This window comes from Nerophis lumbriciformis, linkage group LG27, assembly GCF_033978685.3.
Source record: "Nerophis lumbriciformis linkage group LG27, RoL_Nlum_v2.1, whole genome shotgun sequence".
NCBI lineage: Eukaryota > Metazoa > Chordata > Actinopteri > Syngnathiformes > Syngnathidae > Nerophis > Nerophis lumbriciformis.
Genome location: NC_084574.2, coordinates 9,343,200 through 9,415,288, shown reverse-complemented (window position 1 = coordinate 9,415,288; position 72,089 = coordinate 9,343,200). Strand labels below are relative to the sequence as shown.

General features: G+C 37.1%; 2 protein-coding genes across 2 annotated transcripts in view; both read left to right on the top strand.

Moving 5' to 3' along the window:
- Positions 1-12,246: 12,246 nt before the first annotated feature.
- LOC133570205 (uncharacterized) lies at positions 12,247-49,194 on the top strand. Its single transcript, XM_061922975.1, has 10 exons — positions 12,247-12,380; positions 14,935-15,150; positions 17,181-17,246; positions 19,069-19,113; positions 19,184-19,263; positions 21,350-21,446; positions 21,527-21,604; positions 33,017-33,244; positions 36,351-36,427; positions 49,000-49,194. The coding sequence occupies exons 1-9, from the start codon at positions 12,347-12,349 to the stop codon at positions 36,404-36,406; spliced, it is 900 nt and encodes a 299-aa protein (XP_061778959.1). The 5' UTR covers positions 12,247-12,346; the 3' UTR covers positions 36,407-36,427; positions 49,000-49,194.
- An 11,158-nt stretch (positions 49,195-60,352) lies between these two features.
- The window catches only part of frem3 (Fras1 related extracellular matrix 3), a 69,294-nt gene continuing 57,557 nt past the window's right edge, over positions 60,353-72,089 (top strand). The window contains exons 1-2 of the mRNA XM_061922937.1: positions 60,353-65,354; positions 68,124-68,213. Of these exons, the coding sequence (XP_061778921.1) occupies positions 60,353-65,354; positions 68,124-68,213 (5,092 nt within the window). The remainder of the gene's footprint in view (positions 65,355-68,123; positions 68,214-72,089) is intronic.

The following is a 72,089-nucleotide window of genomic DNA, read 5'->3' as shown; positions in this document are numbered from 1 at the left end:
TTTTTTAAACTATTTTTTGTCTTCATTCAACTGTATTGTCACTTATATAATATATAAAGGTTTATTTGAAATAGGGACAGATACAGAAACATATATACTGTATTTTTCGGACTATAAGTCGCAGTTTCTTTCCTATTTTGGCCGGGGGTGCGACTTATGTGTGAAATTATTAACACATTACCGTGAACTATCAAATAATATTATTTAGCTCATTCACGTAAGAGACTAGACGTATAAGATTTCATGGGATTTAGCGATTAGGAGTGACAGATTGTTTGGTAAACATATAGCATGTTCTATATGTTATAGTTATTTGAATGACTCTTACCATAATATGTTACGTTAACATACCAGTTGGTTATTTATGCCTCATATAACGTACACTTATTCAGCCTGTTCACTATTCTTTATTTATTTTAAATTGCCTTTCAAATGTCTATTCTTGGTGTTGGCTTTTATCAAATACATTTCCCCCCAAAAAATGCGACTTATACTCCAGTGCGACTTATATACTTATATACTGTTCCCAATTAGCCTGTTCACCTTTGGGATGTTCCAAATAAGTGTTTGATGGGCATTCCTCAACTTTCTCAGTCTTTTTTGCCACTTGTGCCAGCTTTTTTGAAACATGTTGCAGGCATCAAAAAATACAAATGAGCTAATATTTGCAAAAAATTACGTTTACCAGTTTGAACGTTAAACATCTTGTCTTTACACGCTATTCAATTGAATTAAAGTTGAAAAGGATTTGCAAATCATTGTATTCTGTTTTTATTTACCATTTACACAACGTGACAACTTCACTGGTTTTGGGTTTTGTAGTCCCCCCAAGTGAAAAAAATTGGACACCCCTAGATTAAGAGATGCAGGGGCCACATTGATACATTTTGAACAATAAAGATGCTAAGACAATGTAGGTCAATACATGCGAAACTATCTCAACAAAATTTTAGCAGCTTAACGTGTGTGATATCTGTGACAAAGCAAATGAGTGTATTATGTAACAATGATATATTTCATTTATATGCATAAATAAAACCCTCAGAATATACCGTATTTTTCGGACTATAAGTCACAGTTTTTTTCATAGTTTGGGTGCGACTTATACTCAGGAGCGAATAATGTGTGAAATGATTAACACATTAGCGTAAAATATCAAATAATATTATTTATCTCATTCACGTAAGAGACTAGACGTATAAGATTTCATGGGATTTAGCGATTAGGAGTGACAGATTGTTTGGTAAACGTATAGCATGTTCTATATGTTATAGTTATTTGAATGACTCTTACCATAATATGTTACATTAACATACCAGTTGGTTATTTATGCCTCATATAACGTACACTTATTCAGCCTGTTGTTCACTATTCTTTATTTATTTTAAATTGCCTTTCAAATGTCTATTCTTGGTGTTGGCTTTTATCAAATAAATTTCCCCAAAAAATGCGACTTATACTCCAGTGCGACTTATATATGTTTTTTTCCTTCTTAATTGTGCATTTTCGGCAGGTGCGACTTATACTCCGGGGCGACTTATACTTTGAAAAATACGGTATTGTATTTATTACACACCAGCTATTTGATTGTAATGTACATTTTAGTTGTAGTTTTTATGAACAACTTAGGAGGTGTTGGAATCACCATGTAAAATTGCTAGTGCTAATTAGTAGCATGTCTATGGCGGAGACAATCTAAATCAGGGGTGCTCATTACGTCGATCGCGATCTACCGGTCGATCTCGGAGGGTGTGTCAGTCGATCACCAGCCAGCCATTAAAAAAATAGTCCTAAAAATGAGCGATCATAAATCTTCACTATGACGTCACTTTCGTCACTTGATTGACATTCACGGCACTCGAGGGTCTTCTGAGATGACGCTGGCTGCTGCCAGCTCTTTAAAATTACCGACTGGAAGGCGAGAAACACTTTATTTCAACAGACTCTGGCGCCGTACCAGTCGTCAAAACTCCAAAGACCGACTGCACAGTTGCACAATAAAAGCTCTGCTTCATCCTGCCTGCGTTACCAAAATAAGAGTCTCAGAAAGCTGGCGTGCACAAGCTAGCAAGCTACGGAGTTTGCCGACAATGTATTTCTTGTAAAGTGTATACAAAGGAGTACGGAAGCTGGACAAATAAGATGCCAAAAACCAACCACTTTCATGTGGTATTGGACAGAAAGGAGGACTTTTTTTCTCCTCCATTCGAAAATGCAGACCTTATCATCACCACTGTCTGATTCCAATCAATGCAAGTCATCACAATCAGGTAATACACCAACTTATATTCTTGTCTTCATGAAAGAAAGGAATCTATATGTGTTAAACATGCTTGTATTATCTTTAACCACCTTTAACTTATTAACTATATGTGTTAAACATGCTTGTATTATCTTTAACCACCTTTAAGTTGTTAACAATATTAACTATATGTGTTAAACATGCTTGTTTTATCTTTAACCACCTTTAAGTTGTTAACAATATTAACTATTTGTGTTAAACATGCTTGTATTATCTTTAACCACCTTTAACTTGTTAACAATATTAACTATATGTATTAAACATACTTGTATTATCATTAAACACCTTTAATGTATTAACAATATTAACTATATGTGTTAAACATGCTTGCATTATCATTAAACACCTTTAACTTGTTAACAAAAACATATATTTCATAAATAAGTAAATATAAATTATATATATGAATGAGGTAGATCCCCACGACTTGATCAATTGAAAAGTAGCTTGCCTGCAGAAAAAGTGTGAGCACCCCTGATCTAAATTAACATCAAGCTAGCAAATTTCGAAAACGTGGAGCCTTACTGTACTTTTAGGGGGTTTCTATCAGGCGTGCAGTCGTTCTTGGTTTATTGCTGTTAGTTGGTTCTGGATTGCGATAAAATAATTTCCACAAAGGAGGAATCATTAACTATAATTCAAATATTTTCATAGCGAGAGCAAAATAAAATCTCTTTATGACCTTCTAAAAATGTTTTTCAAAGCTATGAGCGCACTCTCGACTTGAAATAAAACCCTTGAATCACCTTTACACTCTTTTAATCCAATATAATAATGCTGCCTGAGCCAATAAGTGGTCACAATACTGAACGGCACGCCCTGATTGGTTTGCTGCCATCCAGTTGCCAATACTTCTGTAGTATTGATATTTTTGTTTATTTTCCCATTTTTCTGCTTGACAATGTTTAATTTAGGGGAAAAATGCTGAAGAATATGCTTTAAAAAAAAAGATTATCCCCTAAAAAATGTGCAGGTGAAACTGGAACATTTAAAGGGCAATGTGGCGAGGAATGACTGTACTTTCTTTATTGGTTTGAAAATTGCAACATTAGCTCGAGGCAGTTTGACTCAGGCCACTGTATGCTTGTTACCCGCTAAGTGTTTGAGCCGGTGACCAGTCTGCAACTGTACGTGACATCACAGGCAACCAAGGTATCATACACTATATTGCCAAAAGTATTTGGCCACCCATCCAAATGATGAGAATCAGGTGTCCTAATCACTTGGCCCGGCCACAGGTGTATAAAATCAAGCACTTAGGCATGTAGACTGTTTCTACAAACATTTGTGAAAGAATGGGCCGCTCTCAGTGATTTCCAGCGTAGGATGCCACCTGTGCAACAAATCCCCGCTCCTAAATATTCCAAAGTCAACTGTCGGCTTTATTATAAGAAAATGGAAGAGTTTGGGAACAACAGCAACTCAGCCACCAAGTGGTAGGCCACGTAAAGTGACAGAGAGGGGTCAGCATAGTGCAAAGACTTTTTGCACAGTCAGTTGCTACAGAGCTCCAAACTTCATGTGACCTTCCAATTAGCCCACGTACAGTACGCAGAGAGCTTCATGGAATGGGTTTCCATGGCCGAGCAGCTGCATCTAAGCCATACATCACCAAGTCCAATGTAGTGTAAAGCACGTTGCCACTGGACTCTAGAGCAGTGGAGACGCCTTCTCTGGACTGATGAATCACGCTTTTCCATCTGGCAATCTGATGGAAGAGTCTGGGTTTGGAGTTTGCCAGGAGAACGGTACATTTCGGACTGCGTTGTGCTGAGTGTGCAATTTGGTGGAGGAGGAATTATGGTGTGGGGTTGTTTTTCAGGAGTTGGGCATGACCCCTTGGGTCCAGTGAAAGGAACTTTGAATGCTCCAGGATACCAAAACATTTTGGATAATTCCATGCTCCCAACCTTGTGGGAACAGTTTGGAGCGGGCCCCTTCCTCTTCCAACATGACTGTGCACCAGTGCACAAATCAAGGTCCATAAAGACATAGATGACAGAGTCTGGTGTGGATGAACTTGACTGACTTGCACAGAGTCCTGACCTGAACCCGGTAGAACACCTTTGGGATGAATTAGAACGGAGACTGAGAGCCAGGCCTTCTCCACCAACATCAGTGTGTGACCTCACCAATGCGCTTTTGGAAGAATGGTGGAAAATTCCTATAAACACACTCCGCAACCTTGTGGACAGCCTTCCCAGAAGTGTTGAAGCTGTAATAGCTGCAAAAGGTGGACCGACTTCATATTGAACCCTATGGGTTAGGAATGGGATGACACTTCAAGTTCATATGTGAGTCAAGATGTATCATGTTGTATGCATGCCTGTGTGATGTACCATGTAGTATGCATGCATGTGTGATGCATCATGTTGTATGCATGTATGTGTGATGTATCATGTTGTATGCATGCCTGTGTGATGCATGATGTTGTATGCATGCATGTGTGATGTATCATGTTGTATGCATGCATGTGTTATGCATCATGTTGTATGCATGCCTGTGGGATGTATCATGTTGTATGCATGCCTGTGTGATGCATCATGTTGTATGCATGCATGTGTGATGTATCATGTTGTATGCATGCATGTGTGATGCATCATGTTGTATGCATGCCTGTGGGATGTATCATGTTGTATGCATGCCTGTGTGATGCATCATGTTGTATGCATGCATGTGTGATGTATCATGTTGTATGCATGCATGTGTGATGCATCATGTTGTATGCATGCCTGTGTGATGCATCATGTTGTGTGCATGCCTGTGTGATGTATCATGTTGTATGCATGCCTGTGTGATGTATCATGTTGTATGCTTGCCTGTGTGATGCATAATGTTGTATGCATGCCTGTGTGATGCATCATGTTGTATGCATGCATGTGTGATGCATCATGTTGTATGCATGCCTGTGTGATGTATGCCTGTGTGATGTATCATGTTGTATGCATGCATGTGTGATGCATCATGTTGTATGCATGCCTGTGGGATGTATCATGTTGTATGCATGCCTGTGTGATGCATCATGTTGTATGCATGCCTGTGTGATGTATCATGTTGTATGCATGCATGTGTGATGCATCATGTTGTATGCATGCATGTGTGATGCATCATGTTGTATGCATGCATGTGTGATGCGTCATGTTGTATGCATGCATGTGTGATGTATCATGTTGTATGCATGCATGTGTGATGCATCATGTTGTATGCATGCCTGTGTGATGCATCATGTTGTATGCATGCATGATGCATAATGTTGTATGCATGCATATGTGATGCATCATGTTGTATGCATGCATGTGTGATGCATCATGTTGTATGCATGCCTGTGTGATGCGTCATGTTGTATGCATGCCTGTGTGATGCATCATGTTGTATGCATCATGTTGTATGCATGCATGTATGATGTATCATGTTGTATGCATGCCTGTGTGATGCATCATGTTGTATGCATGCCTGTGTGATGCATTATGTTGTATGCATGCATGTGTGATGCATCATGTTGTATGCATGCCTGTGTGATGTATCATGTTGTATGCATGCATGTGTGATGCATCATGTTGTATGCATGCATGTGTGATGCATCATGTTGTTAGCATGCATGTGTGATGTATCATGTTGTATGCATGCATGTGTGATGCATCATGTTGTATGCATGCATATGTGATGCATGTTGTATGCATGCATGTGTGATGCGTCATGTTGTATGCATGCATGTGTGATGCATAATGTTGTATGCATGCATGTGTGATGCATCATGTTGTATACATGCATGTGTGATGTATCATGTTGTATGCATGCATGTGTGATGCATCATGTTGTATGCATGCATGTGTGATGCATCATGTTGTATACATGCATGTGTGATGTATCATGTTGTATGCATGCATGTGTGATGCATCATGTTGTATGCATGCATGTGTGATGCATCATGTTGTATGCATGCATGTGTGATGCATCATGTTGTATGCATGCATGTTCCAAATAAATTCAAACTCAACCCAACAATGTATTTTGATCTTTGATCTCACCTGACCTGACAAGCTCCTGCCAACAGTTGAGGTGACAAAGTGACAGAGCAACCTCCATGATCTTCTCAGCATTTCCAAGTTCAGGCAACTTGATAGCTGGCAAATTCAGGTCCGGACTTCTTGTCTGTGCTTTTCACCCTGACCAGCGACATGGCCAAAAGGCACAAAATCCCAGTTTCAATCGGCAACGTCCGTGTGAAAACTACATATGTTGCTTTAAATGTCGAATTTTTTTGAACTGTTCTTGGATGGCTGATGTGAGTTACAGTGAAAGAGGGGCGTGGCGCGGTGATGAAGAAGGAGAAAACAGGTTGTCAGTGTGGTTGAACAGCAAAATAGCATTTTCTCCGTGGGGCTCGGCCTCCACAGATGTTTCATTCAGGGCCACTCCAAACGTGCTCCAGGCCCCGACACAATTCAGACGCCTTTTGTGCGCTGAAGGAGAGAAACTCAGCCCGCTGTTTACTGCTCGACCACCTCCGCCTCCTCCTCCTTCTCATGTTAGCGGGCGGAACAATTGGGGAGGGCCTTGCCCAGAGCCGGGGCGGTGTGGCAGGTCAACAGAATGGGCTGTGAATCCTGTACCTCTGAATCCTCCGGGTGGGTGGTCCGGCTCTTTGCTCGCTCACACACATAGACTCTCATACTCCTCCTCCCTTCGCTTCTTCTTCTCTTCTCCATTAGCTCATCCACCGATGCTCCGACTTGGCCCGCTGCTGTTGCCTGACGCCGGGCATGATAGGCGATAAGTGCCCCCAGGGAAGAAGCATGGATGAGGGTCTTTATTCAGCACTAGGGGGTTAACAACCACTTGGGTGTCCTCGTTTTTTGTTGTTGTTTTATTTTTATTTTTTAATTTGTGGCGCCCTCTTTGGTATGTGCTTGGAAAGACATGCTAGTAGGGCTGGGCGATATGGCCGTTTATTAATATCTCGATATTTTTAGGCTATGTCACGATACACGATATATATCTCCATATTTTGCCTTAATAATAACTGGGATTTATACAGCGCTTTTCTAAGTACCCAAAGTCGCTTTACATGTAGATGTAAATGTACATGGCCTTAGCCTTGACTTAACACTTGATGCATATAATCACAGCAGTATGATGATTATATGTGTCTACATTAAAACATTCTTCTTCATACTGTATTAATATATGCTCATTTTAAACTTTCATGCAGAGAGGGAAATCACAACTACCGTATTTTTCGGACTATAAGTCGCAGTTTTTTTCCTAGTTTGGCCGGGTGTGCGACTTATACTCAGGAGCGACTTATGTGTGAAATTATTAACACATTACCGTAAAATATCAAACAATATTATTTATCTCATTCACGTAAGAGACTAGACGTATAAGATTTCATGGGATTTAGCGATTAGGAGTGACAGATTGTTTGGTAAACGTATAGCATGTTCTATATGTTATAGTTATTTGAATGACTCTTACCATAATATGTTACGTTAACATACCAGTTGGTTATTTATGCCTCATATAACGTACACTTATTCAGCCTGTTGTTCACTATTCTTTATTTATTTTAAATTGCCTTTCAAATGTCTATTCTTGGTGTTGGATTTTATCAAATACATTTCCCCAAAAAATGCGACTTATACTCCAGTGCGACTTATATATGTTTTTTTCCTTTATTATGCATTTTCATTAAAGTGCGCTTTTTGTACAGAACGCCACTACAACAGTTTAAAACAAATAAAGTGCACTTTTGTGCATGATGTCACACGAGATATTTCAATAAGTGTCAAATACAAATGAGCTGCATAATAGGAAATCAAATCGTGTATGTCCTTCGCTATGTGGTAGGTTCCTGCGGACGTTATCTCCTTCAGTTTGTTTGTTTCATACGGCGTTGATGTCGAAATGGAAGACGCCAGGCTCAATTGGGTCAGTGCTGGTTGCTTCAGTATTTTGTTGGGTGTGGCACCGGGCGGTTGACATGCGAAGTTTTAAGCATTCCTTATTCTCTAGCGGGTGACTTTTCAAATGATGCTACAAATTAGTACCGGTAGTGCTGCTGCTTTTTGTAGCAACGCTTTTGCCGCATACTTGACAAATTGCGGTTGTCTGTTCAACATCTTCCCGCTTGAAGCCAAACCACCGCCAGACGATGGACCCTGTGTTGTTTTTCTTGGGAATTAATTCTTCCTCCATTTGTTACCAGATTTGCACCTTTTCTCTCTCGTATTACCACTCGCACCGCTCCGCTTGCACCACTTGCCACAGCTAACGTTACCCATTCCGCTACCTCTCTGCTCGGCGAGGGCGTATGACGTTGCACGCGCGACAGTAGTTTAGTTTAGTTTAGTTTATTATTATTCTTCGGTCAATGGTCAACAAAATAAACAAACAATTGTACATTCATAAATTGAAAATGAAAATGTTGCAGACCGAAAGTCTGTATGTGACGTATGTAAGAAGGTGCGCTCGTTTTAAGTCTCTGTGAGAAGGAGAGACAAGAAAGAGTGAGAAAAGCCTGCAGTGTAATGCCCGCAGCTAAAAGCAACTGCGTGAGAACGTATACTCGAATATCACGATATAGTCATTTTCTACATCGCACAGACACAAACCCGATACATTGAGTGCATTGGATATATCCCCCAGCCCTACATGCTAGCATGTATAGGATACAGATATCCTCAAAAACTGCTCAATGACTTATGGAACTGAGGTGCCCCTGCTTGACGGCAGCCATGTGTTTAACAAATCTTCCTCAAATTTTACACACCTGTGTTTGTCGGTCCCCGAAAGGTGGATTCAGCTAAACACTCTAAAGCAGGAGTGTCAAACTTGTTTTCGTTGAGGGCCACATCGCAGTACGGCTGCCCAAAGAGGGCCATTTGTAATGGTAAAAAATATATGTGTATAAATGTATAAAAATTTGCTTCATGATATTGTTACATAATTAACTGTGCTTCTGATTATTAGGGCCCGAGCAGCAAGGGCCCTATTAAATTCATCATTATTCTATGCATTTCAACGCCCTTTTGAGGCCCTTAACATGCACAAAAACTCACCAAATTTTGCTGGCACGTCAGGTTCGGCGAACAATTCTATATTTTGGGGGTCCCGAAGATAAAACTTTAAAATGTTCTCCAAAGCACCTCCTTTATTATAAATATATTGTTTTGCATACACAATGTTTTTTACGGTGAAATTCTGGCAACTGAGCTGCCAGTTTGTTTGGATTGTTTTACCGTAAAGTCTACGGTTGTTGTTTTTATCAGTGTATTACTGTAAATGGAACAATGGTACTACTTTTTTACGGTAAAATTCTGGCGACTGAGATGGAATTTTTTTTACTGTAAAATCTATTGACATTTGTTTACAGTGCAAAATATGATGGATGCTTCCAAATCATAAGTCAAACAGATATTTAAGTATTTATTATTATTTTTTCACATACAGTACAGGCCAAACGTTTGGACACACCTTCTCATTCAATGCGTTTTCTTTATTTTCATGACTATTTACATTGTAGATTGTCACATCAAAACTATGAATGAACACATGGGGAGTTATGTACTTAACAAAAAAAGATAAAACATGTTTTATATTCCAGTTTCTTCAAAATAGCCACCCTTTGCTCTGATTACTTTTTTGCACACTCTTGGCATTCTCTCCATGAGCTTCAAGAGGTAGTCACCTGAAATGGTTTTCACTTCACAGGTGTCTTAGTTTTGATGCCTTCGGTGACAATCTACAATGTAAATAGTCATGAAAATAAAGAAAACGCATTGAAATGAGAAAGTGTGTCCAAACTTTTGGCCTGTACTGTGTATATATATATATATATATATATATATATATATATATATATATAGTATTTGTAGCATTATTAGATCACATTAAAGTTGAAAAGATATGCAACTGCATGTAATATTTTCCGTCAAAATGGAGAAAGATAAAATACTTTAACAACACATTATTGTCTGGCTTTTGCGAGGCACGTAAAATAATGTGGCGGACCAGATCTCGGCCCCGGGCCTTGAGTTTGACACCTGTGCCCTAAAATTACAGTGGGCGTTTTAGTAGCGCGCAATAAAGCTGTGTGAGAAATGTCAAATCAATCCGATTAATGGTGTTTAATTAAAGTGCCACAATGTGGTGTATTTGTCAGAAAAACAATAGCACATTGTTTTGGAAAATGTTCACCCAAACAACCATGTGGGGACAGTTTCCATTTTGCTAACTTTTTATTTGCATCAAATTGCAGCCAGGGAACCATATTTGGAAACCTGGCACGAGAAGACAGCATACTGGAACAATGTGATTTATCCCAACCAATCAGCATATCTAATAAATATTCTAAATATATATATATTGTATGTTTTTTTGATTTTGTTCAATAAATGGTTCTCACTTGACCTACCTGCCTAAATAAAAAAATAAATATCTTAAATCTGAATAAATTAAACACTTGAGACTTATATGTCATTGTTTTAAATATAGTTTCTAATTTGAATACATAAAAAATATAAAAACAAAAACATTTATTTTTCTTGGTTTAAAATGTTACATTTTAATGTCAGTTTTGTGTTGTGTCTTTTTCAGCATATTAAACTTTACAGTAATACAGTGGTTGTCCTTCCTTACCCTAAATCACAGCGACATCTAGTGAGCAGAACACAGTACTAGCCCCAATAAGTCAACTGAAAATGTATTTTAAAAAAAAGGCTTTGGAATGTAAATAAAATCCTATAAAACTGAAACCCCAGAAAATTCTGTAAGTCCATCCATCCATCCATTTTCTACCACTTGTAAAAGGTGAATTACCAAACGGATGTAAAAACAGTATTAGAGCAATAAAATAACCCTTTTTAAAAAAATAAAAAAATAAACAACGACAGGGAATAGTCTCCAATGATTTTACATTTCTATTAAAAAGAAATTACCAAACGGATGTAAAAACAGTATTAGAGCAATAAAATAACCCTTTAAAAAAAAAAAAAAAAAAAAAAAAAAAACGACAGGGAATAGTCTCAAATGATTTTACATTTCTATTAATAATATTGCAACTGTGGTAGTGAAAAAAAAATTAAAAAAAATTATATATATATATATATATATGCGCAGTACAGGCCAAACGTTTGGACACACCTTCTTATTTCAATGCATTTTCTATATTTTAATGACTATTTACATTGAAGATTGTCACTATGACACCTGTGAAGTGAAAACCATTTCAGGTGACTACCTCTTGAAGCTCATCGAGAGAATGCCAAGAGTGTGCAAAGCAGTAATCAGAGCATAGGGTGGCTATTTTGAAGAAACTAGAATATAAAACATGTTTTCAGTTATTTCACCTTTTGAATGAGAAGGTGTGTCCAAACTTTTGGCCTGTACTGTACATTATCTATATATATATATATATATATATATATATATATATATATATATATATATGTATGTATATATATATATATATTTTATTTATTTTATTTTATATAATTTTTTTTTTTTTTTTTTGGTTCACGGATAGTGTGCACGATGCATTAACCACAAGTAATCGATGAGTGCACCAGATTTAGCTAACAGCTAATATCCATGTGTAATCCTCAATTTGACACCACATGGCATACAATTAATATACATGGGAGAAAACAAAATGACACAACTACTAACGACAATAAAACGATGGCTTATAAAATGACACATATTCACATAGAACAGTACAACACTAAACAGCAACATATACAAAAGTACATATTATAGAATGCATGCTCAGAACCTATCATTTGTACAGTGATTTAATTGATGGCTAAATGTTGATCATGTATTGTTGTGCAGTTGAGATATGTGTCTGAAGAAATACTGTACAGTGTTTCCTTGCACTTGCATCATTTTAAGCAACACACTTGCATCCTGTCTGTGTTCAGAGACCTACATCCTCTTTTTGGGTTCCTTTTGTGTCACAGCTTTGTTTTCAGACTTCTAAGATACATATCAATATTGTCATTATTCCTTGTATTTTTTCTAAATACCTTCTACACATGCACAATGCTAGCGTTTGGTCCGTCATTCTTCACCCTGGGTAAGATTTTTTCTGTGTGTAAGGTGACTTCATAATATTCTTCTTAACCCTGGTTGGTTTTAGAATATTTAAAAAAAATATACTGAAGAAAAGCCTACTTTTTAAAATAATTCAAATGTTGTAGAATGTAACTGTTTCAAATGTTTTGTTTAAATGTGATTTTATTTTGTTTATTGCAAGTTATATATAAAGGATGAATTAACAAAGGTAATACAAACTAATATTTCAAAATAAATTAACAAATATAATATAGGTAAACAATGTATCGATAACAATTTCAGTGTAAATTGTATGGTATCAAATGCAAGTATGGTGACTTATAATTAAATAGCTAAATTAAATAATAAAACACTCATAGATCATTGAAATAAATAATACAATTATTGAATTATCAAATAATATATAATATTCTCATTAATAATAAAATTCTCATTGACATCCCACTGGGTTGTGAGTTTTTCCTTGCCCTGATGTGGGATCTGAACCGAGGATGTTGTTGTGGCTTGTGCAGCCCTTTGAGACACTTGTGATTTAGGGCTATATAAATAAACATTGATTGATTGATTTGTATGTATTATAAAGTATTTTTAGGGTAGCAAATTGACATTTCTAAATATATTGTGTATTATTTAGGAGTTTAAAGCTTGTCATTGTGGAGTATCAAACTTTTTAACAATACTTTTTTTCATGCGGCATAATTTACACATAAAATAGCAGCAATGTCAGAAAATACCTGAATAATCTTTTTCTTATGTAATATTTCCTAATTTACTGGTGTACTATCGAGATGTTAGTATAAAATGTGATTACATTTGCGAAACTGTGGATATATACAGTATATAGATATACATATAGAGTATACTGAGTATGTTTATGTGTATAAAAATGTATGTATATATGTGTATATATTAGAGTTGTACAGTATACTGGTCCTAATAAGGTATCACGGTCCTAATTAATTGAAATCTCTCTCATAAGTTAACCAGCTCCCCTATTGTGCACATGTAGATACGTAACATGTAGATACGTAACATGTAGATACGTAACATGTCGATAAGTAACATGTAGATACGTAACATGTAGATACGTAACATGTAGATACATAACATGTCGATAAGTAACATGTACATATGTAACATGTAGATACGTAACATCCATCCATCCATCCATTTTGTACCGCTTATTCCCTTCGGGGTCGCGGGGGGCGCTGGAGCCTATCTCAGCTACAATCGGGTGGAAGGCGGGGTACACCCTGGACAAGTCGCCACCTCATCACAGGGCCAACACAGATAGACAGACAACATTCACACTCACATTCACACACTAGGGCCAATTTAGTGTTGCCAATCAACCTATCCCCAGGTGCACGTAACATGTAGATACGTAAACGTGCATACAGCTGCTTGGATTGATGCCAAATATTAGCGCAGTTAAAACTGCCCAATTAGCAGTCAACTAATGCAAATTAAATGACCAAATTTTGTAGCAAATCCCTACAATTTGTGTTTTATCTTTAATTTTTAATTTAAATTTAAATTGTATCTAATTTAAATTGTTTTATGTTATTTAAAAAAAAAATGTATTAATTTAATTTAAATTAATTAAAATGTAATAAATGTGTTTTACCTGCTACATGGCTTATCTGTGTACATGTATCCATAGTTTTATTTTTAGTACATACTAATAACTGTATTTGTATTATAACAAAGACCTGGAGTGGCAACCATAAATCATGAATAATTGATTATGTCAGTAAAACTTTCTGTTCTATTCTACCCTAATCCTTGATCATGGCAGACTATATGTAATATGGAAAATTGTAAATTGTTCTCAGACTGCAACAAGAAAAGCCCAATGTGTTTAATGCCTTTTAATTAATATTTTAACCTTGTAAAAGTGTTCTTTGACTATGAGTGTTTAATGCAGTGTCAGATTTTCTGGTAACACTTTAGTACGGGAAACATATTCTACGTAACAAAGACTTAATTTACAGTTATTTGGACGCTAGGGGAACATATTCTAAGTACCCTAACCCTAAACCTAAACATAACCATAACCCTAACCTTATTGAGGGAAGACTCTTAGTTAATGGCTTACTGGTTGTATAATAAGGCCATGCAGAATAAGGCATCAATAAGTACTTAATAATGACTCATTAAGAGCTAATATGTTACTCATTTGCATGTTAATAAGCAACTAATTAATGGTGAATATGTTCCCCATACTAAAGTGTTACCGATTTTCTGTTCAAATTAAGCCAATATTGACACTTTTCGTAGTTCTATTTATTTTCGAAAAGTATCAAAAAGTATCGAAAATTATCGATATACATTTTGGTACCGGTACTAAATTATTGGTATCGGGAAAACCCTAATATGTATATGTACAGTATATATACCTCTATATATAATATGAACTCAATATATATGTATATACAGTAATGATTATGCACTTTTAAATGCAGTAAAATAGTGTAATGTGAGGAGTTATTGTGAGATAATACGAATATTGTACGATACAAAGCCTTCACGTTTGCCTTTTGGCCTCCCTGCAGGCGTCGCTTTGTTTTTGCTCACGGACGCGCAAACGCTTCCCAGCGTTTCACCTGAACCAGGGCGGCAAACCACCACCACGGATGGAACGGCGCGGGAAAACAGTTCCATCACTGAAATGTCCACCACTGCAAAGTACAACAGCAGCAACACGAGCAGTACTAGCATGGGCTATGCTAACACCACCACAACCATCATTACCTGGACTCAACTAACTAGTAAGCATACAAAAATCACATTATAAACATACTATTTGAAATTAATCAAAGAACAAAATGTGCGTGAGGTTATAAATATTTTTGTATTTAAATATACGATAACGTTGGTTAGCGTCCAATCAGACTGTGCTATAGTCATCCCTATAATTTGTTCAGCCACTAGAGGGCAAATGTGTTCAGTATTTTGGGGTTTCCATCTGTTAAGATGTGCTAATGCAGTGTTTTTCAACCTTTTTTGAGCCAAGGCACATTTTTTGCGTTGAAAAATATGCGGAGGCACACCACCAGCAGAAATCATTAAAAAACGAAACTCAGTTGACAGTAAAAAGTCGTTGTCGCAATTGTTGGATATGACTTCAAACCATAACCAAGCATGCATGACAACAGCTCTTGTCTCAAAGTAGGTGTACTGTCACCATCTGTCACCCCAGGAAGAATAGTCTCCACTGCGGTGTAGACTAATGGGGATCCTTAATAAACCAAACAAACATCCCGCCTTGACTTATTTTGAGTTTTTTGCTGTTTTCCTGTGTGTAGTGTTTTAGTTCTTGTCTCGCGCTCCTATTTTGGTGTCTTTTTCTCTTTTTTTGGTATTTTCCTGTAGCAGTTTCATGTCTTCCTTTGAGCGATATTTCCCGCATCTACTTTGTTTTTATCCTTCTTCGTGGGGATATTGTCGATTGTCATGTTCGGATGTACATTGTGGACGCCATCTTTGCTCCACAGTAAGTCTTTGCTGTCGTCCAGCATTCTGTTTTTGTTTACTTTGTAGCCAATTCAGTTTTAATTTTGTTCTGCATAACCTTCCCTAAGTTTCAATGCCTTTTCTTAGGGGCACTTACCTTTTGTTTATTTTTTGTTTAAGCATTAAATACCTTTTTACCTGAACGCTGCCTCCCGCTGTTTCCGACATCTGCTGGCCCCACTATGGACTGGACTCTTACTATTATGTTGGATCCACTATGGACTGGACTCTCACAATATTATGTCAGACCCACTCGACATCCATTGCATTCGGTCTCCCCTAGAGGGGGGGGGGGTTACCCACATATGCGGTCCTCTCCAAGGTTTCTCATAGTCATTCACATCGACGTCCCACTGGGGTGAGTTTTTCCTTGCCCTTATGTGGGCTTTGTACCGAGGATGTCGTTGTGGCTTGTGCAGCCCTTTGAGACACTTGTGATTTAGGGCTATATAAATAAACATTGATTGATTGATTGATCTACAAAGCAATTAGCTACCGGCTGCCACCTACTGATATGGAAGAGTATTACACGGTTACTCTGCCGAGCTCTAGACAGCACCGACACTCAACAACAACACATCATTTGCAGACTATAATTACTTGTTTGCAAAAAATATTTTATACCCCAAATAGGTGAAATTAGATCACCTTCCACGGCACACCAGACTGTATCCCAGTGGTTGAAAAACACTGTGCTAATGTACTAATCGTAATTTCGGATTGGTTGTTGTTTGTTAGTCTATTTGTTAGGTTGTAACAACAAATGATTTAATATCGAGTAACGCTGATGTCTCACATGGTAATTGACAATATTTACTATATTATCAATTATATTAAGACAAAGCAATAAGGCTTGCACATTGAACAAACAAAATAATTTAAGAAATGTAATATTAGTTTACAAAAACACACGTTCTGCTAATAACTTAAGCATAAAAACATACAGTAGTCTGAAGTCTGTTAAAGTTTTCCAAGCTTAAAATGTTGCCTTCACAAAACTACACAAGCTACATTTTTCCACTCATAACTGTCATAGAAGTGTAAAAAGAAAGGCAAAATGTCACTAAAATGAAGTGAAATGACTCACCCTTTTGAAGACTATGTAATGTCATGGTTCTTTGTGTGTTTTACCTATCATAGAATTACTTTTGCGGTCATGGTTTTTCTGAAAATTTGACGTCAACACATCATTTGGACAACCAAAACCTGTGTTGAACACAAATCTGCTGTAATTTTTAAGTAGGGTATAATTTTAAACATTTCATATCTCTTTGACTTGATCCAGGTGATGGCCCTGATACCACGAGGACTACAGTCACCACCACAAAAATGAAAGACCAGAAAGACAAACGTAAGTGACTGCATATATGTAGACCAGTGGTTCTTAACCTGGGTTCGATCGAACCCTAGGGGTTCGGCGTAGCCTCCACCACGGAGGTAAAGACACATCCAACTTATCGTGTAAATAAAAACTTCTCCCTATCGGCGTCTTTTGGATGACCCCCAAACAATGTTGCCTCTAATTTTGCATCTGATTTGCAGGTTGTTTGATTGATCGATTTAAACTTTTACGAGTAGATTGCAAAGGAAGAGAATACATTATATGAAACAGTACAGTTAACACAGTACAGTACATATTCCGTACAATTGACCACTAAGTGGTAACACCCGAATAAGTTTTGTTTGTTTAAGTCGAGGTCCACGTCAATCAATTCATGGTAACGTGTGTAAGGTGTGTAATTTGTTGTGAGTTCATGCACTGTGTTGGTTTTGTTCTTTGAACAAGGTGATGTTCATGCACGGTTAATTTTGTGCACCAGTAAAAAAAACATTTTACTTTTTCTTCAGTTTGAAAAAAAAAAAAACATTTTATTTTTCACTAAAGAAGGGTTCGGTGAATGCGCATATGAAACTCGTTGGGTTCGGTACCTCCAACAAGGTTAAGAACCACTGATGTAGACACTAAACCTAAGACTTGTTCCTCGTCTTTCCTTTGTCGATATACAGTACAGGCCAAAAGTTTGGACACACCTTCTCATTCAATGGGTTTTCTTTATTTTCATGACTATTTACATTGTAGATTGTCACATCAAAAGTATGAATGAACACATGTGGAGTTATGTACTTAACAAAAAAAGGTGAAATAACTGAAAACATGTTTTATATTCTAGTTTCTTCAAAATGGCCACCCTTTGCTCTGATTACTGCTTTGCACTCTTGGCATTCTCTCCATGAGCTTCAAGAGGTAGTCACCTGAAATGGTTTTCACTTCACAGGTGTGCTTGAAGCTCATGGAGAGAATGCCAAGAGTGTGCGAAGCAGTAATCAGAGCAAAGGGTGGCTATTTTGAATAAACTAGAACATAAAACATGTTTTCAGTTATTTCACCTTTTTTTGTTAAGTACATAACTCCACATGTGTTCATTCATAGTTTTGATGTGACAATCTACAATGTAAATAGTCATGAAAATAAAGAAAACCCATTGAATGAGAAGGTGTGTCCAAACGTTTGGCCTGTACTGTAGTTTGTATGTCCACTCATGCAGTATTTTAAATTTAAAAAATACAATTTATCCTTACATTTGTCAATTTTCAGCGAAAAAGCGACCAATGCATCAACTCGTCAATAAAGTGACATATGACATGTACATATATGGGTGCTTTATGCAAAAAACAGCTCAGTGGCTTTGTGGTTAGAGTGTCCGCTCTGAGACTGGGAGGTTGTGAGTTCAAACCCAGGCCGAGTCATACCAAGGACTACAAAAAATGGGACCCATTACCTCCATGCTTGGCACTCAGCATCAAGGGTTGGAATTGGGGGTTAAATCACCAAAATGATTCCTGAGCGCGGACACCGCTGCTGCTCACTGCTGCCCTCACCTCCAAGTGGGTGAACATGGGGTTGGGTCAAATGCAGAGGACAAATTTCACCACACCTAGTGTGTGTGTGACAATCATTGAAACTTAAACTTTTAACTTTACATAAACCAAGCTTGTTTGTTGGACTGGTTGTGTAATTCCTGCATAATCTTACTGACCGATTTATAAACAAAGCAAACAAATATTACTACAGGCGAAGATATTCAAGATAAGCAAACAAAGGCAATAGCACTCCCTTCTGGCTAGTCAAATAAATGACATTTTTGAAATATAGCATGTTTCTTGTCCCACAGGTACCACAGCAAAGCCTTTTATGAAGAAAACTTATGACAGCACTGGTGAGTGACCCTTAGCTTTTTACCATTGCACATTTATCAAGACATTTTAACATACCTTTAAATGTCCAAGGCATCATTGTTCTGGTTTTGATCATCATCATCGCCATCGGATTCTCCCTGGCTTGCTGCTTTGTGAGGAGACGACAAAGGGTTAGTAGACAATTCAAAATACACTCCCACATTCACAAACATTGAGTTGTTTCATTTCTAGCATGAATGCTAAGATGGCTACCACTTATTGCTACGCTTTAGCATAGCATTTATTGTCTGGAAAGCAAAGAATACACAAAGCAGAAAATGTGTATTTTGTTTCAAAAATGTGACTCTATATTTTAAAGGTTTTTAGATCTATTCTGACACAAATGCTCTTCAATATAAAAAGTAATCATTAGCCCCATAGTTTAGCTTGTATGCACTGCTGTTTAAAAACTAAACCATTTTTTTTCTTTTTTGATTGTATTAATATTGTTTTATTACTTAAACTAAATAATTTAATTAATGGGAAACATTTGATTTTATTATTCTCAATTAGTATTATTAATAAAACACAAGTGGTCTGGTTCAAAGCAGTTCTTTGCTAAAATGTTCATATTAAATATATTAATATTGTTTTATTAATTAAACTAAATACTTTAATTACATTTTTTTTTTAATATTTGATTATTTTCAATTAGTAATGTTATTAAAACACAAGTGGTCTGGTTCCAAACAGTTCTTTGCTAAAATATTTATATTAAATATATTAATATTGCTTTATTAACTAAGCTAAATACTTTAATTAATGTGACAATTTTTATTTTATTATTCTCAATTAGTATTATTAATAAAACACAAGTGGTCTGGTTCAAACCAGTTCTTTGCCAAAATGTTCACATTAAATATCTTAATATTGTTTTATTAATTAAACTAAATACTTTGAATAAATTAAAAAAATATATTTTATTATTTTCAATTAGTAATGTTATTAAAACACAAGTGGTCTGGTTCCAAACAGTTATTTGCTAAAATATTTATATTAAATATATTAATATTGTTTTATTAACTAAGCTAAATACTTTAATTAATGTGACAATTTTTATTTTATTATTCTCAATTAGTATTATTAATAAAACACAAGTGGTCTAGTTCCAAACAGTTCTTTGCTAAAATGTTTATATTAAATATATTTATATTGTTTTATTAATCAAACTAAATATTTTAATTAAAATGAAAAATGTGATTTTATTATTTTCAATTAATAATGTTATTAAAACACATGTGGTCTGGTTCCAAACAGTTCTTTGCTAAAATGTTTATATTAAATATATTTATATTGTTTTATTAATTAAACTCAATATTTTAATAAAAATGAAAAATGTGATTTTATCATTTTCAATTAGTAATATTATTAAAACACAAGTGGTCTGGTTCTAAACAGTTCTTTGCTAGCTTGTTTGTAAATTTCTATTAAATATATTAATATTGTTTTATTAATTAAACTTAAAAAAAAAAAACATGTGATTTTATTATTAATTAGTACTATCATTAAAACACAAGTGGTCTGGTTCCAAACAGTTCTTTGCTAGCTTGTTTACAAATATCATGTTTTTTTTTTTGTTAATTTTATTAAATATATTAGTATTGTTTTATTAATTAAACTAAAAAAAAAAAATAATAAACATGTGATTTTATTATTATCAATTAGTACTATCATTAAAACACAAGTGGTCCAGTTCCAAACAGTTATTTGCTAGCTTGTTTGCAAATATCACGTTTTTCTTTTTTGTTAATTATATTAAATATATTAATATTGTTTTATTAATTCAACTTAAAAAAAACACCAAAAAAACCATGTGATTTTATTATTATCAATTAGTACTATCATTAAAACAGAAGTGGCTTGATCCAAAACAGTTATTTGATAGCCTGTTTGCAAGCATTTGTTTTTCTTCTCATAATATGCCTCAAAAACAACTTCTGCTTTTTGTATTTCTTTGTTTGCGGGTGTTGGTTGTGTTTTTTGTTTTATACAAGCATCTGAACAAAGAAAGTTGAAGTGTTAATGCTAATGTTGAAGTGTTAATGCTAATGCTTTGTTACCTGTCAAGCCGCTAAACTATGCTATGGTAGCCTGTCCAGTTTTAGTAGCACAAACCTGACTCTGAGTGAAATATACAGCTGTTATATTTACTACAATGTTGATTATTTGCTTTCAAGTTTAGGCTTTAATGAGTATTTCTAACCTCGATTTCTTTAGCGTTATTCTGTGGACTTCCACTCAAGGCCCGATGAAGCTAACGTCCCCCTCAGTACTGTGGAGCCTGAAGCACCTGTTGATAGTGCGTCACATAACGGTGGGTTAGCAATAGCGCATATCCCCATGGCGCTACAATAATGTTGCATCAACAACTACTGTATCTTCACTACGTTACAGGTTTGCAAACCTTCCAAAGCGACAGGAAAGGTGCCAAAGACGTAGGGGAAGAACAAGAGGAGCCGGATGGGCACAAAAGTAAGAAAGTAACTTTGGTTGACGCAACATATGAACTTCCTCTTTCTTAAATGACTTCACATTTGACAAGAAAAGGAAGTACAGTTTCTAAAAACTTGTCTTAACACTGCTGGTGAGCTCAGTGGCTTTGTGGTTAGAGGGCTGCCTTGAGATCGGTAGGTCGTGAGTAGAGATGTCCGATAAGATGTCCGATGGCTGATAAATGCTTTAAAATGTAATATCGGAAATTATTGTTATCGGTTTCAAAAAGTAAAATTCATGACTTTTTAAAACGCCGCTGTAGGGAGAAGTACAGAGCGCCAATAAACCTTAAAGGCACTGCTATTGCGTGCCGGCCCAGTCACATAATATCTACGGCATACTTGGTCAACAGCCATACAGGTCACACTGAGGGTGGCCCTATAAACAACTTTAACACTGTTACAAATATGCGCCACACTGTGAACCCACACCAAACAAGAATGACAAACACATTTCGGGAGAACATCCGAACCGTAACACAACATAAACAAAACAGAACAAATACCCAGAACCCCTTGCAGCACTAACTCTTCCGGGACGCTACAATATACACCCCCCGCTACTCCCTAGCCCTCCCCACCCCCTCCTAACCCCGCCCACCTCAACCTCCTCATGCTCTCTCAGGGAGAGCATGTCCCAAATTCCAAGTTGCTGTTTTGAGGCATGTTAAAACAAATAATGCACTTTGTGACAGTGCCATGTTGGCATTTTTTTCCCATAACTTGAGTTGATTTATTTTGGAAAACCTTGTTACATTGTTTAATGCATCCTGCGGGGCATCACAACAACATTAGGCATAATAATGTGTTAAATCCACGACTGTATTTATCGGTATCGGATGATATCAGAATCGGTAATTAAGAGTTGGACAATATCGGAATATCGGATAACGGCAAAAAAGCCATTATCGGACATCTCTAGTCGTGAGTCATACCAAATACTATAAAAATGGGACCCGTTACCTCCCTGTTTGGCACTCAGAATCAAGGGTTGGAATTGGGGGTTAAATCACCAAAAAATGATTTCTGGGCGCGGCCACTGCTGCTGCTCACTGCTCCCCTCACCTCCCAGGGGGTGAGGGTGATGGGTCAAATGCAGAGGATAATGTCACCACACCTAGTGTGTGTGTGACTATCATTGGTACTTTTTTTTTTTCAAATTATTTCCAAAGAAAAAGCAGAATTAAGGAAATTATTTGCTGCACTGACTTAGAGACTTTTGCAACACCTGCTGAGCTCTTGCGTAATATGGTAACATTTAGCATGACATCATTTGTGTTTGCAGTCCCATAATTTGGAAATGCTGTAAACACGCCAAATAAAAAGGGAAACCCCAGAACAAGAACCTTTATTGGTCTATAAACTAAGACCGCTGAGGGATGGGCACTGAAATCAATAACAATTCACGCAAAATCAAAGTTATATTTCGATACCTTTGTTGCACATGTTGGCCGGGAAACAACTCAGTCGGATAATGTTAAAAATGTTGGCCCTGCGATGAGGTGGCGCCCAAATGCAGCTGGAATAGGCTCCAGCACTCCCTGCGACCCCGAGAGGGACAAGCGGTAGAAAATGGATGGATGGATGGGCACTGTGAGGCTCATTACAAAATGAGCTGTAGTGATGCATGGTTGGCTATGGTTTGAATTTATATCCAACAATGGCGAGAACTACTTTTTTCTGTCAATATCGGCTGCTGAGTTTAATTTTTTGATGTTTTCTGGTGGTGGTGTGCCTCGGGATTTTTCCAATAAAAAAATGTGCCTTGGCTCAAAAAAGGTTGAAAAACACTGCTGTAAAGTAGTAATGATGGCAGTTCTAAATTGTGTAAAGTACTAATGATGGCAGTTCTAAATTGTGTAAAGTAGTAATGATGGCAGTTCTAAATCGTGTAAAGTACTAATGATGGCAGTTCTAAATTGTGTAAAGTACTAATGATGGCAGTTCTAAATTGTGTAAAGTACTAATGATGGCAGTTCTAAATTGTGTAAAGTACTAATGATGGCAGTTCTAAATTGTGTAAAGTACTAATGATGGCAGTTCTAAATTGTGTAAAGTACTAATGATGGCAGTTCTAAATTGTGTAAAGTACTAATGATGGCAGTTCTAAATTGTGTAAAGTAGTAATGATGGCAGTTCTAAATTGTGTAAAGTAGTAATGATGGCAGTTCTAAATTGTGTAAAGTACTAATGACGGCAGTTCTAAATTGTGTAAAGTACTAATGATGGCAGTTCTAAATTGTGTAAAGTACTAATGGGAGCATTTCTAAATTGTGTAAAGTAGTAATGATGGCAGTTCTAAATTGTGTAAAGTACTAATGATGGCAGTTCTAAATTGTGTAAAGTACTAATGATGGCAGTTCTAAATTGTGTAAAGTAGTAATGATGGCAGTTCTAAATTGTGTAAAGTAGTAATGATGGCAGTTCTAAATTGTGTAAAGTACTAATGACGGCAGTTCTAAATTGTGTAAAGTACTAATGATGGCAGTTCTAAATTGTGTAAAGTACTAATGGGAGCATTTCTAAATTGTGTAAAGTAGTAATGATGGCAGTTCTAAATTGTGTAAAGTACTAATGATGGCAGTTCTAAATTGTGTAAAGTACTAATGATGGCAGTTCTAAATTGTGTAAAGTACTAATGAGGGCATTTCTAAATTGTGTAAAGTAGTAATGATGGCAGTTCTAAATTGTGTAAAGTACTAATGAGGGCATTTCTAAATTGTGTAAAGTAGTAATGATGGCAGTTCTAAATTGTGTAAAGTACTAATGATGGCAGTTCTAAATTGTGTAAAGTACTAATGATGGCAGTTCTAAATTGTGTAAAGTACTAATGATGGCAGTTCTAAATTGTGTAAAGTACTAATGAGGGCATTTCTAAATTGTGTAAAGTACTAATGATGGCAGTTCTAAATTGTGTAAAGTAGTAATGATGGCAGTTCTAAATTGTGTAAAGTACTAATGATGGCAGTTCTAAATTGTGTAAAGTAGTAATGATGGCAGTTCTAAATTGTGTAAAGTACTAATGATGGCAGTTCTAAATTGTGTAAAGTACTAATGATGGCAGTTCTAAATTGTGTAAAGTACTAATGAGGGCATTTCTAAATTGTGTAAAGTAGTAATGATGGCAGTTCTAAATTGTGTAAAGTACTAATGAGGGCATTTCTAAATTGTGTAAAGTAGTAATGATGGCAGTTCTAAATTGTGTAAAGTACTAATGATGGCAGTTCTAAATTGTGTAAAGTACTAATGATGGCAGTTCTAAATTGTGTAAAGTACTAATGATGGCAGTTCTAAATTGTGTAAAGTACTAATGAGGGCATTTCTAAATTGTGTAAAGTACTAATGATGGCAGTTCTAAATTGTGTAAAGTAGTAATGATGGCAGTTCTAAATTGTGTAAAGTACTAATGATGGCAGTTCTAAATTGTGTAAAGTACTAATGATGGCAGTTCTAAATTGTGTAAAGTACTAATGATGGCAGTTCTAAATTGTGTAAAGTACTAATGAGGGCATTTCTAAATTGTGTAAAGTACTAATGATGGCAGTTCTAAATTGTGTAAAGTAGTAATGATGGCAGTTCTAAATTGTGTAAAGTACTAATGATGGCAGTTCTAAATTGTGTAAAGTACTAATGATGGCAGTTCTAAATTGTGTAAAGTACTAATGATGGCAGTTCTAAATTGTGTAAAGTAGTAATGATGGCAGTTCTAAATTGTGTAAAGTACTAATGATGGCAGTTCTAAATTGTGTAAAGTACTAATGAGGGCATTTCTAAATTGTGTAAAGTACTAATGATGGTAGTTCTAAATTGTGTAAAGTAGTAATGATGGCAGTTCTAAATTGTGTAAAGTAGTAATGATGGCATTTCTAAATTGTGTAAAGTACTAATGATGGCAGTTCTAAATTGTGTAAAGTACTAATGATGGCAGTTCTAAATTGTGTAAAGTACTAATGATGGCAGTTCTAAATTGTGTAAAGTACTAATGATGGCAGTCCTAAATTGTGTAAAGTACTAATGATGGCAGTTCTAAATTGTGTAAAGTAGTAATGATGGCAGTTCTAAATTGTGTAAAGTACTAATGACGGCAGTTCTAAATTGTGTAAAGTACTAATGATGGCAGTTCTAAATTGTGTAAAGTACTAATGGGAGCATTTCTAAATTGTGTAAAGTAGTAATGATGGCAGTTCTAAATTGTGTAAAGTACTAATGATGGCAGTTCTAAATTGTGTAAAGTACTAATGATGGCAGTTCTAAATTGTGTAAAGTACTAATGAGGGCATTTCTAAATTGTGTAAAGTAGTAATGATGGCAGTTCTAAATTGTGTAAAGTACTAATGAGGGCATTTCTAAATTGTGTAAAGTAGTAATGATGGCAGTTCTAAATTGTGTAAAGTACTAATGATGGCAGTTCTAAATTGTGTAAAGTACTAATGATGGCAGTTCTAAATTGTGTAAAGTACTAATGATGGCAGTTCTAAATTGTGTAAAGTACTAATGAGGGCATTTCTAAATTGTGTAAAGTAGTAATGATGGCAGTTCTAAATTGTGTAAAGTACTAATGATGGCAGTTCTAAATTGTGTAAAGTACTAATGATGGCAGTTCTAAATTGTGTAAAGTACTAATGATGGCAGTTCTAAATTGTGTAAAGTACTAATGAGGGCATTTCTAAATTGTGTAAAGTACTAATGATGGCAGTTCTAAATTGTGTAAAGTAGTAATGATGGCAGTTCTAAATTGTGTAAAGTACTAATGATGGCAGTTCTAAATTGTGTAAAGTAGTAATGATGGCAGTTCTAAATTGTGTAAAGTACTAATGATGGCAGTTCTAAATTGTGTAAAGTACTAATGAGGGCATTTCTAAATTGTGTAAAGTACTAATGATGGTAGTTCTAAATTGTGTAAAGTAGTAATGATGGCAGTTCTAAATTGTGTAAAGTAGTAATGATGGCATTTCAAAATTGTGTAAAGTACTAATGATGGCAGTTCTAAATTGTGTAAAGTACTAATGATGGCAGTTCTAAATTGTGTAAAGTACTAATGAGGGCATTTCTAAATTGTGTAAAGTAGTAATGATGGCAGTTCTAAATTGTGTAAAGTACTAATGATGGCAGTTCTAAATTGTGTAAAGTACTAATGATGGCAGTTCTAAATTGTGTAAAGTACTAATGATGGCAGTTCTAAATTGTGTAAAGTACTAATGATGGCAGTTCTAAATTGTCTGATGAGGGGAAACTTTGACTTCAAAAAAAGACAAGAAAAAGCTAAATACATGCCCAGAGTTACTTTGCTGAACTGATCTTTTGGGGGGGTGGGACATGTGTTGCCACAAAAAGCCAGATCAAAAGCAAAAGGTAATACTTTGCTTGTGATTTTCTGAGATATTGTCTTATATAAATTGTATAAAAAGGCAGGTAAACTAGTAACAAATGCACTGTTTACCTTTACACATGTCAACGGGACTGCAGTTGGATGATGCAGTACTCTTGTTGACCACACGAGGGAAGCAAAAACCCTGAATTGTAGTGTGAAAACGTTCTACAATAACCTCTTGAAGCACTACAGTCTGTGGAATGACCACATGGCCACAATATGTGAAACACTATTTTTTTTTTAATACATGCTGAATTTTACTACATGACATTTACCAAAAGTGGCTCTTCAGAAGTGTTTCCAAAAGTTCATTTTTATGGGGGTTCACTTTTTTACGAGCGGCACACGAGAACATGTATGGCCGCATATTTCCTTGACCTGACTCTTATTCTTGTTTGACAACTCCATCTGCCTGAGAGTGATTAAAGAGTTCCTGTTTGACTGCCAGGAAAAAAGGTCTTCTTCCCAGAGAGGTAACATTCGCAGGTCGTGTCGGCGCTTGCCTGGCGGCCTTAGGGCAACGTTTGTCACAATGGCCTGTCGATGGCCGCTTGTAAAGGGAAGAAGAGGCTCTTCTTCCTCTCATTGGAAATAAATCATTCAACTTTAAACATCAGGGAGCGAACAGGTGACCTGTTTCAGTCTGGACATAAGACAAAATGAGTTTTCCTTGAATTAGGTCATAATTAAATTAAATAATTGTATTCTCCGGACCATAGGGCGCACCGGATTATAAGGCGCACTGCCGATGAGCGGGTCTAGTCAGGTCTATTTTCATACAAAAGGCGCACCGGATTATAAGGCACATTAAAGGGGTCATATATATATATATTTTTTCTAAATGTAAAAGACTTCCTTGTGGTCTACATAACATGTGATGGTGGTTCTTTGGTCAAAATGTTGCATAGATTATGTTTTGCAGATAATCTTCAAAGGTGGAAGCGCGCAAATTTTCAGGACTTATGCAGATCTCAAATACAGATCAGCAGGTACCAGAAAGTAAGAAAAGTTGCTTTTGCATAATATTGCGAAAGAAAACACCAGATAATAAATCTTAACTTGTACACACACCATAGTAATATTCCTATGTTGAAGCACAGTACAATCCATCAAGCGGTGTGGCATCAAAGCTTACCAAAGTCCTACTAAAACATTTTGATAGATTTTTGAGCGCCGTGTGTAATGTTCTATATTTTCAATGGAACATATATTTTGGTGTTGTTTACTTAAGTCATATTGCAGTCTACATGTATTTCTTATGTGTGACTGCCATCATATTGCAGTCTACTCGTATCTCTTATGTGTGACTGCCATCTACTGGTCACACTTATCATTACACCATGTGCCAAATAAAATAGCTTTGAGGTTGGTAAGCACAACCAAAATTATTCCGTACAATAGGCGCACCGGCTTATAAGGCGCACTGTCGAGTTTTGAGAAAATGAAAGGGGTTTAAGTGCGCCTTATAGTCCGAAAAATTCGGTAGTTGTATTGCAAAAGTTGTATTTTTTACAAAAAACATACTTGTAAAATTACAACACCTAAGTCCTGAATTTATTATATATTTTTAATCAAATATGAGAATGATAAATATTATGTGAATTAAGGTTTATTTGATTAAATATGATGACAATAAAGGTGTAGTTTTTATTCAAATATTGTTTAATGAATTTAAAGTAATTTAAAAAAAAAACAATTACAAGAATATGGTAATTTTTTTTTATCAAATAAGGGAAAAGTCACTTTATAAATATTTTCAATATTCCAGTGTTGTACGGTATACCGGTCCTAATAAAGTACTGTGGTACTAATGAATTAAAAGCCGACTTACTGCTTCTGAAAACAGTACTTTTTTTTCCCCAAACATGTCACGCTGTGACATTGCTGGTAAAATTAGCAGAAGCGCATGTTAAACCACGCACATAGTACTTACAAGCAAAAACAGTGTGGAGATAGAAGAAGGAGAATGAACGCATTTTGGCGTAAAACTGACGATAAAATTGAAGCTATAAACACTGAAGCGCCGCTCTGGAAGAGGTGCTTTAAAAATGCGAGCTAGCGGCTAACGTCCATCCGTAGTCGGCAGTGTTTTGTTAGAATTCTCCCTTTTAAGAGGGCAGAGTCCTCCCAGATCATTTTACTCTAAGTCGGTCTAAAATGAAGAGGAGTGACTAGAACTGATGTTTAGCAACTTATTCTACAAAACAGGAGTAAGTACAAACAACAGAGATACCAGCGCTGGAGAGAGAGCGAACGAACTATCTGGAGGTCAAAGTACAAGAGCCATACATAGTCAATACTACAATAATTACATCAATATTTCTTTTAATCACACAATCTTTTGTCGGTTTTAATTTTTTATAAACCAGGAAACCAGGAAATACGTCCCTGGACACGAGAACTTCAATTTTGACCAATGTACGACTCTGTAAATACTTGGTAGTGGATTGATACCAAAATTTGTCGTATCACTCAAAACTAATGTAAAGTATCCAACAACAAAAAAATAAGTGCTTATTACATTTCAACAGAAGTGTAGCTAGAACATGTTAAAACAGAAAGTAAGCATATTAACAGTAAATGAACAAGTAGATTAATAATCCATTTTCTACAATGTAATTTTGACAATAGGTAGATAAATGACACAATGTTACTGCATATGTCAGCAGACTAATTAGAAACCTTTGCTTGCTTGCTTGCTTACTGCAAAAATAGAAGTTGTCTGGTATGTCCACTATTTTATTTTATGACAAAACTCTTCTGTGATTGCAATAGGAAACCTATGTTTAATGTATCATAAGGATTCTGTTCAAATAAAGCCAATAATAAAAATATTTGTGGTGTCCTAAATTTTGAAAAGTATCGAAATACGTTTTAGTACCGGTACCACATTGATATCGGGACACCCCTTATGCAATCATATTTTCAATGAAATGTTATTGGAATACTCCTTTCTGAACTGCCACCTTATTGTGGTAGATCATTGATCCCAATGATCCTAGGAGCTATGGTTTGGTAGGGTCTCCCAAGACAAACAGGTCCTAGGTGAGGGACCCGATAAAGAGCAGTTCGAAGACCTCTATGGAAAGTCAAAATCAAAGACCCAGATTTTTCCTCGCCCGCGGGTCACCGAGGCCCCTCTTTGGGTGAGGGGGACAGGTCCTTACTGTTGTTTTTGCTTACGTACTAAACGGCAGCTAGGAGTACCCACCCTTTTTGGAGTACTAGAGAGTGCTCCCTCAAGTGAATCCATTGTTCTGCTGAGTGACTTCAACGCTCACATTGGCAAAGACAGTGAGACCTGGAGAGGCGTGATTGGGAGAAACGGCCACCCTGATGTGAACCAGAGTGGTGTTTTGTTCTTGGTCTTTGGTGCTCGTCACAGATTGTCCATAACAAACACCACATTCAAACATAAGGGTGTCCATATGTCCATTTGTGGTTCTGTCATCGGATTTGCGGTCTCATGTTTTGGACACACAGGTCAAGAGGAGGCAGAGCTTTCTACCGATCACCACCTGGTAGTGAGATGGCTCCAATGGTGGGGGAGGATGCCAGACAGACCTGGCAGGCCCAAACGCATCGTGAGGGTCTGCTGGGAACGTCTGGCAGAGTCTCCCATCAGAGAGTGTTAATTCCCACCTCCGGAAGAACTTTGAACACGTCACGAGAGAGGCGCTGGACATTAAGTCCGAGTGGATCTCTTTTGTCAAGGCGGCCTATCGGAGCTGTGGCCGCAAGGTGGTTGGTGCTGGTAATCCCAGAACCCACTGGTGTCCACCATGCCGTCAAGCAAAAGGAGGGGATCATATCAGGTCCTTTTGACCCGGAACAGGTTGGGGAGACTATGTCTCCGGGCTGGCCTTGGAACACCTTGGGAGCTGGGCGACCCGACCTCAGCTAAGCGGAAGAAGATGGATGGATGATATTATTGGAATAAATTTGTATTTTGTTTTAAGAAAGAAGTCATAGTATCATAAATATCACTAAATTAGAGATTTTAAAAAAATATTATAAGAACAAAGTCATATTTTTTCATTAAATATAAAATTAAAGTATTTTTTTTAATCAAATATGATTAATATTGAGAATTAGTGTTTCATCAAGTACTATGAGTATAACGTTATGTTTTTGAAATTATGAGATAACATTTTAAATCAAACGTGGTGAAGTTATATTTTTTTCTCGAACTAAGTCACTACGATATGTGAGGAAAATGTAGTCAAATTCTAGAAAAAGGTAGTTTTTAAAATAAATTATTTATAAAAGAAGGGACAAGCGGTAGAAAATGGATGGATGGATAAAGTTGCACAATTTTACCAGGCTAAGTTCGTAACGATATTAGAATAAATGTATTAATTTTCAAGAAAAGTCAAACTGTTAAGTTTCATTAAAAAACATGTAAGTCATTATATTACCGTATTTTCCGCACCATAAGCCGCCCTGGGTTATAAGCCGCGCCTTCAATGAACGGCATATTTCAAAACTTTGTCCACCTATAAGCCGCCCCATGTTATAAGCCGCATCTAACTGCGCTAAAGGAATGTCAAAAAAACAGTCAGATAGGTCAGTCAAACTTTAATAATATATTAAAAATCAGCGTGATGTGGGCGCGCATGGAGTCGTATATCAACATGGACGGAGCTGCGTGAAAAAAGCCACCCGGCCTCTTTGCGTAAACTTACCTTAACCACTCGCTCATCTTTTCTTCATCCATCCATCCCTTCGAGTTAGCTTTTATGATGACGCCGGCTGGAAAGGTCTCTTTTGGCAAGGTCTTCCTTTTGAATATCACCATGGGTGGAAGTTTCTGGCCATTAGCATGGCAAGCTAGAACCACAGTGAAGGATGACTTCTCATTCCCTGTGGTGCGAATATTCACCGTACGTGCTCCCGTTGTATCCACAGTGCGGTTCACAGGAATATCAAAAGTCAGTGGAACCTCGTCCATGTTGATAATGTTCTCTGGCCGGATCTTTTTTTCAGCTATCTTGTTTTTACAATATGCACGGAAAGTAGCCAGCTTTTCTTGAAAGTCTTTAGGCAGTTGCTGTGAAATAGTAGTCCGTGTGCGGATGGAGAGATTGCGTCTTTTCATGAACCGGAAACCTGTCGCTTAGTAGGAGCCATTTTGTGGTCTTTACAGATGTAAACACACAAAGGAAATGAAACGTAATATCCGCACGCTTCTTCTTCTTCTTCTACTACGCGGGCGGGTGGTTGCTTACAGTAGAAGAAGAAGCGCTTCCTGTTCTATGGGGGCGGGTGCTTACCTTGGCGGTTGCTTGCGTAGAAGAAGAAGCACTTCCTCTTCTACGGGGAAAAAAGATGGCGGCTGTTTACCGTAGTTGCGAGACCGAAACTTTATGAAAATGAATCTTAATATTAATCCATATATAAAGCGCACCGGGTTATAAACCGCACTGTCAGCTTTTGAGTAAATTTGTGGTTTTTAGGTGCGGCTAATAGTGCGGAAAATATGGTATGTACTTATCAAGCAATCTGAACTCAATCAGTTCATTCATTTTATCGTAATTCTGCTAATCCCAACACAACTTGACAATACGGTCTTGGTGGAAGTAAAGATGGTGGCCCTCCCCACAGCTAACCCTGGAGGTCACATAATGACGGGTCCAACTAACTTTCCCACAGCGTCCAACAGCTGCAGCCTGGCTAAGGCTCACTAATTAGACGCCTCATTGGCAAAACATGGTGAAAACCTTCCTCTCTGCATAAGAAACATGCTCAACTTGCTGTAGAAAAAAGCCATGTATCGATGTGTATATATATATATATATATATATATATATATATATATATATATATATAAAATAAATGGGAAACCTGCGAAACAGGCTTGTCGGGATGATATAGCCTCTGAGTTTTTTTCTGACCTAACGTTTATATATATATATATATATATATATACTGTATCACCAGGATTTAATGCCTCTTTTGTCTTTGCTGTGAATGCGGTTGAGAACCGCTAAGAAAGCAATTTGTTTTTATGGTCCCTCACAGCTGAAGCAGTGGACAGTCAGCAGCAGCAGGCCGACTCTGCATCTACGACTCCACCTGCAGACGACTCGGAGAACAAACCCGCAGACGACTCGGAGAACAAACCCAAAGACGACGTTGACGCCGAGAAAGGTCTTCGGACACCTGAGGAGCCGGCAGAAGACCACGTCACCGACCGAAGCTTAGACGGAACTCCAAAGGCGACCAATGAGAACAACAGCAACAATACTCGTGAGAACCCCAGGAAAAGTGGGCTTTTTTAATGCATTTCCAAAACAATTATAAGTATAATTTAAAATACATGTTTACGAGGCCTTACCTTGGAATGTGTGCAAAAATATAAAATAAAAACAATTGGCCTTAGTACTACTTTGCAACATATACATAAAATGTCAATACTTTTTCACAATAAAACAAAACATTCTGTCAGAATATTTATCAATTATATTGAGTCACTGAAGCCATTTTGATGCACCCAAGAGATGCAAAGTTCATCAAATAAATGTCCACAATTTTTTATTGGACACTTAGAACATTTACCGTAATAAGAGAAAGAAGAAACTGTAATGTTACTGGAAAATGTTGTCATAATACGAGAAGAAAGATGTAATGATACAAGACTAAAGTCGTAATATTATACCAAAAAAAAAGTTGTTTTTTTAGAAAAAGTCATAATATTACGTGAATACATTCGTAATATTACGGGACTGAAGTCGTAATGTTATAAAAAAAAATGTGTTTAGTTTTTTACTAATTTAACTACCGTATTTTTCGCAGTATAAGTCGCACCGGAGTATAAGTCGCACATGCCGAAAATGCATAATAAAGAAGGAAAAAAACATATATAAGTTGCACTGGAGCCCGGCCAAACTATGAAAAAAACTGCGACTTATAGTCCGAAAAATACGGTAATTTTACGAGAATCTTAATGTCACGAGACTGAGGTCGTAATATTAAAGTAAAAATGCTTTTTTTAAATACAAATAAAAAATCATAATATCACGAGAATAGCGTTGTAATGTTATGACAGTGGTTCTCAAACTTTTTTCATCAAATACCACCTCAGAAAACACTTGATTCTCCAAGAACCACCATAATGACCAACATTAAAATACAGTAGCGTAGTTGTTTTATTTCACAAGTATATTTATTATTTTGGTCACTGTAACATTACACACAGTTTGAACAGTAACACTGTTTGAATATTCAATTTAGTGATTCTTTGGTGTACCACTAGCCCCACATATCACTAATGGTACGTGTACCACAGTATGAGAATCACTGTGTTACGAGACTAAAGTCGTAATATTATAACAGAAAAAAAAGTTATAATGTCGATGGATGTTCTCATTCATCCAGGTCATTGTATTGTATTAAAGTTGAGACCGATTCAATGCCTTGAGAAAAAAAAGTTGCAATATTGCAAAAATAAAGTTGAAATGCTACAAGACAAAAGTCGTAATATTGTAAAACTTTGTTGTTCTTTTTTTTAGCAAACGTCGTAATTTTATGAAAATAAAGATGCATATTTACGAGACTAAAGATGTAATATTAAAGTAAAGTTTGTTTTTGAAAATGTCCTAATGCTTTACTACGAGAATAAAGTCTTCATGTTATGAGACTAAAGACATAATAAAAAAAATAACACATTTGGTTTGTTTTAGAAAAAGTTGTATATTACAAGAATAAACTAGTGATGTTATAAGACTAAAGTTATAATATTATAATATATATATATTTTTTTGCAAAAGTCGTAATACTGTATTACAAGAATAAAGTCGTAATGTTACGAGACTAAAGTAGTTATATTAGGAAGAGCGTTTCTTTTAGAATTACTAAAATTCAGAGAATAAAGTTGTCATTTTGCAAAACTGAAGTTATACATCTTTGACAAAAAAGTCCAACGGAACAAGACGAGATGGACTTGTATGTATTTTGCGTCGATGTGAATGACGCTAACTTACAAGAGTTAAGTCGTCAAATTTTGAAAATAGTTATTCTTTGAAAAATTAATGCTGACAATATTCGGTAACACTTTAGTATGGGGAACATATTCTAAGTAACAAAGACTTAATTTAGAGTTATTTGGACACTAGGGGAACATATTCTAAGTAACAGACTTAATTTAGAGTTATTTGGTTAGGGTTAGGGTTTGTTGTATAATAAGGCCATGCAGAATAAGGCATTAATAAGTACTTAATAATGACTAAGAGACAATATGTTACTACTTTGCATGTTAATAAGCAACTAATTAATGATGTTCCCCATACTAAAGTGTTACCCAATATTCTTTACAGGAAATAGTTTATTCCTAGTAAACATTTATCGTAAAAAGATGCAAGGTTTTAATAGCTTAGAGGATCAGCGTTAGCATCCGTAGTGTCGCGACTTGTGGCTCAAAAAGATGAATCGCGATTTGGAGTCGTGGTATGCGATATTGGGATTGGTTTTAACGAAGTCGGAATATTACCATTACTAATTAATTGTTACACCCTAAACTTCAAAGATTATAAGAGGAAAGTTATTGTTTGAGGAAAAAAAGTAGTAGGAAATGTACCGTATTTTTCGGACTATAAGTCGCAGTTTTTTTTCATAGTTTGACCGGGGGTGCGACTTATACTCAGGATCGACTTATGTGTGAAATTATTAACACATTACCGTAAAATATCAAATAATATTATTTAGTTCATTCACGTAAGAGACTAGACGTGTAAGATTTCATGGGATTTAGCGAGTAGGAGTGACAGATTGTTTGGTAAACGTATAGCATGTTCTATATGTTATAGTTATTTGAATGACTCTTACCATAATATGTTACGTTAACATACCAGTTGGTTATTTATGCCTCATATAACGTACACTTATTCAGCCTGTTGTTCACTATTCTTTATTTATTTTAAATTGCCTTTCAAGTGTCTATTCTTGGTGTTGGCTTTTATCAAATACATTTCCCCCAAAAATGCGACTTATACTCCAGTGCAACTTATATATGTTTTTTTCCTTCTTTATTATGCATTTTCGGCCGGTGCGATTTATACTCCGGAGCGACTTATACTCCGAAAAATACAATAATGTTATACAACTAAAGTCAAGATATTTGGGGCTAGGAATTATGAAATCAAGGCTGTTTTTGAACCAAAATGTGCCGAAATGAGGACACACTTTTAATTCAAGACAGTCCTTGCGTGCTGCTTGCTGCCGTACCAAAAATTAAAACTTCAAATGAGAAAAATAAGCAATCCATATTAGCAGTTTTCAGGTTGTGTTCTGTGTCGCCTGTACACTCATCTTCACAATACTTAACCTTGTGGGTGTTTCTTTTTGTTTGTCATTAAAGCAAATTCCCAGTTGTCCAGCTTCTTTTGGGAGGTTTCCCTCGACAGCCAGCTGTGAGACGTGATCTTCAGAAACACGGTACTGCATTTAAAGCTACACACAAGCCATCCACAGCTTCTATTAGCCCAAGGCAAACGTGATGTTAGCTAGGAGGGCGTCTCTCTGTCCTCCCACTTGGAATCATTTTACAAGCTGGCAAAGCTAGCGCAACAAGTGGCGCTGTAGCCCCATACAAAAAGGTGATTTTAACCAATTGGAAGCCTCTGAAAAAAGTCATTTCTGGAAAAGGCAAAAGCAGGAAAACGGTTGGCTACACTTAATGACAACATAAAATAACAAACACCACCAACACCAAAAAAATGCTACATTGCAAAAGACTGGTAAAGCCAGAAATTTCCTATCTCCGTCTAGGAAATTAGGGTATGTTAGCCATGCAAGTAGTGAAGTCTGAAAAGTGTGTCATGCTAGCTACTTAGGTGGTGAGATCCAGTGTGTTTACAACTCACATTAGCTATATAACTACTCAAGCATTTTCATTTTCATTTCATATATTTCAGGCAATGACATAAAAAAAAGTACAAGGTAATATAAATTAATATAATGCAAAAGGTAATGCACAGTATGTAAGCATGATGGTCCAGTTTTGCCTGAAAGGGAGTGGGAAGAAGATCATTTATTTAATCCCACCCCCAGTTCTCAATTCAGTGATTAATACATTGACTTTCACTGTTACTTTGTTTAAGGATTATAATACAAATGTTGTATCATGGTGGCATTACCACAGGTAACAATAATTATTACACCATGAATTGATTAACTTACAAGTTGAATAACTTATTCGGGTGTTACCATTTAGTGGTCAGTTGTACGGAATATGTACTGTACTGTGCAATCTACTAATAAAAGTTTCAATCAATCAATCAATCAATCAATCAAACACTGTAATAGTCTCGTAACGATATCAATATTTTGGTACTCGTACTAAAATTATTTCGATACTTTTCTAAATAAAGGGGACCACAAAAAATGGCATTATTGGCTTTATTTTAACATAAAATTTTAGGGTACATTAAACATATGTTTCTTATTGCAGTTAAGTCCTTAAATAAAATAGTGAGCATACAAGAAAACTTGTCTTTTAGTAGTAAGTAAACAAAGACTCCTAATTAGTCTGCTGACGTATGCAGTAACATATTGTGTCATTTATCTACCTATTATTTTGTCAACATTATTAAGGACAAGTGGTGGAAAATGGATTATTAATCTACTTGTTAATTTACTGTTAATATCTGCTTACTTTCTCTTTTAACATATTCTATCTACACTTCTGTTAAAATGCAATAAACACTTATTCTTCCGTTGTTTGATACTTTACATTAGTTTTGGTTGATACCACAAATTTGGGTATCAATCCGATACCAAGTAGTTACAGGATCATACATTGGTCATATTCAAAGTCCTCATGTGTCCAGCCCTAATTAGTAGTAGTGACTTGAATTAGGGCTGTTTCCTGGTAGCTTAGTTGCTAGCAGACTTACAAACTACGTAAGAGCAGAAAACCTAAAAAAACACAGACTCACGACAAGCTGTCTGTAAATGTGTTTTCCTACAAATAAACCAAATGAATACCAGTTGTAAAATGATGTTTTGGTTGGTACAGTTCCACTCCAGTCCTGCAGGGGGCGGTTGTCAACTGCCTAATAAGTGTATTCTACTGACAGCCAGGAGGTTTGTTCCGAGATGCAATTTTGGATTAGAGCATACTTGCCAACCTTGAGACCTCCGATTTCGGGAGGTGTGGGGGGGGTGTCGTGGTTGGGGTGGGGGCGTGGTTAAGAGGGGAGGAGTATATTTACAGCTAGAATTCACCAAGTATCTATATGAAATACTTGACTTTCAGTGAATTCTAGCTACATATATATATATATATATATATATATATATATATATATATATATATATATATATATATATATATATATATATATATATATATATAAATAAGAGAAATACTTGAATTTCAGTGTTCATTTATTTACACATATACACACACATAACACTCATCTACTCATTGTTGAGTTAAGGGTTGAATTGTCCATCCTTGTTCTGTTCTCTGTCACTATTTTTCTAACCATGCTGAACACCCTCTCTGATGATGCATTCTGCTTCGTCTCCTTGTTGTGTGCGCAGTTGTGCACTGCACTCTCTAAAAGCCCTAGATGTCATTGTCACATATGCATGTAAAGTAGATGGCAGTATTGTCCTGTTTAAGAGTGTCACAACATTGCTGTTTACGGCAGACGAACTGCTTTACGATAGACGAAAACGTGACTGCTGTTGTTGTGTGTTGTTGCCGCGCTGGGAGGACGTTAATGAAACTGCCTAACAATAAACCCACATAAGAACCCAAGAACTCGCCCTCGATCATTCTACAGTTATAATGTGATTGGGCAGGCATGCTGTTTATATTGTGGGAAAGCGGACGTGAAAACAGGCTGTCGACACGTCACTCAGGTCCACATGGAGCTGGGGGGGGCGTGGCCTCCAGCTCCGCCTGAATTTCGGGAGATTTTCGGGAGAAAATTTGTCCCGGTAGGTTTTCGGGAGAGGCGCTGAATTTCGGGAGTCTCCCGAAAAATCCGGGAGGGTTGGCAAGTATGGATTAGAGGAAACGTAAACTCTTCACTTAGTCCCACCTGTTTTTTTCAGAGGTTTCTGGAAAGCGACAAGCAAGAAAAAGCCGAGTCGTCATTCAACGCTGTCGGGTAATGGACGTGAGCCAACGAGTCATAAACTAGACGGGCATAATTAGGTCGCTGAAGCGCCATCGTGTCATTTTCCCACCAGACTGCCTTCTGGCTTTTTAACGGCTCAAAGCTCTGAAAGTTTCACGGCCAAAATGTGTGAAAATGTGAACGAGGATGTAAAATAAGTAAATTTGAGATTTATTGTGGCGTGTTTAAAACAGACGGGCGGTACTCTTTTAGCATGAGCAGACACATTTCTGTCCACTTGCACGATAATAGCCACGAGAGTGCAGGATATACTGCTGACTCGTCATAACCCAGAACACTTCCTCGAGGTTTGATGAGGTTCAGACTAGTTAATAACTTAGGGAGGGACTGTCGTAAAGTTGTAAGAGAACAGCTGGTTCTGCCCGCCCTTCCCACCACAAACTATTACACTTTTTTAAGAAACATTCAAACAAATTGAAAAGTAACACCTGCACTTTGTGCCACGCTTGCAGTTGGTGTGTCATCTTTCCATGAGTGCTGTTGAAGTTTTTGACAGTAAACTAAATATTATAGTGTCGGACTAAAAATGAAGACAGCGAGTTATGCGAGCGGTATTTCAGCAAGTGACACTTGCTACATTTGCCACAGAGTATCGATGGCTAATGGAATGTAAGCAGATCGCATTAGCTACATTAGCCATAGGGGCACCTATGTCCATGGTATGTCAACAAGACATGGTAGCTACATGAGCTATGGGGCAGTGACATTGACAGTGTGTTAGCTAGCATGTTAGCATCGTCATAGCTTTACAAATAGTGATATTTATCTTAGCTAGTCATGTCGGCATCAATATAGTGATTAAGATAGTGATATACAAAGTAACAAGTCATGTTAGCATCATTATTTATTAAAATGATCCCTTAAAATGTTCCAGTTCCATTCACACATTTAAAAAACACTTTAAGACCAATGTCTTGAAAAAATATATCACTCTTGAATCAACACAGTAGTTAATACTATCATACTTGCCAACCTTGAGACCTCCGATTTCGGGAGGTGGGGGGTGGGGGTGGTTGGGGTGGGACGGAAGCGTGGTTGGGGGCGTGACTAAAAGGGGAGGGGTATATTTACAGCTAGAATTCACCAAGTCAAGTATTTCATATATATATATATATATATATATATATATATATATATATATATATATATATATATATATATATATATATATATAAGAACTACTTGACGTTCAGTGAATTCTAGATATATATATATAGATATATATATATGTATAAAAAATAAATACTTGAATTTCAGTGTTCATTTATTTACACATATACACACACATAACACTCATCTACTCATTGTTGAGTTAAGGGTTGAATTGTCCATCCTTGTTCTATTATCTGTCACTATTTTTCGAACCATGCTGAACACCCTCTCTGATGCATTGCTGTGTGTGTGTGGCACGCACAAAAGTGCTTTCATCAAATGCACTAGATGGCAGTATTGTCCTATTTAGGAGTGTCACAACATTGCTGTTTACGGCAGACAAACTGCTTTACGGTATACAAAAAAGTGACTGCTGTTGTTGTGTGTTGTTGCCGCGCTGGGAGGACGTTAATGAAACTGCCTAACAATAAACCCACATAAGAAACCAAGAACTCGCCCTCCATCATTCTACAGTTAGAATGTCATTAGGCAGGTACGCTTTTTTATATTGTGGAGGACCTGAGTCCGCCTGAATTTCGGGAGAAAATTTGTCCCGGGAGGTTTTCGGGAGAGGCGCTGAATTTCGGGAGTCTCCCGGAAAATCCGGGAGGGTTGGCAAGTATGATACTATGATCAATGTTAATTAAAATACTAAATGTGGGATATAAATAATAATGGAAGTATAATTGTTTGTATATAGTATATAATTGGTACAAAGGTTTAACATGTGTACAAGGATATTTCACATGCCTTTACTGTGTATATAATTGAACAGTGTTCATATTGTGTATAATGTGTATTTATAATATGTTGTACAAAAGACATTTCATAATTTTAGGAAGTTCATCTTGTACTTGACATTGTTTATAGGGTTAGGCGCAATAAGTGTTCAACTTCAGCCTAAACCCTTTCGGTCTGCAACATTTTCATTTTCAATCTATGAATGTACAACTGTTTGTTTATTTTGTTGACCATTGACCGAAGAATAATAAACTACTCCTTATTGCTGCACAGATAGTGATATTTATGGTTTATGATTTAACCAATCTTCTGTTTGACTTCTTCAAACAGAATATAATTTTATTTAAGAATTATATTTACTTTATTATCATACTTTACAATTTTACATTAAACTAAAGTCTTTGAGCAATTTTGTTCCTAGGTAGCCTATTCATATTACTCCAAAACATGCGTTTAATTCAATTGAAGTTTGAGTCAAATAGTATCATTTTACAAAAAATGGCTAAAGCAATCACCACGCTGATAGGAGTCGACACAATAAATTTGGCCGATGTTCTGGGAAAAGGGGCAACCTTTAAAATTTTGCTACACAACATTACTCAGCATGCGCTTCGACACTGATGTTTCCTCGAACAAAATAACCATAGCAATTAAGGTAAAAAAAAAACTTTGCTATATTGGGTTTTTTTAGCATTATTTTACAAAACCCAAAACCAGTGAAGTTGTCACGTTGTGTAAATGGTAAATAAAACCAGAATTATTGAAAAGCAAATGCTTTTCAACTTATATTCAATTGAATAGACAAGATACTTAAAGTTCGAACTTTGTTATTTTTTTGAAAATATTAGCTCATTTGGAATTTGAGGCCTGCAACATGTTTCAAAAAAGCTGGCACAAGTGGCAAAAAGACTGAGAAAGTTGAGGAATGCTCGTCAAACACTTATTTGGAACATCCCACAGTTAAACAGGCTCATTGGGAACAGGTGGGTGCCATGATTGGGTATAAAAGCAGCTTCTATGAAATGCTCAGTCATTCACAAACAAGGATGGGGCGAGAGTCACCACTTTTTCAACAAATGCGTGAGCAAATTGTCCAAACAGTTTAAGAACAACATTTCTCAACCAGCTATTGCAAGGAATTTAGGGATTTCACCATCTACGCTCCGTAATATCATCAAAACTTTCAGAGAATCTGTAGAAATCACTGCACGTAAGCGGCAAGGCTGAAAAGCAACATTGAATGCCCGTGACCTTTGATCCCTCAGGCGGTACTGCATCAAAAAGCGACATCAGTGTGAAAAGGATATCACCACATGGGCTCAGGAACCCTTCAAAAAACCACTGTCAGTAACTACAGTTTGTTGCTATATCTGTAAGAGCAAGTTAAAACTCTACTATGCAAAGCCAAAGCCATTTATCGACAACACCCAGAAACGCCGCCGGCTTCGATGGGCCCAAGCTCATCTAAAATGGACTGATGCAAAGTGGAAAAGTGCTCTGTGGTCTGACCAGTCCACATTTCAAATTGTTTTTGGAAACTGTGAACGTTGTGTCCTTTGGACTAAAGAGGAAAAGAACCATCCAGACTGTTCTAGGCGCAAAGTTCAACAGCCAGCATCTGTGATTGTATGGGGGTGTAATAGTGCCCAAGGCATGGGTAACTTACACATCTGTGAAGGCACCACTAATGCTGTAAGGTACATACAGGTTTTGGACATATGTTGCCATCCAAGCAAAGTCTTTTTCATGGACGCCCCTGCTTATTTCTGCAAGACAATGCCAACCCACATTCTGCATGTGTTACAACTTCGTAGTAAAAGAGTGCGGGTACTAGACTGAATCCCATTGAAAATGTGTGGCGCATTATGAAGCCTAAAATACCACAACGGAGACCCCGGACTGTTGAACAACTTAAGCTGTACATCAAGCAAGAATGGGAATGAATTCCACCTCAAAAATGTGTCTCCTCAGTTCCCAAACGTTTACTGAGTGTTGTTAAAAGGAAAGGCCATGTAACACAGTGGTAAAAATGCCCCTGTGACAACTTTTTTGCAATGTGTTGCTGCCATTACCGGTAAATTCTAAGTTTATTATTTGCAAGAAAAATAAACAATTTCTCAGTGTGGAACATTAAATATCTTGTCTTTGCAGTCTTTTCAATTGAATATAAGGTGAAAAGGATTTGCAAATCATTGTATTCTGTTTTTATTAACATTTACACAACGTGCCAACTTCACTGGTTTTGGGTTTTGTATTGGGTTGATTTACAAAGAGCAACTCTAGGCATTTTTTTTTCTGCTGGCACCTAATATAGGACATTTTTTTGCAGTAATGTTGAAAGTTTGTATGCCTTAAAAGTACAGTATTAGTCCTTAGTCAAACAAAATACACAGGTTCTGTTGGCGGGCCACAACCTTTGACTTGGCCTCAGGATAAACCACATTAACAATCTGTCAGCGTGTTTGCATTTGTGCGCCAAACAAAACTGAACAAGGAGACAAATCGTCTTTCAAAGCCAGTTTGAGCCGACCTGTCGGGTATGAGGTCAGTCCTTCCAAATGAGTTCAGCGTGATCATGTGACACCACTGTACTCTTGTATCGTGTCTTAGCGTTCTTTGTTTTGACCCCTGGAGAAGGGGCTGGAGGCCCTCCTTCCTCCAGGCCCGTCAAGGCCTATTGGTTGGAGTGTGTTCCAAAGGTGGAGGATCAGACAATCTTAATGAAAGGCTCCACAGAAGAATAATGTGGTCTCAATGTCAGTCAACTGGCTCACATTCTTCACTCACAAGTCCAAGCAGAAGGGGATGAAATTGTCAGTTTTTTTTGTTCACACCTAACTATAAATCCTCTTGTAAAACAAGGGTGGCACAATGTATGCCAATCTGCTTACACAAAATAGTGTACACTTTGAAATAACGTTTCATTGGTATAATGTAGGTTTAATGACCTATTTTTTAAACTGTTTTAATTATTCATATTTGTTTATGTTTTTGTTATGTACCGTATACATTTTTATAAATTCATCTTGTTTTGGTTAGCGTTCGCTGTGGAAATAAGTTATTTTTACATTCTGCACGCGAGACAAAACCAAACGAGCTGTGGGTCGCAAATGCCCCCTGGGCCGGACTTCGCACACACTGCAAAAACTGAAATCTAAGTAAGATGAAATATCTCAAATAAGGGTGATATTTGCTTATTTTCTGTCTGATAAGATAATTCTTCTCACTAAGCAGATTTTATGTTAGAGTGTTTTTCTTGTTGTAAGTGTTTTGCTCCTAAATGATCTCAGTAAGATATTACAGCTTGTTGCTGAGATTTTATGACCTATATAGAGTAAAACATGCTTGAAACTAGAATATCAACTGTTGCAAAGCTGTGTCATCAACACTCACGAGTATAAAACTGCTTTTTCGAAGTAATAATTTCTTATTTCAAGCATGAAAATTAAAAAATCATGATTGACACGATTGTGTCTCATAATTAAAACAGATGACAGCCAAATGGACTTTGCTGTTTTATTTTCAATGAAACAATAGAAAATATGTACTCATAAAGTAGTCCAGTTGGCACAGTACAGTAAACTGACAGTTAATATTTAAACATTTAATATGTGACATTTCTAACTATTTTTAACAGAAATAGTTCATGCACATTCAGATAAATTCCTCAAAATTACAATTAAAAAATTTCGGCCGGAGACCAGGCTGTATATATGCAAACTAATTGACTGAAAGAGCACGCACTTGGCGCGATGATGTCATGTTATCCATGGAAAAATGCATTTTTAGACCATATGATTTGTTTGAGCGGCTAGGAGACCCCGAGAGTAACAAGCGGTTGCCTTGTTGCCTTTCCATTAAGAACAATAAATTAGTTTTTAGTGCAAGTTTGCTGGTTTCAAGAAATGTAATGCCGAGCGCATATCATTATGTCAAGATAATGCCACTAGCATTTACTTCATTTAAGAATATTTTTCAACATATAGAGCAAAAAGGTCTCTCTTTTTTTTCTACCAAGAAAAGTGCACTTATTATTGAGAATATACTTATTTTAAGTATTTTTGGGTTCATTGAGGTTAGCTAATTTTACTTGTTTTGGAAATTCTTGACAAGGCAAATTTTCTTGTTCTATTGGCAGACAATTTTGCACTCACAAGTATAAAACTACTTTTTTAAAGTACCGTATTTTTCGAACTATAAGTCGTCGTTTTTTTCATAGTTTGGCCGGGGGTGCGACTTATACTCAGGAGCGACTTATTTGTGACATTATTAACACATTACCGTTTAATATCAAATAATATTATTTAGCTCATTCACATAAGAGACTAGACGTATAAGATTTCATGGGATTTAGCGATTAGGAGTGACAGATTGTTTGGTAAACGTATAGCATGTTCTATATGTTATAGTTATTTGAATGACTCTTACCATAATATGTTACGTTAACATACCAGTTGGTTATTTATGCCTCATATAACGTACACTTATTCAGCCTGTTGTTCACTATTCTTTATTTTAAATTGCCTTTCAAATGTCTATTCTTGGTGTTGGGATTTATCAAATAAATTTCCCCAAAAAATGCGACTTATACTCCAGTGCGACTAATATATGTTTTTTTCCTTCTTTATTATGCATTTTTGGCCGGTGCGACTTATACTCCAGAGCGACTTATAGTCCGGAAAATGCGGTAATAATTTCTTATCTCAAGTATGGAAAAAAAAAATCATAACTTTGACACAATTGTGTCTCATATTAAAACAGATGACAGCCAAATGGACTTTGCTGTTTTATTTTCAATGAAACAATAGAAAATACATACTCATATAGTAGTACAGTTATTAGTGAGAATAGACTTATTTTAAGGTATTTTTGGGTTCATTGAGGCTAGCTAATTTTACTTGTTTTGGAAAGTCTTGACAAGCCAAATTTGTTTATTCTATTGGCAGATAATTTTGCTTAGTTCAAATAAAATACCCCTAATTTTTTTATTGTTTTTTTTTTAATTGTTTTTGAACACTGACTTTTTGCAGTGTAAAGTTGTCATGCTTTTTAGCGATTCCACGAGGAAGAGAACATTTTTCGATAATTTTTTGTAATTGAGTTATTCGAAATGCTATTTTTACGAGACCCATTCATCATATTGCTGTTTTTATGATTGTTGAACACCTGTAAAAATGCAATCCTCTGTATGCTGACTTGTTTGAACCATGTAGCTTAGGTCCAGCCATGAGGATCCTAATGCGTGACTCTTATCAAAGACATTCGAACGCAGATTGCTAAAACCCTTCGAGGGCTTACTTAATTAACGATGCTTTAGCTTCTATCGTCCTCAGGCCGGTTCAAAAAATTCCTTTCCGCACTTATTTAGTGGGGTAAGACAGACGCTCGCTCACCTGCTGCGACGTCTTACAGCTATGCATTCCTTGGCCGTTGTCGGACTGTTAAGATAACAACATACTGCTTAATAGATTGTTTCTTTTATTAGACTGTTAAGATAACAGCATACTGCTTAATAGATTGTTTCTTTAATCCATCAATCAATGGTTATAATACGAAAGTTGATGATCAAAACAAGTTACCGTTAGTTGAAAAAAGCTAATTATCGTTCAATCAAGCATGTCTGTATATTCTTTGAAAAACCATGCAGTTGACATAAATGTGTTTATTAACGAATGCCCTAATATATCAGCTGTTTGGTTTCCGACACATTTTGCAAATTAACATTGCAATTACTTATAGCAAGGCTCCTCACTTAGCTGGCCAAAAAAACAAATAATCCATTGCTTTAATCGCTCCAGTTGTTTCTCCTTATGTTTTTGTGGCCCAAGAAATTCATTAACTTACATTTGTTGGGGTGTTTTTAAGTTTTGTTGTGTGCAGCGATATATTTTCTCACTTTCGAATAGCAAGCATGTCTAAGGACAAAACATCAGGGGTCTCATGTAACTAGAGTTGCGTGGATTTCCTACTAAAAATGGACTTGTAATAATATGGATAGGCTCCAGCCCTAACTCCCAGGTTGACGTGAGGCAGTGCTCATTTCTACGTCAACGTCAGTCTTGATTAGGGTTGTACGGTATACCGGTACTGGTATAGTATTGCGGTACTAATGAATCAAAAACAGTACTATACTCTGTTTGAAAAGTACCGGTTCGTCGTGACATTACTGGTTTTACGAGCAGATGAGCATGTTCGGCAGCGCACAACCACGGAGTACTTACAAGCAGACACAGTGTGTAGACAGAAAAGGGAGAATGGACGCATTTTGGCTTAAAAGCTAAAGATAAAGGTGAAGTTATAACACTGAAACGCCCTCAGGAAGGGGTGCTTTAAAACATGGCTAGCTAGCTAGCAGCTAACATCCATCCGCAGTCGGCAGTGTTTTAGCTACTTCTAAATCACTAATCCTCGCCTCCATGGCGACAAATAAAGTACATTTCTTACAAGTATCATTATCACTGCAGGACGAGGAATAGCTAAACATGCTTCACTACACACCGTAGGAGGATACAATAGCTCACCGGCGTCACAATGTAAACAAACGCCATGGGTGGATCTACACCTGACATCCACTGTAATGATACCAAGTACAGGAGGGTACAGTATCTAGTCGATACTACTATCAATACATCGATATTTTTTATCGTAACACAAACTTTTTTCCTTTAAAAAAAATCATATTATGTTTATAAACTCAGTAAATATGTCCCTGGACACATGAGGACTATGAATATGACCAATGTATGATCCTGTAACTACTTGGTATCGGATTGATGCCTAAATTTGTGGTATCATCCAAAACTAATGTAAAGTATCAAACAACAGAAGAATAAGTGATTATTACATTTTAACAGAAGTGTACCGTATTTTTCGGAGTATAAGTCGCACCGGAGTATAAGTCGCACCTGCCGAAAATGCATAATAAAGAAGGAAAAAAACATATATAAGTCGCACTGGAGCCCGGCCAAACTATGAAAAAAACTGCGACTTATAGTCCGAAAAATACGGTAGATAGAACATGTTAAAACACCAAAAAACTGATATTAACTGTAAATGAACAAGTGGATTAATAATTCATTTTTACAGCTTGTCCTTCATAATTTTGACAAATAGAAAGACAAATGACACAATATGTTACTGCATATGTCAGCAGACTAATTAGGAGTCTTTGTTTGTTTACTTACTACTAAAAGACAAGTTGTCTAGTATGTTCACTATTTTACTTAAGGCCAAAATTGTTCTTTGATTGCAATAATAAACATGTACCCTAAGATTTTTTGTTAAAATAAAGCCAATAATGACATTTTTTGTGGTCACCCTTTTTTAGAAAAGTACCAAAAAGTACCGAAATACATTTTTGTACCGGTACTGGTACTAAAATATTGGTATCGGGACAACCCTAGTCTTGATACATCTCAACTTCGCCATGAAAAAGGGCGTACGCCAGGTTTTTTGTACGTACGCAAGTTTGTTACATGCGGCCCAGAGGTGTTTAAAAATACTGAATTCGTAACTGTGCGAGTGAAAGTTAATACAGTTTTTATTGATTTTTATTATTTTCGAGATATATATATATATATCTTTTTACCTTTTTAAAAAAAAAAACGTGTAAATGTAAATTGTGATTAAACTAATGCATCAAATCAACTTTTTTTTTCAAAACATAGGCCATTGCGACATAATTGCAGCTAATATAGGCACCAACGCCTCTCTTCGGGGAATTACAAGAATTGTGATTTGCAGGGCACACTTTTCTGACTAAGGAGAGTAAATCACATCAATCATTTTCCCGCAGAAGGATTATGTCTGCTAGATTCTTGCTCAACAGATGTTTCTGTGTCGCAGTGAAAGGTCGTGGCATACACCACATAAACGTGGCCAAAGCAGAAGTTACAAAAGCACGTGTGACAAGATGCAATATTTTTTATTTTCACTGTTCTGTCTTTCTTTTTTTTTTTACAGACTGAACGACTGCAAAGATCAAAGAGGTTTATTTGTCCTAATACCAAATCTACACAAAATAATGTTACTAAAATGTCTGGGAAAGTCTTTACATTAACTTCAGCCTTTTACTGCTGTATAAAAAAGCTAGTTTGCGCTTTATAGCTGTGTATTTGCTCTGCATGTCACCTCCTCATGAAAGGCTTGTAAGTCCAACAGTTGTTTTTGTTTTTTTTTCACAACAAAAAACACCAAAACAAATTCAAGGTACATGCTTTTCATTGGAAAGTGACAATAATTATATTACGATGTAGGCTTATAATAAAAGTGCTATTCTGTAAACATATCAAGAACAGTAAAATATATTACTCAATAAAATAAACTATTTTTGTTGTTGTTTTTGTAGTAAATTACCTAATATTACACAAGTGTTTTTTATTAGGGGTGCACAAAAAAATTGATTCACATCCGACTCACGATTCTTATTCATCACAATTCGATTCATAATTTTTTTTTAAATATTTACAAAAAAAAAAAAGTTGTAGTTTTTTATAAGAATGCATTTCTAAAAATGAGAAAAAGCTTTTCTAACCTGTAACCTGAATTATTATACCAAATTATACATTGCGAAATTTGGTTAGAATCGAGAATCGTGTTAAATCAAACCGCAGGAATCGGATCGAATCGTTAGGTGCCCAAAGACTCACACCCCTATTTTTTATTGTTGTATGATAATTCAAACCGTGAGGTACTGTATATATGCAATTGCTCTATTGAGCAACATACACATGGGGGATTTTAACTTTTAAATGAACATAAGATGCAAAAACATGTCTTTTGTATATTTTGTAACTAGTATGAATCAATATTTAAGGGAAGATTGTTCATTGGGATTCTGCATATCCAATGAAAATAAATGTACCTCCAATTTGTTTGGGTTTTAACTAACAAGAAAGACATCCCAAAATGTGGAGATAGTGTACATGCTGTTCGTTGGACTACCATGTACTTTATGTTGTAATTGTTCATGGGGATTTTGAATTGCTTATTGATGTTTAATGAAAAGCATGCATCGCCAGATGTTGGATTGCACATTAAAAAAACATTATTTGTTATTTTAAAGGAAATGTTCATAACATTTGGAGATACATGCTATTCAATGGATAGTGACAGTATGTATGTTCATATTAAAAAGTGTGCTGTTTTCTATTATTTTACAATACAAAAACATTGTCAATAAAACAAAAAAACAAACAAATGCCACATCTGCTTTTTCTTCTTTTAGTGAGCACTGTATTTGTACTTCGGATTCTGCATATTGTTGTACAAGGTAAAACGCGAATTATATGTCAATGTTCTTTAAATGCTTCGATCAAAAAGCAATATTTATGTAAATATAAAATAAATACATATTACAATTTAAAATAAATGTTTTGGGAGACATGCATCTCCAATTGTTTGTCTCTGTTTTTACAAATTAAATTAAATTTGATGATAGTGTTTTCATTACACAGTGACTACATAGTTATTATGCAGTAGGAGTGCTCCAAAAAGTCCATTCACATCCAAATCGTGTTTTTTATTTATTCCGATTCTAAATCGAGTCATAATTTTTGAGAATTGATAAAAAAGCTTAGTAAAAAGTATATATTAGGGCTGCAAATCTTTGGGTGTCCCACGATTCGATTCAATATCGATTGTTGGGGTCACGATTCGATTATAAATCGATTTTTTTTTTCGATTCAACGCGATTCTCGATTCAAAAACGATATTTTCCCGATTCAAAAGGATTCTTTATTCATTCAATACATAGGATTTCAGCAGGATCTACCCCAGTCTGCTGACATGCAAGCAGAGTAGTAGATTTTTGTAAAAAGCTTGTATAATTGTAAAGGACAATGTTTTATCAACTGATTGCAATAATGTAAATTTGTTTTAACTATTAAATGAACCAAAAATATGACTTATTTTATCTTTGTGAAAATATTGGACACAGTGTGTTGTCAAGCTTATGAGATGCGATGCAAGTGTAAGCCACTGTGACACTAGTGTTCTTTTTTTTTTATTTTTTTATAAATGTCTAATGATAATGTCAACGAGGGATTTTTAATCACTGCTATGTTGAAATTGTTACTAATATTGATACTGTTGTTGATAATATTCATTTTTGTTTCACTACTTTTGGATTGTTCTGTGTCGTGTTTGTGTGTCCTCTCAATTGCTCTGTTTATTGCACTTCTGAGTGTTGGATTGCATTGTTATGGTATTGCTGTTTATTGTTTTGTTGGATTGATTCATTAAAAAAAAAATATATATATATATATATATATATATATATATATATATATATATATATATATATATATATATATATATATATTAGGGGTGTGGGGAAAAAATCGATTCAAATTCGAATTGTGATTCTCACGTTGTGCGATTCAGCATCCATTCTCATTTTTCAAAAATCGATTTTTTTATTTATTTATTCATTTATTTTTTTAATTAATCAATCCAACAAAACAATACACAGCAATACCATAACAATGCAATCCAATTCCAAAACCAAATCCGACCCAGCAACACTCAGAAGTGCAATAAACAGAGCAATTGAGAGGACACACAAACACGACACAGAACAAACCAAAAGTAGTGAAACAAAAATGAATATTATCAACAGTATCAATATTAGTTACAATTTCAACATAACAGTGATTAAAAATCCCTAATTGACATTATCATTAGACATTTATAAAAATAAAAATAGTGTCACAGTGGCTTACACTTGCATCGCATCTCATAAGCTTGACAACACACTGTGTCCAATATTTTCACAAAGATAAAATAAGTCATATTTTTGGTTCATTTAATAGTTAAAACAAATTTACATTATTGCAATCAGTTGATAAAACATTGTCCTTTACAATTATACAAGCTTTTTACAAAAATCTACTACTCCTGTTTCATGAGGGGGTTCCCTCAATCATCTCCTGATGATTGAGGGAACCCCCTCATGAAACAGGACTGTAGAGATGAAGTAGTCTTGTGATTTTTTTTCCCACACATACATATATATATATATATATATATATATACACATATACATACAATTTACGTACAATTTTTTATTGTACGTTTATCAATCAATCAATCAAAGTATATTCATATAGCCCTAAATTACGAGTGTCTCAAAGGGCTGCACAAGCCACAACGACATCCTCGGCTCAGATCCCACATCAGGGCAAGGAAAAACTCAACCCAATGGGCTACAATGAGAAACCTTGAAGGGGACCGCAGATGTGAAAAAGCACTTGATTAAAGTGCTTTATTTTCCTATATTTTAACACAGTGTTACTGTTCAAAGTGTGTGTAATGCTACAGTGGCTTAAAATACTAAATGTACTTGTTAAATAAAACCGCTGCCTTGTTTTTAGTGAATACTTAGGCCTACCACACCAGAGAGCCAAGAGTTTTCTGAGGTGGTACTTGGTGAAAGAACTTTGAGAACCACTGCTCTATGGGATTCAGCATGATGAAAAGCATGTATTTCCAATCCGGGGGTTTAAGTTTGCTGTGATGTACACTATATTGCCAAAAGTATTTGTCCACCCATCCAAATTATCAGAATCAGGTGTCCTAATCACTTGGCCCGACCACAGGTGTATAGAATCAAGCACTTAGGCATGGAGACTGTTTCTACAAACATTTGTGAAAGAATGGGCCGCTCTCAGTGATTTCCAGCGTGGAACTGTCATACGATGCCACCTGTGCAACAAATCCAGTCGTGAAATTTCCTCGCTCCGAAATATTCCAAAGTCAACTGTCGGCTTTATTATAAGAAAAGTGAAGAGTTTGGGAACAACAGCAACTCAGCTACCAAGTGGTAGGCAACGTAAACTGACAGAGAGGGGTCAGCATAGTGCAAAGACTTTCTGCACAGTCAGTTGCTACAGAGCTCCAAACGTCATGTGACCTTCCAATTAGCCCACGTACAGTACGCAGAGAGCTTCATGGAATGGGTTTCCATGGCCGAGCAGCTGCATCTAAGCCATACATCACCAAGTCCAATGCAAAGCGTGGGATGCAGTGGTGTAAAGCATATCGCCACTGGACTCTAGAGCAGTGGAGACGCCTTCTCTGGAATGATGAATCACGCTTTTCCATCTGGCAATCTGATGGACGAGTCTGGGTTTGGAGGTTGCCAGGAGAACGGTTTTGGACAATTCCATGCTCCCAACCTAGTGGGAACAGTTTGGAGCGGGCCCCTTACTCTTTCAACATGACTGTGCACCAGTGCACAAAGCAAGGTCCATTAAGACATAGATGACAGAGTCTGGTGTGGATGACTCTTGACTGGCCTGCACAGAGTCCTGACCTGAACCCGATAGAACACCTTTGGGATGAATTAGAACGGAGACTGAGAGCCAGGCCTTCTCGACCAACATCAGTGTGTCGAAAATGAGGGATGTCCGATAATGGCTTTTTGCCGATATCCGATATTCCGATATTGTCCAACTCTTTAATTACCGATACCAATATCAACCGATACCGATATCAACCGATATATACATGGAATTAACACATTATTATGCCTAATTTGAACAACCAGGTATGGTGAAGATAAGGTACTTATAAAAAAAAAAAGTAATAAAATAAAATAAGATAAATACATTTAAAACATTTTCTTGAATAAAAAAGTAAGTAAAACAATATAAAAACAGTTACATAGAAACTAGTAATTAATGAAAATGAGTAAAATTAACTGTTAAAGGTTAGTACTATTAGTGGACCAGCAGCACGCACAATCATGTGTGCTTACGGACTGTATCCCTTGCAGACTGTATTGATATATATTGATATATAATGTAGGAACCAGAATATTAATAACAGGAAGAAACAACCCTTTTGTGCGAATGAGTGTAAATGGGGGAGGAATGTTTTTTGGGTTGGTGCACTAATTGTAAGTGTATCTTGTGTTTTTTATGTTGATTTAATAAAAATAAATAAATAAATAAATAAATAAATAAAAACCCGATACCGATAATAAAAAAAACGATACCGATAATTTCCAATATTACATTTTAACGCATTTATCGGCCGATATTATGGGACATATCTATCGAAAATTCCTATAGACACACTCCGTAACCTTGTGGACAGCCTTCCCAGAAGAGTTGAAGCTGTAATAGCTGCAAAAGATGGACCGATATCATATTGAACCCTATGGGTTAGGAAAGGTATGGCACTTCAAGTTCATATGTGAGTCAAGGCAGGTGGCCAAATACTTTTGGCAATATAGTGTACTTCCGAGTGTCTGGTTGTGTCCAGCAGTTATAAACAGCCTGTTTCCATGGGCCTCATCAGTCTATACCAACCAGGACGTTTGAATCCCCCATCGAGCAGGTGGGAAGGTGCGCTAGCTGACCGCAATCCCGGACAGCCTGCATCAAAGCCTGCATTGCAACAGAACACAAATCTCTTCTTCCTGCCTTCCAAATGTCTCCGGTCTCAGTATCGACGTCTATTTATATGGCGTGTATTTACAGGACGGATGTTTAGCAGAGTACATCTTGCCAGGGTGAACTCCTCCTGCTTAGTACATTTAAACCCACGATAGCTAGAAATGGCGACTTTTTCATAGACTAGATCGTAAAGACAGAACCATCAGTGATTTAGCGTCATTTCAACCAAAGATCGTTTACACGTTGTTAACCCACCATGCCGTGATAGACATCTACAAGTGTCCTGCACAGCTGGAGCCATCGCCCCATCTTGAAGATGTTCCCCAGCGATAAGACGGACGGCCATGTTCAGAATGCCAGAAATGATCGGCGAAAATTGCCGCCCTCATAAAGTGAAAACATCGACTCAAGCTTCTGTCAGTGAACTCCGCCATGGAATGTGTCTGTGATTTAGGGTGGCTCAGCTCTTATCTTCTGACCTAAACAACATTAATAATTGTTGTAACTTAAATACAGTATGTTTTATGTCATTAAAAAAATGTATTGCCAGCTGTGGGGTCCTAATTTTGGCATTTAATAGCTAATGCCAACAAGACCAAAAAAAGCATTGATGACTTGTACCTAATTTTATTAATAGGTCATTCTCATTTACAACCTGGGCTGCGCCAACATTTTAACACATTAGCTAGCTGGCTATCATTAGCATAAAGGCTAATGTAAGATGTTTTTCATGTGGGTATACTCCAAAAAAAGGACAATATTTGAGTATAACCATGACTATATGACACTACAGATTCAACTATCGTATTTTTCGGACTATAAGTCGCTCAGGAGTATAAGTCGCACCAGCCGAAATGCATAATAAAGAAGGAAAAAACATGTATAAGTCGCACTGGAGTATAAGTCGCATTTTTTGGGGAAATTTCTTTGATAAAACCCAACAACAAGAATAGACATTTGAAAGGCATTTTAAAATAAATAAAGAATAGTGAACAACAGGCTGAATAAGTGTACGTTATATGACGCATTATATGACGCATAAATAACCAACTGAGAATGTGCCTGGTATGTTAACGTAACATATTATGGTAAGGGTCATTCAAATAACTACCGTATTTTTCGGACTATAAGTCGCAGTTTTTTTCATAGTTTGGCCGGGGTTGCGACTTATACTCAGGAGCGACTTACAGTATGTGTGAAATTATTAAGACATTACCGCGAAATCTCAAATAATATTATTTAGCTCATTCACGTAAGAGACTGGAGACGTATAAGATTTCATGGGATTTAGCGTTTAGGAGTGACTGATTGTTTGGTAAACGTATAGCATGTTCTATATGTTATAGTTATTTGAATGACTCTTACCATAATATGTTACGTTAACATACCAGGCACGTTCTCGGTTATTTATGCCTCATATAACGTACACTTATTCAGCCTGTTGTTCACTATTCTTTATTTATTTTAAATTGCCTTTCAAATGTCTATTCTTGGTGTTGGGTTTTATCAAATACATTTCCCCAAAAAATGCGACTTATACTCCAGTGCGCCTTATGTATGTTTTTTTCCTTCTTTATTATGCATTTTCGGCCGGTGCACCTTATACTTCGGAGCGACTTAAAGTTAAAGTTAAAGTTAAAGTACCAATGATTGTCACACACACACTAGGTGTGGCGAGATTATTCTCTGCATTTGACCCATCACCCTTGATCACCCCCTGGGAGGTGAGGGGAGCAGTGGGCAGCAGCGCTGGCCGCGCCCGGGAATCATTTTTGGTGATTTAACCCCCAATTCCAACCCTTGATGCTGAGTGCCAAGCAGGGAGGTAATGGGTCCCATTTTTATAGTCTTTGGTATGACTCGGCCGGGGTTTGAACTCACAACCTACCGATCTCAGGGCGGACACTCTAACCACTAGGCCACTGAGTAGTAGTCCGAAAAATACGGTAAATTATATAGAACATGCTATACGTTTACCAAACAATCTGTCACTCTTAATCGCTAAATCCCATGAAATCTTATACGTCTAGTCTCTTACGTGAATGAGCTAAATAATATAATTTGATATTTTACGGTAATGTGTTAATAATTTCACACATAAGTCACTCCTGAGTATAAGTCGCAAACTATGAAAAAAACTGCGAATTATAGTCAGAAAAATACGGTAATCTGTGTAAATAATTTTAAATGTTTACCTGGACAGCAATTTGACTAAATTAAACACGTAATTCGACACAGTTGGTTAAAAACAGGACTATTTTGTTTCACATTTTTTCAGTACTCGATTAAAAAATAAATACAAATTAAATGGATAAAAAATTTAGCTTAAAAAAATTCTTAATAGCTTTGACAATATTTCTACAAACCCTTATAAATTGATCAGTTACTTAATTATGTAAATGTAAATAGATCACAAAGTAAATATACAAATCATGTAAAGCATAATACATTCTTAAGACCTATTTAAAATGTGTTGCAATGTCATGAAATAAAACATTTAAACAAGTTTAAAAAAAGCCATTAAATAAAAATAACAAAATAAATAAATAATAGTGTCATTAAATCATTTTTAAAAAAGCATTTAAACAACTAAACAAAGCATTAAAACTTCAAAAATACAATTTAAACATTAAAAAGTACATAAATTGGTCAGGAAAAAAATTAAACAATTAACATTTCCATCCATCCATCCATTTTCTACCGCTTATTCCCTTTGGGGTCGCGGGGGGCGCTGGAGCCTATCTCAGCTACAATCGGGCGGAAGGCGGGGTACACCCTGGACAAGTCGCCACCTCATCGCAGGCAATTAACCTTTCTTAAGTTCAATTATTATGGATGTGAATCTTACAACAACTCGATTCGATTCGGGTTCTTGGGGGTGACGATTCAATTCAGAATCGATTCTTGATTCAACACAATTCTCGATTCAAACCAATTCTCGCAATATATTATTTGTTGTAGAAAATATTATAATACCTTTTCGAAACAGGACACAGGTTACAAAAACTCCTCTTGGTTGCTGACGTATGACACATACACGCAGCGAGTAAGTGGAGAAGTGGCGTAAAAAAAATTATTCTTGAAAAAATATACCCATACATTTTTTTTTTAAATCGATTTTGGAAAATTCAAATAAATACAATTTTTAAAAATCGCAATTTTTTTCCAGCACCCCTAAAAATTGTTTATGATCATGAATAAAAAAAGGTATGAACATTTTAATAAATGATCATTTCCTATTGAATAACCTAATTCATTGGCTTAATATTTATTCAATATATTTGTCATGATTTCGGAAATTCTTGACAAAGTTGATATAACACGTCCATTTTCTTCTCTTTCACACACTCTTTAAAGTCTTGTCAATGAACACATTGAACAAAGACAAGCTAACGGCTTTACGGCCGCCTTGTTTTAGCCGGACAAAGGGCACAGTTAGACATTTTACGTCACAGTCGACCAATCACTTACAGTGGAAAGGGGTTTAAAAAAAACATAATGACTATTTTATTCTACAGTACGCCTCGCTGCCAGTAGTGGGAAATGTGAGGGAAATCCAGGAGTATAAAAAGCTCGTTTGGTGTGTTTGTTTCTATAGTTACACCCCACCCAACCCGTACTGTTCGCGGCCGGATGGACCCCCTTCTTTTTATATTTCTGGCCGCCCACCCCCGGTCAAGTGAGGAGATTTATTTCGAGGCCCAACTGAAAAGTGTGATAGAGAATGTGCGAGTGGCATCTTGGCTATTTTGGCCCACATTTTTTCAGGGGAGGTTTGTTGAGTGAGTCGCACTGTTGCCCGTAAAAGCATTTATTATCAGGTTAACAAATGGTTAGTACTTGGTTGTGCCATTCATTGACTTTCACTGCCAAATTGCACATGAAAAAAACCTTCAATTAATAATAAACACTGCTGAAAATCTACTATTATTATTTTGGAGTGTGAAAATCTTGCAAGCAGGTCATGAAGTGCTCAACCCCTACAGCGTGACCTGGTATTTTTATCCAAACATGACCTTGTGCACCATATTGAGCGCACATTTCATCTGCCATGACTGCGCCCGCTTTGTGTGGAGCCACCGTACAAGCTGGCTGATCCATGGAATCATACTGGATGGTCAAAGCAATCAAAATGTAGATGTTTTAATGGTATGACCCGTTGTTTGAGTTCCCCCACCCACCTGTTCTGCCCAGCTAGTTATTGTCCCTGAGACACCCAGGTGCCGTGTCATCCAAATGACATGACTTTCCGGTGGTCCAAAAATGAACAAAATAACCCCGAAAGATGTTAATGTTACTGTATTGCATATTATTGCATGTTGAATTGCTGTATTTTTAATTGACTAAATGTTGCCCAGGGCAAGAAGTGAAAGGCTGCCACGTTTGACAGGCCTGACTTGCAAAAACATTAAAGTAAAAAGCCAACTTTAGGGTCGCTTGTAAATCACTCATCATAACGACTGAGCATAACTCGGACCATAATTCACCTCTAAGACATCGATCGGGGCACTATCTTACATACGAGCAACCAAAAATGACAAAAACATACATTATATATTTTGCAAGATGCTTTTCAATGTGCCATAGCATCACACAATAAATTAAAATGCCATAAAATAATTGAAAATTTAATAAATGCGTATAAAAAAAAAATTGAAATAACTAGAAATGCCTATGAATCTTTGAAAAGGTCACAAAATATAGTCAAAAAATAAACATATTGGTCGTGCAAAAAAATATATATATATTTTTGTCAATTAAAACAAGCATTAAATGATCAAAAATATCAGGAAATAGTTAAAAATACAAATAAATAATTGAAAAGATTATAAAATATCCATCCATTCATCCATATTCTACCGCTTGTCCCTCTCGAGGTCACGGGGGTGGCTGGAGTCTATCCCAGCTGCATTTGCCAACACAGATAGACAGACAACCATTACTCCAGCCTAATAAAATAAGAAATCAAAATGCTGTTAAATAATTACAATTACTATTAAATAATCTAAAATGCCAATAAATCAATGAAAAACATCATGAAATATATAAATGTGTAAAATAATGACTGAATCGTTTAAATTTGAATAACTATTCAAGTTGTTTGTCAAGTATTCACGATACAATGCACTGTTATGTGCTATAAAATATTTTTAAATAAAATGAAATCATTAAAATGCCATTGAAATAATTGAAAATGTCATAAGACCTATTAATCAGTCATGAAACAAATGCAATGGTTGTTTAAGAATTAATGAACACAAGTGGTTAAATATAAATATGAACAGTTATGTTCTTAATTTAATTACATTTTTCCTTTTAAATCTAAACAGAGCATTTGAAGGAGCCTCAGTTATCTCTAACTGTTTTACTTGATGTCCATCCTGTCATTTTAATGTGTAATGTGAATGTAATTTTATGTGTAACTCTGCTGCTTGTTGGCCACGACTCCCTTGAAAAAGAGGTTTTTAATCTCAATGGGATTTTTTACTGGTTAAATAAAATTTTAATAAAAAAATAAACATTTTTAAATATCAACATTGCATCCATTCTACTAAATTTGCCATTCTGCTCTTCTTTGAAGGAAAAAAAGAGAGGGACAGAAGTCTTTTCTTGGTTGGAGGAGCACTTTCACAGCCTTGTCCAATGGTCTTTCTTAATTTAGCCAATCATGGGGGCAGCAGGGAGGTTCCCCCCCAGCTCTGCTTCTCTGTGCTGACACGGAGGAGGGGCCAGCGAGGGACCCTGTCTACAATTTCATTATTACCTGCAAAGCCCCTGCAGCACTCACCACACTCGTGTGTCGGTGTAAGGACAGAGAGGACCACTGAAGACAAGCTTCTTCTTTTTTTGTCCCATTGTTGGATTTTTGTTCGCTACTGCCGATCTGTGAATTTCAAGCCAACAAAAAAGTGGACATGGCAGCATGTCTGCAAAGTCCACAATGGAGATTCCTCCTGTTCGTTCTCAGTGTCTGTCTGGCCTCAGTCAGAACGGATCCTTTCAACCAGGCTCACCTTCACCAGTACAGACCTGGACCTAATGAGGACAACATCATCATCGCCAACAATGGGATTAGAGTCCCATTAGGGAAAGCTGTGTTTTTGGACCCCATGAACGACCTGGTGACAGAAGTCGCACCAGGAGACCGCTGCCACATCACAGTCCTGGACAATGACCCTCTATCGCAGAGACCAGGGATGCTGACCCCGAAGAAATTCCCATGTTCCTTTGCGCCGGATGAAGTGAAATACACTCATTTTGGATCCCGAAGCCCCAGCAAGGATCGTGTGAAGCTGCAGCTGCGTTACGACTCGCAGACGGACACTGTCATCATCCCGTTTATGCTAGAAGTGGAGGTAGTTTTCCAGCAGCTGGAGATCCTCACCAGGAATATGCCCATCAATGTGGAAAAACTGAACGGCAACAGCAGTCCCATTGACAACAAGGCTCTGGAGTTTTCCTACGAAGACGGGGTAACGCAGTGTAAGATCACCACACTAGTCGGCGCTGGAGGTCTTCCCAGGTATGGAACTCTTATTAACAACCCCGCCAGCGGCCAAATGGTAGACTGTGATGAGTTTGTGAAGCGTGGCATTCGCTACAAGCATGTGGCTAAAACCAATTCCCCAAATAGAGACTATATCCCGATGATGGTAGAGCTGCAGGATAATGAGGGCAACACGATCATGCAAGAACATTTCCAAATGATGGTTAGAATCAGAGAAGGTGCAGAGAACACCGCTCCGAAACCAAGCTTTGTGTCCATGATGATGATGGAGGTGGATCAATTTGTGATGACCGCAATTACTAGTGACATGTTGGCTGCAGAAGATGTGGAGTCTGATGCAGATGATTTAATCTTTAACATCACATCCCCACTGAGCCCTCAACATGGATACATCATAAGCACGGATGACCAGAACATGCCCATCACTTCTTTCTATCAGAGGGACATGAAAGATCTCAAAATAGCTTACAAACCACCTTCAGAGGACTCTGACGTGGAGAGGATTTTCCAGCTGGAGTTTGAAATCGTCGACACAGATGGTGCCGTGTCGGACCCCTTTGCTTTTATGATAGTGGTGAAGCCCATGAACACAATGGCTCCCGTGGCCACCAAAAACACGGGGCAACTCTTGTTTGAGGGGCAGTCCAGGGCGCTCTCCAGCGTGCAAAATTTAGAGATCAGCGATGAAGATAACCTCGAAGACGTGACGATCACCGTCATTGATGGCCTGAAGCACGGAGCACTGAGCGTGCTCGGGGGTCGCAGGAAATTCTTCACACCTGCCGATCTAGATGCCGGTATTGTTGTGTACCAGCATGATGGAAGCGACACCTACAGTGACAATATTATTTTCCGCATGACAGACGGCAAGAATGAAGTGGAGTTCTTGTTTCCCATCACTATAGTGCCCACTGATGACGAGCCGCCCATTATTAACGCCAACACCGGGCTGGTGCTCTTCAAGAAGGAAGTCATGCAGATATCGCCGTTTATTTTGAGCGCCACTGATATCGACTCAGAAGACTCCACCATTAAGTTCATCTTGGAGGCTCCTTACTCCACAGTGGGGGAGTTCCTGCTAAGACAAGTGGAACCTCCCTCCGAACCCTCTCTCTGGAAGTTCAGTGAGACAGATGAGATGTTTGAGCAGGTGGTGACTGAATGGTTTCAACAAGATGTCCTCGACGGGAAGCTGTTCTATCGCCACATCGGAGGCCACAGTACCACCACTGTAATTGATCAGTACGTGTTCCGGGTCCAGGATGATAACGATCCGCCGAATCAATCAGGTGAACGGTTGTTTACCATCAAAATCCACCCTATTGATGACTTACCTCCGGAGCTCTCACCTGGCACCACCCTTCACATGACAGTCAAGGAATATGAGCTGACATACTTTACAAAATCATTTTTGGGCTACATTGATCTAGACTCAGAAGACAGGGACTTAAAGTACACTATTACTAAGCCTCCAACTGACACTGATGACAACAACGCAGAACCCTTGGGTGATATTGTGCTGACAGACAACCCTAACATTGTGATTACAGAGTTCACACAGGCACAAGTCAATCACCATAAAGTTGCTTACAGGCCTCCCAACCAGGAGCTTGGCATCACTCCTAAAGTGGCTCAGTTCACATTTGTGGTGGAGGACACTTCCGGTAACACGGCAGATGGACTGTTCACCATTTTCCTGCAGCCGGTTGACAACAAACCCCCAGTTATTACAAACACAGGGTTTACTCTTATGGAGAGAAGTTCATATGTGATTACCAGGAAAGAGCTGCACGCCACAGATACTGACACAGACGATGAAAATATTGTTTTCACTGTAACCCAGATTCCTAAATATGGGTATCTGCAGTATTTAGGCATCGACATGTCAAACGGTGAAACATTTGTGCTGGAAGATGTAGCAAATGGACGACTAGCTTACATCCACGGTGGCGAGGAGTCCCTCAACGATGTCATAAAGCTGGACGTAAGCGATGGATTCCATGAGGTGCCCATCACTATCAAGATCAGTGTGGACCCCGTGGATGATGAGTCCCCAACTGTTATGCTTCCAGCAGGCCTGGTCGGAGCGTCAATTGATGTGCTGGAGAACGGCGCCACGGAGATTACAAGCAATGTGATTCAGGGACGAGATGAAGACACAGATGACCTTATGCTCATGTTCATAGTAGAAGAACCCCCCAGGCTGGGTGAGCTCCTTGTGAACGGAGCCCCTGCTGAGAGGTTTACCCAAGCGGACATCATTAATGGAGCGGTGGTGTATGTTCACACCTCTGGTGAAATTGGACCAGTCAAACAATACGACTCCTTCAACCTCACTTTGTCTGATTTGTCCGATCAGTGGGTGGTGGGTGGAAATAAGGTTCAAGGTGTGACAGTCCACGTCACCATCCTTCCAGTTGACAGCATTCCACCTATTGTTAGCGTCGGGGGGCAGTTTTTTGTGGTGGAGGGCGAGAAAAACGTCATCTCTCTGGACCAAATCCAAGCAGAAGATATCGACACAAATAGTGATGACATCCTATGCACCATCATTGTCCAACCCTCTTCCGGCTATGTGGAGAACATCTCCCCAGCTTCTGGCTCTGAGAAATCAAGAGCAGGTACGGCCATCACTGCATTTAGCATTAAAGATGTGGCAATTGGGCATATTTATTATGTACAAAGCATTCATAAAGGGGTGGAACCTGTGGAGGATCGCTTCACCTTCCGCTGCTCGGATGGAATTAACTTTTCCGATCGTCATTTCTTCCCCATCATCATCATTCCATCCAATGATGAGAAGCCTGAAATTTTCATCCGTGAGTTTATAGTGATGGAAGGAATGAGCCTGGTCATTGACACACCAATCCTAAACGCAGCTGATGCCGACATCCCTGATGACGAATTGCACTTTGAGATCATCACAAATCCCAAGCACGGTGTCATAGTTCAGCAGCTCAGCACTGGTACTCTCTCAGTGGATAGATTTGACTTGGAACAGATCAAGGAGGCATCAAACATCGTCTATGAACATGATGACTCAGAAACCACAGAGGACAGCTTCGTGATAAGGCTCACCGACGGGAAACACAAAGTGGAAAAAAAAGTCCTCATCATGGTCATCCCAGTTGACGACGAGACACCAAGAATGGCCATTAATGATGGCCTTGAGGTTGATATCGGTGAGACTAAAGTCATTAGCAACAGGATCTTGAAAGCCACCGATCTGGACTCCGAAGATAGCACATTAGTTTATATCGTTCGCTATGGTCCGGGCCAAGGCTACCTTCAGCGCATCACCAAGTTTGGAGATGTTATCGGGAACATCACCGTGGGAATGAACTTCACGCAGGTTGAAATCGACAAACAGCTCATCCAGTATGTGCACACTGGACAGGAAGGAATCCGAGACTTGTTGAAGTTTGACGTCACGGACGGCATCAACGCCCTAATTGATCGTTACTTCTACATCAACATCGGAAGCATAGACATGGTCTTCCCACAAGTCATCAACAAAGGCGTGACACTCAAGGAAGGAGGAAGAGTAACTCTGACCACCGACCTCCTTAGCACCACTGACATCAACAGTCCTGATGAATTCCTCAGCTTTAGCATCACTCGGGCCCCAAGCAGAGGCCATCTGGAGTGCACGGACCAGCCTGGTGTTCCCATTTCCACATTCACCCAACTGCAGCTTGCTGGCAACAAAATCTACTACATCCATACCTCGGATGATGAAATGAAGATGGACAGCTTCGAGTTTGAGGTGACGGACGGCTACAACCCTGTCTTCCGCACATTCAGAGTGTCCATCACTGATGTCGATAATAAGAAGCCAGTCTTGACCATAAGCAATCTTGTGGTGGAAGAAGGCGAAACTAAGCTCATCACACCATTCGAGCTAACGGCGGAGGACCGCGACACCCCGGACAACCTCTTGCGCTTCATTGTTACGCAGGTGCCGGTTCATGGGCAGCTGCTCTTCAACAACTCTCACTCTATCACCGCTTTCACCAAGCAGGACCTGAACGAGAACCTGATCAGCTACAAGCATGACGGCACAGAGACCAACGAAGACAGCTTCTCCTTCACTGTCACGGATGGCACTCACACAGACTTTTACATCTTCCCCGACACCGTCTACGACACGCGCAAACCCCAGATGATGACTATTCACATCAACACGGTGGACAACGGCGTGCCGCAAATTGTGGTCAACAAGGCCGCGGCCTCGCTCAAGGTCCTGCCCTCAGGACACATGGGCTTTCTGATCACCAGCAAAGCCCTGCGATCGGAGGACCGCGACAGTCAGCAGAAAGTCCTGAAGTATGTTGTGTCTGAGGCACCACAGCACGGCTTCATCATTAACCTCGCCAAGGGCAACGACAGCATCGAGACCTTCACGCAAGGTATGCTCATTACGTAACGTCTGACCATAAATTATGATAACATCTTGGTAACAATCACAGTAAACATTTACAAAACTTTCCCTACTGAACGCCTACGCAATTTATAAACTTTCCAAAACAAGCATTATATCATTGGAGACTGTAAATTGTCTTCAATTAATCTAATATTACAAAATGTGAAGTTAATTAATTTATCTTCAAAGTTGACAAGTAGCTGCACATTTAGTGAAGTGACAATCACTATAAATTGTTACCAAATATACAACATGTGTATTTGGTCTACCCAAGACGAAATTGTCTTCAGTGTTATCGAAAACATTGACTAATAAGAATTTTTCTTTAACGTTTAATTAAAACACGTACATTCGTCAAGTACAGAAACTAAGTATTTTAAAAATGGGTCAATTATGTTCACTGAAGAGCCTAAACCAGTGGTTCTCAAACTTTTTTCACAAAGTACCACCTCAGAAAACACTTGACTCTTCAAGTACCACCATAATAACCAACATTCGAATACAGTAGCGTAGTAGGCCTAAATATTCATTAAACACAAGGCAGAGCATTTATTTAACAAGTATATTTAATATTTTTGGCCACTGTAACATTACACACAGTTTGAATAGTAATACTGTGTTTGAATATTTAATGATGTGATTCTACCACACTGTTTGAGAATCACTGGTCTAAACTATGACTAATTTGTTGTCAGTGTTTATAAAAAACATTACATTACATTAAGTTCTTAGGCGAATTAGAATGAATCTTTAATGTTTACAAGAAACTGAAAAACAAAAATGTACGTTAGTTGTATTCAAAACTAAATAAATAAAACTACCGTATTTTCCGCACTATAAGGCGCATCGGATTATAAGGCGCACCTTCAATGAATGGCATATTTCAAAACTGTGTTCATATATAAGGCGCACCGGATTATAAGGCGCACCTATGTCAACAAAACAGTCAGATAGGTCAGTTAAACTTTATTAATAGATAACAAACCAGCGTTCTGACAACTCCGTTCACTCCCAAAATGAATAAACAGCTGATTTACTCGTGTTACGTAAATCAAACGTGCAATCACAATATAGTAACACGTGAAATAGTGCAGAGCAATAACAATATATCAATAACTCAACGTTGCTCAAACGTTAATGTCACACAACACAACACACTAAATAAAAATGTAAAGTTCACTTTATGAAGTTATAGCTCATTCACAAATCCCTCGAATTCTTCTTCTTCAGTGTCCGAATTAAACAGTTGAGCGAATACGGCATCCAACATGGCCGGCTCCGTCTCGTCGAAGTCGTCATTAATGGAGTCAGTGTCGTTGCCGTTTATTAGTTCAGTGACAATTCCTGCCTTCCTGAAAGCTCGGACCACAGATGAGACTGAATCAGCCCAGGCATTTACGATCCACTGGCAGATAGTGGCGTATGTCGTCTGGCGCTGTCTCCCTGTCTTGGTGAACGTCACGTGTGTTCGCCTTCTGTCATCCACTGTTCCCACGCAGTTAGCAGTCTAGCTTCGAATGCCCTGTTGACACCAATATCCAGCGGCTGGAGGTCTTTTGTCAATCCACCCGGAATGACGGCGAGTATTGAATTAAGCGCGTAAGCGTGTCTCTTAATGTGATGTTATGAGCTAGCAAATATAACAACTACACTACCCAGCATGCAACGATAGTGACGAGCATGCGCGGTAGCCCTGAGAAGCGTTGTTGTATGCTGGCAGTTAGAATGTGGTTATGAGCACGCTGTGAGTAAACGTTGAGAACTCAGTTAACACGCCTCGTCTGCATTATTTATAATTAGACAGACAACACACTTAATAGGAGCCATTTTGGGGTCTTTACATAAACACACAAATGGAAATGAAACGTCACATATCCCAGCATGCACCGCGCGCTTCTTCTTCTTCTACGGGGAAAAAAGATGGCGGCTGTTTACCGTAGTTGCGAGACCTAAACTTTATGAAAATTAATATTAATATTAACCCATATATAAGGCGCACCGGATTATAAGGCGCACTGTCAGCTTTTGAGAAAATTTGTGGTTTTTAGGTGCGCCTTATAGTGCGGAAAATACGGTAATTTGTCCAATTGAAGATTATTTCTGAGGAGAGCACATAAAGTTCATGAAAGATGTTCAATTGACTTTAATCTTTACAAAAAAGTGTACTTGAGGTTTGTTCACGACAAACAACTATCTTTAAAACAAAAAAAAAGTACATTTGTTTTGGTAAAGAATATATTATCTTCAAAATTATGTACTTTAGGTTCGTTGAAGACTCTAAATACTAAATTCTTTCTTCGACAGTTTTCAATGTTTACGAAAAACTGAACAGTAGTTTTATTGAAGACTCAAATTGTAATCTAATTTCTACCAAATTTCATACGTAAATCCAGAGAAGACGAGATTGTCTACAGTACGTTAAAGACTCCAAATTGTCTTTGGTGTTTTCAAAACCCTGCATGTCATTGTAACAAAAATGCGAAATCAAGTAGCCTCAGGTCCACCTGTCAATGTTTTGAAAAAAAAAAAACGCGTACACTGGCAACTCCAAATCGATGTTTACCAAAAGACGTACGCTACCTTGGATGAATATTCCGAGCTGGATTGATCGATTGCAAAAAATGCTGAGACAAGCATTTCCTCGGAGGCTGGCATGTTATAATAGTAGCTTGGGGGCATGAAACTTAAACCTGTGAAGATGGCCTACTTTTACGACATTTTACTTTGACGCTAACTTGTGTGTGTCCGCCAACAGCTGACATCAACGACATGAAGATTTGCTACGTCTTGTTGGACGGGAGCAACGCCACTAGCGACATCTTCTACTTCACCATCGAAGATAACGGTAAGAACATTTTCATCGTGACGAAATGGTTTTATTCCGTCTTTTTTTGTCAAACGTTAAATTCCTACTCAGTGTTTACATCACAAAGACTTAGGGCAGTTGGCTGTGACTGACACCCAATATAGAGCCGCCATCTACTCTTCGCACCAATGGAGGTGGCAGCAGGTTTAAGGCACATGGGGGGTGGGCAAGGTCAAAGGGCACTCGGGCCAAGCGGCGACTGAGCCACGGAAAAAATGACAGACGTTGAACGACCCGATGTCTTAAGACTTTGTAAGTCCAGTCGACTGGTGACTTGATCAAAAACTAACTAGCAACTAACATTTTGTCGAACAAAGGATCTTTAACTAGCAATTTTACAATAGATTCTTAAAAATGATAATCTTCCTGTCTTGTATACGATCTTTGACTAGCATTTTGGTAATCGATCCTTTAAAACAGCAGAGCATTCCTGTGATACAGAGCCCCAAACTTTTTTGCACCACGGACTGGTTTAATGTAGGCATTATTTTCAGGGACCAGCTTTCCACTTGTGCCAGATAAATACAGCAACAATAAGTGCATGAAAAATACAACTCACTATAATGCTGAATAGTGGGAGCCCTAATCGTGTTTCTTTGCAATGAGATGCAGATGGAAATCAGCCTTTGGCCACGATCTGTCACATTTATATGTTATATGTTCATTCATGTGCATTGTATCATGTCACAAAGTTATAACAAATATAACAAAAGGCAACTTCCTATGAGGGATTTTATTGTACATCTACAAACAAGCGTATTGGTGCGTCTAGTGCATAGGTGTCAAACTCAAGGCCCGGGGGCCAGATCTAGCCCACCACATCATTTTATTTGGCCCTCAAAAGCCTGGAAATAATATACGTCATTAAAGTACTTTATATTTTCTTACTAAATGTATTAGTTTTTTCCATTTTGACAAAAAAAATACATGTACTCACATATTTTTTCAACATACGGTAAATATTATAATGTAACAAATATATGATCAAACAATATTTTTTGTTAAACAAGAAATAAATACTTGTTATCTGCTTGACTTATGATTTCAAAACTAGTTATTCATCAAATTGTCAAATTTAATACATAGATTTTACAGCGAATTTATGAAATTTACTGTGGTTTTACAGCATTTTACTGTACATGAAAAAAACAGTACCACTGTTTTTTGACCATAAAATGCTCGCAACTGAGCTGGTACTGTTTTGCTATTCACAATAGTATACCGTTTTTACGGTAAAATCCGGCGGCTAAATTGCCAGAATTTTACTGTAAAAATGCAGTTTTACATTTACGGCGTGGCGAAGTTGGGAGAGTGGCCGTGCCAGCAATCTGAGGGTTACTGGTTCAATCTCCACCTTCTACCATCCTAATCATGTCCGTTGTGTCCTTGAGCAAGACACTTCACCCTTGCTCCTGATGGGACTGGTTAGCGCCGTGCATGGCAGCTCCCGCCATCAGTGTGTGAATGTGTGAATGTGAATGGGTGAATGTGGAAAATAGTGTCAAAGCGCTTTGAGTTCTTTAAAAAAAAAAGGTAGAAAAGCGCTATACAAGTACGACCCATTTACCATTTACAGTAAAAAAAAAAAAAAACACTGTAAAATTCTATCAACTGAGCTGCCAGTTTTGTACCATGAAAATCAGTGGTACTGTTTTTTCATTTACAGTAACATGCTGAAAAAAACATTGTCAATTTTACAGTAAAATGTTTGTGACTGACCTGTCAGTTTTTTACTGTAAAATCTACAAAAAATGTTTACATTGTTGTACATTAACAAAAAAACTAATCATCAAATGCATAGACAATTGTGTAATAATATCACTTACTGTTAAACATAACTGCAATATGGCCCTTAATTCCAACGAGTTTGACACCCCTAGTCTAGTGGGACAGATGAAAGTTAAGTCGGAGAAAATGCAGTTGTTTAAAAAGTATTTAATGTTTCTCTGCGGCCCGGTAGAAAATGTGTCACGGACCAGTTTAGTTTGATGGCGGCTGGGAACCACTTATATCGAGGACCTTTGGCCAATATTTTTGCAGCAGTGTTTTTGTCATATAGAGGATCTTTGATCAGTGTTAAGACGTACAACCCCCAGTCCTTACCTTTATAAAAGTGTGCCGCCCAGAATAATGTAGTTGAATAGCTGTGTCCTAAGGGGTTCAAAATGTCCCCTTTTGACATGCGAGCCACAAAAGTTCACTGACTTTGATGCTTTACCAGTCTTCCAATAGGGTCCTTTAAATATTTTTGACATGAATACCTCATGCCTTTTTCTGTCTTAAATACGTATTTCACGAACTATGCATTTATTGACTGAGGCTATCATTCAAGCCTTCAAAACGGCATTAACATCTATAGGTGATATGGATTATATAAACTGTATATATAGCCCCAGCCAGACATTAAAACCCAACAGGTGGCCGTTGCTATTTTAACCGCTGCTACCAGATACAAAACAACAGCATATAGAGCAGCCATTAATGCTGCAGGGAAGGTTGAATTGCTCAATGGGAAAAGTTTAGCTGACCGTTTTTTGTTATTATTATATTAGAATTGTCTTTACCATTTTTACCCTGATTGACTTCAAGTTAAATGTCTTTGATTTCTAAAACCGCATACTAGTTTTATTGAAGTACATTTTGATGGTGTTTTTTTTATTTGATATGAACATTGAAGACAGGCTGTCTAATGTTTACCAAAAAATATAAATAAATAAAAAATCAGCCATTAGTTTCTATGTTCGATTTACTGGGAAACATCCCTTATTTTCAAATGCAAATCTTAACAGGAGGGTTCTTCTTTTGTTCTCATGTTTTATGTGGTATCAGTTCGAACGACAACATTTTGAGCAGTTTTTGATACATATCAAATTACATATTTTACACCCTCAGGGGTATTGGACTTTATATAGGGCCTATGCCTGTTAATAGGTGTCCCGATCTGATATTGATGTCGGTCTGATATCAGGATAAAAATAAGAATTTGATTATATTGGCTTGCATCTAAAATCTTCAATTCAAGCAGTCCTGCAGTGTGTTTACTCGTGCAAAGCTGTTACAAAAGATAAACATGGTAGGTTACAAGCTACTAGGAGCTAGCAGCTACACAACGGCTAAGCACACAATAGCACACAAGCTAGACATAAGAAAAAGTGTCCTTAATTGAACAATGTTGCAGTCTAAAAAGTACCAAATATATATGGTTGCATATTACTTACACATACAAAGTCTTCAAAGCAGAGGGGTATTAGAAAATATCCAGTAACAAATGTGTCCGCATCATTGGACTTATTACATTATGAGTTTAATTTAATGATTTTTTCTGGCGACTAGGTGTCATCAAAAAAAACGTTAACCACTCCACTTCAACTAAAAGACAGTGTAAGTCCCTTATAGACTAGGGCTTCTTAACCTAATTGACCTTGGAGGCCAACTTTTCCACAACAGAGGGGCCAAGGGCCCACTCAAATATTAAGACTGAATTAGTAAACTTACGCTTGCTTGATTTTAATAGTATTCAACAATTATATCCAACCTACTTACAGTTTACAACCTTGTCAAATGGTATGAAAGCATGTGCTAATCACAAAAATGATTACTTATTAACACATAAACTTAGGCTTTGGTCAGGCTGATTAGAAAGATAAGTACGGACCAAATATACTGCAAAAGGACTCATAAGTAACTGATGAAAAATAAATGTACATACTATTATGCTGTGCTAAGATAAATAAACTAAATCAATAATTAATATGTTTTTAACTAAGTTGTTAAAAAAAATTAAAACGCAAATGAAAATACAGCTACACCACTTTAGTCATAACTTTTGCCCATAAAAAACGTCTATGACTTTAG

Excerpts from the sequence above, each read along its gene's own strand:
- LOC133570205 (XM_061922975.1), top strand. The coding sequence starts at position 12,347 with ATGCTAGCGTTTGGTCCGTCATTCTTCACCCTGG. Across the intron at positions 12,381-14,934 it reads TCCGTCATTCTTCACCCTGG|GCGTCGCTTTGTTTTTGCTC; the intron begins GTAAGATTTTTT and ends GCCTCCCTGCAG. Across the intron at positions 33,245-36,350 it reads GAACAACAGCAACAATACTC|CAAATTCCCAGTTGTCCAGC; the intron begins GTGAGAACCCCA and ends TTGTCATTAAAG.